Genomic DNA, 72,089 nt, shown 5'->3' with positions numbered 1-72,089 from the left:
ACAATTCTAAGTGTTAGTGTCTTAACATTGAGAAGTAATCATACATTGGTGCATGAGATTAATTAGATAATAATTAGTCTGAGTCTCTGTGGGAACGAACTAGAAAGTATTCTATATTACTTGCGAACGCGTATACTTACGTGAATATTAGCGCGTGTTTTCGCCCTAACAAGTTTTTGGCGCCGCTGCCGGGGACTCGGCGTATTTGTTTAGTTTATGTACTTACCATCAATTGTCATTAGGACTCAGTGATTAGGACGTAGTAGTTACTTATTGTTTCCGGTTGTGTTTCAGGTACTTTAGCGAGCGTTTATGCAAACTCGTTCTCGTACTCGCAAGAGGACTTTAGATACAGCTGAGGAGACAGACGAAGTTCTTGATATTCCGGAGAAGATAGATTTTGAAGATTCGGATTCAGGAACTGAGCAGAAAGAACCAGTAAACATGGGTGATCATATTGTTCAGGCTGATCCAGCTCTTATGGACTTTTCTCGGCCAAAAATTGATGACATTCAGTCAAGCATTCGTCATCCGGCTATTCAAGCTAACACCTTTGAAATCAAGCCGGGCACTATTCAGATGGTGCAGAATTCTGTTTCTTTTGGAGGGGCTGCGACTGAAGACCCCAACATGCACATATGGAATTTTGTCGAGATCTGCAGCACTTTTAAGTATAATGGCATAACTGATGAGGCTATCAAGCTAAGGCTTTTCCCATTCTCACTGAGGGACAAAGCTAAGGACTGGCTACATTCTGAACCAGCTGGGTCCATCACTACTTGGCAAGATCTTGCGCAAAAGTTTCTAGTGAAGTTTTATCCGATGGCAAAGACTACTGCTATGAGGAGTGCTCTTACTCAGTTTGCGCAGCAACTTACAGAATCTATGTGTGAATCTTGGGAACGCTACAAGGAAATGTTGAGAAAGTGTCCACATCATGGACACTGGTTTCTATAATGGTTTGGGGGCCCAATCTAGGCCTATGCTCGATGCAGCAGCTGGAAGCGCCTTATGGGCTAAAAGCTATACTGAGGCTTATAATCTTATCGAGACTATGGCTGCAAATGAGCATCAAAACCCAAGTCAGAGGATGATGCCTGGGAAGGTAGCAGGTATTCTGGAAGTCGATGCAGCCACCGCTATTGCAGCGCAGCTCCAAGCGCTGTCAATGAAGGTTGATTCTCTGGCTACATATGGAGTTGATCAAATAGCTATGGTTTGTGAGCTTTGTGCAGGTTCTCATGCTACGGATCAGTTTTCTCTTGTCAATGAATCTGTTCAGTATATGAATAATTATCAGTGACAACAGCAGCCTGTGCCAGCTACTTATCATCCTAATAACAGAAATCATCCAAATTTCAGCTGGGGTAATAATCAGAATGCTATTCAGCCACCATATCAGCAAGGTGTGAGTAAACAGTTTAATCCACCTGGATTCCAGCAACCATAACAGTATGCTCAAAGGCAATCATATCCTCAACAGGGAAGTGCAGCTGCACCTACTAGTGCTGATTTTGAGGAACTTAAGCTGTTATGCAAAAGTCAGGCGGTTTCTATCAAGACCTTGGAAAACCAAATAGGTGAATTAGCCAATGCAGTGCTCAATCATCAACCTGGCACTCTTCCTAGTGACACGGAAGTACCAGGCAGGAAGGAAGCTAAAGAGCAAGTCAAGGCTATTACCTTAAGGTCTGGGAAAGTTGCTGATTCTGAAAAGGCAAAAGAAGGAGAAGATGAAGTTAGAGATGAAGATGCTAAGCAAAAGGAGAAAGCGGCGGAACCAAGGAAGACTACTGTTGAACACACTCTGCCTGAGGGTAATACAGGGGAGAAACAGCTCTATCCTCCACCACCATTTCCTAAGAGATTGCAGCAACAAAAGTTGGATAGACAGTTCGGTAAGTTTCTGAAGGTGTTCAAGAAACTTCACATCAATATACCTTTCGCTGAGGCTCTGGAGCAAATGCCTAGTTATGCTAAGTTTATGAAGAGTATTCTTTCAAGGAAGGTGAAACTGGATGACCTTGAGACCGTTGCTCTCACAGAAGAATGCAGCGCTGTTCTGCAGCAAAAGTTACCTCCAAAGATGAAAGATCCAGGTAGCTTCACCATTCCTTGCACCATTGGCAAGTTGACTTTTGACAAGTGCCTTTGTGATTTGGGAGCAAGCTTCAATCTGATGCCGTTGTCGATCTCTAAAAAGTTGGATTTGCCTGATCCAAAACCCACATACATGTCTCTACAATTGGCTGATCGTTCTATTACTTACCCAAGGGGCATAGTGGAGGATGTGCTAGTCAAGGTGGATAAGCTCTTTTTTCCTGCAGATTTTGTTATTCTGGATTTTGAGGAAGATAAGAAGATTCCCATAATCTTGGGAAGACCTTTCTTGGCTACTGGTCGTACCTTGATAGATGTGCAGAAAGGTGAACTTACTATGCGGGTACAAGATCAGGATGTGACCTTCAACGTATTCAAGGCAATGAAATTCCCTAAAGAAGATGAGGAGTGCTTAAAAGTGGATGTGATTGATTCTGTGGTTACTTCAGAACTCGATCGCATGCTTATGTCTGATGCATTGGAAAAGGCCTTAGTGGGGGATTTTGACAGTGATGATGAAGATGGCAATGAGCAATTACAATATCTGAATGCTTCTCCCTGGAAGCGAAAGCTGGACATGCCGTTTGAATCTCTTGGTACTTCTGACCTCAAGAATGCTGAAGGAAAGCTCAAACCATCAATAGAGGAAGCACCTACCTTGGAGCTCAAGCCATTACCTGAACACTTGAGGTATGCTTTTTTAGGAAATGCATCTACTTTACCTGTTATTATTGCATCTGACCTTTCAGGTAGTGAGGAAGACAAGCTCTTAAGGATTTTGAGAGAATTCAAATCGACTATTGGATGGACCATAGCAGATATCAAGGGGATCAGCCCTTCATATTATATGCATAAAATTCTGCTAGAAGAAGGTAGTAAGCCGACTGTTGAACAACAACGCAGACTTAACTCTATCATGAAGGAGGTGGTGAAGAAAGAAATTCTGAAATGGCTAGATGCAGGCATCATTTATCCTATTTCTGATAGTTCTTGGGTGAGCCCCGTACAATGTGTACCTAAGAAAGGAGGTATCACTGTGGTAGAAAATGAGAAGAATGAGCTCATCCCCACTCGAACAGTTACAGGATGGAGAGTATGCATGGATTATCGAAAGTTGAACAAAGCCACGAGGAAGGATAACTTCCCTCTTCCATTCATTGATCAGATGCTTGACGGCTGGTCATGAGTATTATTGTCTTCTGGATGGCTATTCAGGGTATAATCAGATTTGTATTACACCAGAGGATCAGGAAAAGACTACCTTCACTTGTCCATTTGGAACATTTGCTTTTCGCAGAGTTTCATTTGGGTTATGTGGCGCCCCGACCACTTTTCAGAGATGTATGATTGCTATATTCTCTGACATGATTGGAAATAATGTCGAGGTGTTCATGGACGACTTCTCCGTCTTTGGACATTCGTATGATGAATGTTTGAATAATTTTCGTGCCGTACTCAAAAGGTGCGTGGAAACTAATTTGGTGCTCAATTGGGAGAAATGTCATTTTATGGTGCGTGAAGACGTTATTCTTGGGCATAAGGTCTCTAGCAAGGGTCTGGAGGTGGACAAGGCCAAGGTGGGAGTCATTGAAAATCTTCCACCACCTATTTCTGTGAAGGGAATCCGTAGTTTTCTTGGTCATGCGGGTTTTTATCGGCGATTCATCAAGGACTTTTCAAAGATATCTAAGCCGTTGTGCAATTTGCTTGAGAAAGATGTGCCTTTCAAATTTGATGATGAATGTTTGGCGGCATTCGAGACTCTCAAGAAGAGTTTGATCACTGCACCAGTTATTACAGCACCAGATTGGACAGAGCCGTTTGAGATGATGTGTGATGCGAGTGATTATGCGGTAGGTGCAGTTCTGGGGCAGCGCAAGAATAATCTCTTTCATGTGGTCTACTATGCGAGTAAGACCTTAAATGGGGCCCAAATGAACTACACCACTACGGAGAAGGAGCTCTTGGCTATAGTCTTTGGTTTCGAGAAATTTTGATCTTATCAGCTTGGGACTAAAGTAACAGTATTCACTGATCATGCGACCATTCGCTATTTGGTTTCCAAGAAGGATTCGAAGCCGAGACTCATTCGTTGGGTGCTCTTACTTCAGGAATTTGAGTTAGAGATCAAGGATCAAAAAGGTACTGAGAATCAAGTAGCTGACCATCTCTCTAGGTTGGAGAATCCCGAGTCTGCTTCACAAGATAGGACATTAATCAATGAATCTTTTCCGGATGAGCAGTTGTTCGCAGTTCAGGAGGAAGAGCCATGGTTTGCAGATATTGTAAACTATCTTGTCAGCAATATAATGCCTCCTAATTTGACCTCAGCTCAAAAGAAGAAGTTTTTGCATGAGGTGAAGTGGTATATGTGGGATGAACCATATTTGTTTAGACAGGGAGCTGACCAGATCATCAGGAGATGTATCCCGTTCTGTGAGACAGATGGGATATTGCGAGAATGCCACTCCACAGTTTATGGTGGACACTATGGTGGTGAGAAGACGGCAGCTCGTATTCTGCAAGCAGGTTTTTTCTGGCCTACTTTGTTTAAGGATGCTCATTAGTTTGTTTTAAGGTGTGATCGTTGCCAAAGAGTGGGAAATTTGACGAGAAAGGATGAGATGCCGTTAAATATGATGCTTGAAGTCGAGGTCTTTGATGTTTGGGGAATCGATTTCATGGGGCCTTTTGTCTCGTCCTGCAATAATCAGTACATCTTACTGGCAGTCGATTATGTCTCAAAATGGGTAGAAGTCAAAGCTTTACCGACAAATGATGCAAAGGCAGTGCTGAATTTTCTTTATAAGCAGATTTTCACAAGGTTTGGAACACCTCGGGTAATCATAAGTGATGAAGGGTCGCATTTCTGCAACCGTAAGTTCACTTCTATGATGCAGCGTTATAATGTGAATCATCGAGTTGCTACTACCTATCATCCGCAAATAAATGGTCAAGCGGAAGTGTCTAACAGAGAGATCAAGCGCATTCTAGAGAAGGTTGTTTGTCCGTCAAGGAAGGATTGGTCTTTAAAGCTCGATGAAGTTGTTTGGGCTTACAGAACAGCATACAAAACTCCACTTGGTATGTCCCCGTTTCAGTTGGTGTACGGTAAGGGATGTCATTAACCTGCGGAGCTTGAGCATAAGGCCTACTGGGCGTTGAAAAAGTTGAACCTGGACTTAGATGCAGCAGGTAAGAAAAGAATGCTTCAGCTTAATGAACTTGATAAATTCCGACTTCAAGCGTACAAGAATAACAAAATGTACAAGGAAAAGGTGAAGAGGTGGCACGATAGGAAGCTACATCCTAAGTTATTCGTGTCGGGGCAACAAGTTCTCTTATTCAACTCTCGTCTCCGACTTTTTCCTGGGAAGTTGAAATCGAGGTGGTCTGGACCTTTTATTGTCAAAACTGTGTTTCCACATGGAGCGGTGGAAATTTTTGAGAATGATCCGGACCAAGCATTCAAGGTTAATGGTCAGCGTTTGAAGCACTACTATGGGGACATGGCAAACCGAGAAGTGGTTAGTGCCATTTTATTGACTACTTGAGAAAGGTACGCAACGTCAAGATAATGACGAAAAAGAAGCGATGTGTGGGAGGCAACCCATGATTTGTTATTACAGGAACCCTTAGAAGTTAATAACCTATCCAAAAACACAAAAAATCAGAAAATCGGGACTGAAAAAAAAATTCCAGTGACCCCCTAAGCGCCCGCTCAGCTCTGCTGAGCGACCGCTCAGCAAGCTGAGAGCCCGCTCAGGGGTCGGCTGCCAGAATTTTTTTTTTTACAGTTCATAAAAATACAAAAAAAAAATTCAGAAAATTAAAAAACCCAACACAGCCCATAAACCCACGAACTCTTTTCCTATTACTCCATGATTTTTATCCCTCAACCCCACTCCTAATCTAATTTAACCTAATCCACACCCTATATATACATACACCTATCCTACATATATCCCACAAACTTTCTACACTTAAACTCTCTCCCAAACACAAAAACTCAGTTCTTAAACACTTTTATTCAAGATTCAATGGCACCCAAGAGAGCACGAACTATTGATAGCAGCAGCACAGTCCCTACTGCTGATTCATCGAGGGATACTGCTACAAGGCCTCGGTTGAATGACATAGCTGCAGAGGAGGAGTACACTAGGCTTTTGGGGAAGCCGATTCTGAAGGAGAGAGGGTTTTTACCATCGGGGAGGGATGGTGAGTTGCTACCCATGATTGCAGAGAAGGGGTGGATAGCTTTTTGTGAGTCGCCTGAAGCAGTGCCGATGAGCGTGGTTCGCGAGTTCTATGCGAACACGAAGACCGAAAAGAATGGGTTTTCTGTGGTCCGAGGGCTGACGGTTGATTATCACCCAGCGACGATTCGCCGTGTGATTGGGCAGCGAGAGAGGAAGCCCGAGGAGGAGAACTGGAATGAGAAGACTGCTGAGGATTTTGACTTGGATTTGATTTGTGCTACTCTCTGTAGGCCGGGCACAGTTTGGACCTTCAAGACCGGCACTAATGAGTATCGTCACTTCCCGGCGATCGCTATGAACAGGTATGCCCGTACATGGAATGTATTTATTTGTGCTAATATTTTGCCTTCTTCGCATGCACACGAGGTCACAGTTGAGAGAGCATAGTTTTGTGGGGAATTCTCAATGAGGAGTACTATATGGACCTTGGTGAGTTTATCTACCAAGGAATTCTGAAGTTTTTGAGGGGAGCTAAGCATATGAACATCCCTTATGCATCCACGGTTACGAAGCTTTACCGAGCAGTAGGAGTGAACTGGCCGGCTCATGAGCAGTTGCAGTTGCCGGTCGCTCCGATTGATTCTGGGACTCTGAATGGGATGCAGGAGTGGACCGGTGGTGAGCCCGAGGAGAATGGGCTGGGTTATCGTCTTCCAGGAGGGCGTCCAGCACGAGATGCTACTATGGCTAGGCCTAGGCGTGATGAGGTTGGTTCTTCGAGAGCTCAGGAGGGTGCTGGGATGGCTAATACCCAGTATAGGAGGCTTTCACGGCGGATGGATGCCATGTACGAGACGCAGAGCAGGTTTGCTCAGGAGCTCACCCTTGCGTTAGGGACTGCTTTTCGGGGCCTTGGAGCTGATATCCAATGGCCAGTTTTTGGTGAGGACTCTGCATACCCCCCGCCTGATACTCCACCCACTGAGGGTGATGATGATGATGACTCCGAGTAGGTATACCCTGTGTTCCTTTCTACTACCTTCACTGGGGACAGTGAAGATTTTAAGTTTGGGGGTGGTAGTTAAGGAATATTTTATGTGTGTCATATAGCTGCATATTCATGATAGTTTAGTTCATATAGTTGCATAATTTTTTGCCATATAATTTTTTTTATAGCTTTATTTGTTTATCATGTCATGTAGCTCATGCATATATCATGATCCCTTTTGCGATGATTTATCGACTGAATTGTGAAATTGATGCGAGTGTAGTGATAGCATTAAAGTGATATTGAGTCGTGTAGGTTGATATGCATGCTAGAAGCACTTGTAGTTTCACTAAGTCTTAGAGAATGCTTAAGGGCTAGATTGTTGTTATGATCTGATTGTTTTCGAGGTTAATCTATTTATTATGCTTAGAATTCGATAATAGGTTCTTAGTGATAAAGGCATGAAAAAGAAAAAAAAATGGAGTAAAAATGGAATTTGTTGCTAGTTGTGGCTAGGCGTCAAATGGCTAGTAGCCGGCTCGCATGTTATGCGAGTAGTCTAGGGTTGAGCAAGATGGAGCGAAACGCACTTGCTCAGAAATTTTTTAAAAAAAAGAAAAAGAAAAAAAAATTCTGGTGTTTATGCATAATTGATCACGAGTGGGCTCTTTGGTATTCGAGTTATTAAGTTCATAGGGGACTTTGTGACTAGTGACCTAAGGCTTTTAGAGTCTGGGATCCGCAAACCTAACGCTCGTTACATGGATACCATTGTATAAGTCTTTTGTGGACCTCACTCATTGCACGGTCAAATAAGCATTGTTGTCGTAAATAAAAAGCATGATTCCGTAACAAGCTCCAAAATTCTTGTAGTGTTATATGTCGCTTTGTGCCTAGAATTTTTATTCTTTGTATAATCATGTGATTGCCTTGATCATAATTGAGTCATAATAATTGGTCTAGTTCCGAAGCATATCTGTTAAGCATCTGCACACACCACGTTTCTGGCTGTATGTTCGTTTGCATGAGTTTATTGATCTTTAGTCGCCTAACTACATTTGTTGAGATGTTGCAATTTGGTTGGTTTGTTCGTAGTAAGGGGGATCACTTCATTTTCATATAGATTACATTCATGCATGTTTTATTTGTTTTTGAGTCTGTGACGCTTGAGGACAAGCATCGATATAAGTTTGGGGGTGTGATAAGTGGCATTTTATACCACTTAGAACATCTTAAAATGGCTTAAATTGGTGCCTTGAAATTAAGTATTTTGTGTATTTGATGCGTTTTTCTAGTGTTTATGCATTTCAGGGTATTAGTTGCATTTCGGAGGAGTAATCATCAGGAATAAGCCTTGGCATGTGTTCACCATTGAGAGAGGAAAGGAAGGGGCAGATTACGGCGAAGAAACGGAGCAAACTCAGGATTTTTCCAATAGGGTCCTGAGCGCCCGCTCAGCATTGCTGAGCGGCCGCGCAGGAAGCTGAGCGCCCACTCAGCTATGCTGAGCGGCCGCGCAGGGTCGGGAAATTATATAGTTATTTTTAGACTTCTACTTCTGTTTGGCTTCCACTTCTATGTAATCTGAGTTTTATGGGACTATTATATAAGTAGATTTGGAGACGTTTTCACGAGAGAGGATCGTGGTATTAAGCAAGGAGCGAAGGAGATAAGTGAGAAGACTGTTTTTAGCACACAATAACGAAGAGGAAGCATATTTTCTTGTGATTCTTGTTCTGTTGTAACGTTGGATGCTAGTTTTCTTACTTCGAACCTATTTACTCTTGTGACGTACTCTGGTTTAATATAATTAGTTTAGTTATTATTTTTTTGTGTTTGCTTATCATGATTTCATATGAACCCATGATGACGATAAGTGCTATTATGGGCTAATCGTGATCATGGGGTTGCAACGGATTTACTATGGAATTCTTTAGTTAATTGTTTAATACTTTAGTGTGTGATGATTGTATGATATCTAGTATTGGTTGTGCATATTCATCTTATGTACGTCGCGAACATATAAGATAGGGTGTTAATCTCTTGTGAAGCGACGGTGGATCTTGAGATTTAGAACTTGCGATTCTAGCCTAGGTTCATGTATGATGTGCATGATTAGTGGGTAACTCTAACAGTTTTATTTGCCCTGTGTAATCAAAAGGAATAACTTGTGCTTAAATCGTTGTATTGTCAATTTCTGTAGACATATAGGAACTCAACATAATTGATGCCTATTCAACTTCTATCTTAATTGTGGATGTTTGGTAGAATGGTATTAGTACAATGAAAGTTGGCTTTTATCAGTTTCGTGTTATTCGATTAATATCATCACTGTCACATGCTAAAGGTAATAACAATAACTATTGAAGGAAGTAGTAATGAAGTTGTGATCTCATGAGTGTTTTAATATTGATAATTGAAGTGTTAATTAGGTGATAAATTAAGTAATTAATTGTAGTTAATATTTAGTCAACAATTCTAAGTGTTAGTGTCTTAACATTGAGAAGTAATCATACATTGGTGCGTGAGTTTAATTAGACAATAATTAGTCTGAGTCTCTGTGGGAACGAACTAGTAAGTATTCTATATTACTTGCGAACGCGTATACTTGCATGAATATTAGTGCGTGTTTTCTCCCTAACAGTTGTGGAATTCAATCTTGAGTCTGATAAAGCTTATTTGATCAGACTGGATCAGGATATAAGAAAAGCAAAGATTAATGATCTCAGGGCTGCAATCTTTCAAATTGGTGAAGATACTGCAGAGCTTAAAGATGCCAAAAGGAGAATGATTGATGAACTTAGATATGCTGAGAGATGTTTGTTGAAGAACTATCTCAGAGCAACTCCTGACATCAGAGAGATCAGAAGATGAAGCCAAGTCAAAGATCTACAACTGCTTAAATTCTGATATTTGTACAGACTGAAGTTGTTATCAGAAGTTAAATATTGGTAAAGCTTTAAGGACTGTAAGTTGTAGTTATCTAGTCTAATTCTCATGCATTTGTACTTAATGTTTTTGACATCATCAAATATCTGTTAAACTTGTATATTATGCTAATTTACAAGTTGGGGGAGATTGTTAGATATATTTGATAATGTCATGGCTAATATGATTTATGTTTAGTTTTCAGATCTTACTTAACAGGACAAATCAGTACTTAACTGGGAATCAGTACTTATACTGGAAGTCAGGACTTAAGGATATCAGTACTTATATTACCAGGAGATAATCATCAGAAGTTGGATATCAGAACTTAAGTGCTGAAGGACGATTAGATAAGGAAAGTAGCTGATTAAAGGAAAGAAGATCGAGATAAACATAAGAAGAGATATGCATGAAGAAGGAGTTCCGTGAAGAATGGAATACTTGGAAGAAAAGATATCTGATTGATATATTTTAGGAAGCAGAATTATATTCCATATCAATTAGCGATTATCTTGTAACTGTGTAGTATATAAACACAGACATAGGGTTTACACAAAAAGTATTATCATATTCGAGAAGATTATTCATTGTAACCCTAGCAGCTCTCGTGATATTTGTTCATCACTGAGAGGTAACAGTTCCATACTGTAACAGAGTTTATTGTTTCAATAAAGTTTGTTTTCTGTTACTTAAGATATTAAAGTTTGATTTGATTGTATTATACACTGTATTCACCCCCTCTACAGTGTGTGTGACCTAACAAAAAATAGTTAGGGGATGCAAAGTGCAGTTATATCAAGTATATGTAAAAAACCCATTTGGGCTAAACCAGGGGGATGCATTTTACAAATAACTCTTTTTAAAATAAATAGTAAATATCTTTTTAAATCTAGATATATTATCTAAAATACTAGAATCCACAACTTTTCATTTGGTTATAGTGTCGATGAAGAAAAATGTGTAGAACATAACATACGATAATATTTACTTTTTCATCGCATTTTTAGTGTTAACTATTTGATATTTATATGACATTAGTGATCAAAATGATACCCCGTTAAGATCGGTGAATAAAGTGATATACGGTCTTCACTTCAGTGACTAGTTTGATATACTATATATCATAAAATTCAAATCGAACCAAATCAGAGGATTAAAAATATAAAAAAATTGATTTAAATTGTCGGAAGTGATTTCAAACAATTATGCTCAGCGAAGGAGGTAGGATCTTGAAGCTTTAGCAAACATGCCCGATTTCTATTCTTCGAGTAGATAATTCTTATTGCTCGTATTCGTACCTAATTATTGAGTAAATATTCGATTTACAATCTCAAATAATAAACTAGGTTCTTAGAATTTTATCTTCGATGAGGGTGGGTGTCATGCCCCCAAATCTGGGATCAGAGAATATGGTCGTCACACTGAAACCTCAATAAAATAGAACATGTTTAGTCAATAAATAAATTCCAGCATTTAAAATATAGCATTTATGGCCCCAAACAAATCCAAGATCTTTTTAAGTTACTGTTCTAGAAAGAAGAATTTCCAAATTCCATAAATAAAATTTTCCTTTCTTTTAAAACATCTTTTCAACAATCTCTCAAACTCAAAACTTAACCCACTAGTATGACTTCAAAAAGAAGTATACTAGACCTAACTATACACTACACAACTAATATATATATACAACCAGCTTTACATAAAAGAACTTACTCTAGTTCCGCAAATTCTGTACCAACCATCTTTATAAAAACTTTTTTCTATGCATTTCTCGAACTACGCGACTAAACAACGCAAGTTATTCCTTATTGGAAGGTTAAATTAAAAAAAGGCAAGTATGAGCAAAAGAAATGCTTAGCAAGTTCAGTATAAAAGAATTATTGGCCTTTTAATATAAAATCGACATTTGTAATGAAGCAGAACATTTATAAGAATACTTGTTGAACCATAAAATTAAGTTTAAGAATCCAATAATTGGTTCCTCAACCGTATTCAAATTTTTTTAAATATATTTGAGCAAAAATGCTTCAGCAATAATATTGAATTTCATTAAGGATCAGAACTTATTAAATAGCGCTTACAGGAATATTGTAAACAATATGAAACGGTGATTCGTAGACTGAATCATAAACTTTATTCAAAAATGCACTCTTGATATTAATACTAATGTTTATTGTTAATGTCAGATATCAATACTAATCTTAGATGCTCACAACATCCCATACTGAAGTCAATATCAATCATAGATATTAATACCACTTTTTGATATTAACAGAAAATTAAATATCAATATCAATTTTTGATGTACACCATGCAATGATAATTTACGATAAATCATATATTTCATGATTATGAATAACAGAATTTGCACGAGAATAAAAGCTATCATAAGTTTAACGAGTAAACGATAAGTTTTAGATTGGAATCCTTAATTGATTGACGTACTATCACAGTTGTTCAGTTCGTGTGATAGCACTGGATCATGATTCGTAGAAACATGTCGAAAACCAGGAAGACTCAAATTAAAAGGCAATATAACTGCATGTTGCATATGTTGTATTATAAATATTTCATATAATACATGGCGCTTCATTGGACCGCCGTCACGGCCTCTTACTCATTATCCAATCAAAAATATTTTTCTTAAAGTAGTCGCATCAATCGATATCCTTATTTATATAACTCATTTCACAAGGTACGGAGTAATCGCATCAACTAATGGGAAAATAACTTGAATGATTAGTTATTTTCTAAATATATAAGCAAAATCCATTGTATAGAGTAAATCTGGATATAATAGTTTCACTATCTGTCTGAAAATGAATTATATTCTAGCAGACAATTGCTAGAATAGCACTATTTCAAAAAATCTAATGATTATATGCATAAAATATCTCACAAATTTTTTAAAATATAATCTAAATTTTTAAGTATGTAAATATTTATTTATTCTCAATTTAGAGAAAAAAAGGATACATGCATAATCAGAACTAAATATTTTGATATGTAAAACATTTAACTATTCTGGAAGTAGAATAGGTCAGAAGTACTTGCATAAGCAGAATTAAACATTTTGATATTTAAAAATATTTAACTATTCTGGAATTAAAATATATTATGAATACTTGCCTTTGATTATTAGCAATTATGCACACTTGGACTAATACAATTATCTCATTTTGTCGTCTCATGACATCACCATCTTCTATTCTAATAATCATTTAATATGCCGCTTTTGCAGTTGCTGCAACCCAATAATTAGTTGATATGCCACCCTTGCATGTGCTACAAGCCTGATATGCATTACTGTTTAACTTTACTCTCGATCCCACGGCCTTTTCTTGATCGTCTTTCATAACTCGTATCTATAATTGAAAGATACACTTTAATCATCTAAATAATGATTTTCCGACGAACCGCTCGTATAACACTCTATCGTCTACCTATACGATAGTTTACATATAATTACATTAATTAAACACAAGACTTTTAACCCACATAGGCACATAGTTTAAATAGCACGTAAATACATTATTCACGAATCACATAACTCGACTCGTCAAAAGATAGAACTCGGTATTTTTTAAATCAAAATCGGGTCAAAATATGACTTTTTAGTCAATACGCGACTTAGAAACTTTTATAAAATGAGCGACATTTCAATACAAACCTATTCTTGCGATATAACGCTAAATATTAGCCATAGAATGGATTTGGGCTTTGGATTAAAAATCCTGGAAAAAATATATCATAGGAGCTAGCCTTCAAAAAATATCTATTCTAGTTCTATCATCGGCTATGGAAGTATGTTTAGTAGTCTTATGACTAGCATTAAAAGCTCTCCACATATGATGCCAATAAAGAAGGAAGTCCAAAGCCCCTTAGTGGGAAGAACGGGTTTGATAGATGATAGGTTGAACAAACTGGGTATAACATATCACTTTTTTCCTCTCCATCGAGATTCATTCATTCTACCACTTCCAATTGAAAAACAAATTCTAGTCATTTATGCAGCTGTCAATGGATTCTGTGATCGAATGCCACTAGAAAAAATTGAACAATTTGAAAAAGTAATTACAAGTCTTATAATACCAGAATTACTACAAAAACTTTTAGAAAAAGGTGGTTTAACTAACGAAAGAAAGATGAAATCAGATGCATTCTTAAAAGAAAGCGCTTTTAAAATAATTACCAATGATGCATAGACTTAATCACAAACGTAGATTTACCTCCTCGTGATCGAAGCTGACCCCAAAAGTGGGGTATTCCTTCATAAGAGGACACTAAACATCCCCCTTGAACAGACTCTTAAAGGTTACTACCTACTTATACGGAAGAGGTGTACTTTGTGCCGCCCGGAGGTCATATAGATCGGAACCCGGAGCGATAAGAACGAAAGCCCTACCCAAAGTACAATTACTGGCCCTTCAAAAAGGCTTTCAAGTAGGCCGAATGCACATCAGAAATCGCCAACATTTTTAGATCTTTAGCTTCGTAAGATCATGATAGAGTCCCTATACTTGAGATTCTATTATTCAAGCAGTAGCGCCCTACAACATTTGGCGATCTCAGGTGTGTCGATATCAGTGACGACTCATTATTTCGATGAATCATTTCTTCGGACAGAAGAAGTCTACAAAGGAAAGGGAGAGCTCCTTATAATTAAGAATCAAGGGTGCTAAGATTCATTCCCGAGAGAATCAATTCAATTCTTATGGTCGCCATATCCAACACGGATTGAAATAGGAGCCGGTTCGACAGAAAGCTTTTGAAAATGCAGTGCACCCAGGTAAATAAGGAACGAGATGGAAGCCGGAATCGCTACTAATCGTTGGTCAGCCATACGGCGGTGAATTCGTTCTCGGGCCTTGTACACACCGCCTGTCACACTATGGGAGCTGACCATGCCCAAAGTCGTTACCTTAACCGCAAGGAGGGGGATGTCGAAGACAGGGCTAGTGACTGGAGTGAAGTCGTAACAAGGTAGCCGTACTGGAAGGTGCGGCTGGATAAAAAATTTATGTCTCAAAAGTATTTTATTAGAAGTGGACTATTTTTATGAGTCTAGACGCGTTCGTTTCGTATTAAACGGACATACGGTCTATGTATTATGAATAAAATAAGAATACTTCAGTTAATAATAGTATTAATTGATTATTCAATACCTTTACATATTTTTAGAAGCTCAAAATATTTTTAAAAATATTATTTGGCTTAATTATAGATATTTAAATTTTATTTAACTATTTATAGATAAATATAATTGAATAAACAAATTAATTAATTAATTAAATCATAAATAATTAATCAAAATAAACTATAAAAAATAAATAAAATTATTATTAATAAAAATAATAAAATAAAATAATATTTTAGAATTCAAATAATTTGGTTAATTATTTAAAATAATTATCTAAATTAAATTTTGAATTATAAATGAATTTTGGAATTAAAATTGAACTTTTAAAATAAATTTTAAAACAAAAACAAAAATTGAATTGGGGCTAGGGTTTTGGAAGATCTGAGGGTGGCTTGGTGGGGAAGATGACCGGAAATCGGTCGGAGATCGACCGGAATCTGGGTTCATCCCCAAAAATCGGCGACATCGCCGTTTTTTAGCGATCGCCCGGCCAGCACCTAAAACCCCTTATTTTAACCTCATTTTGATGCAAAAACGATCCTCACCAACTCCACAACACAAAAACAATCATAATAATGTTAGTCCCTAACAATGCAGCAAGAATTACAGAAGGGGGGTTGAATGTAATTCTTTTTTTTGCCAATAGGTTGAATGTAATTCTAGTAAACTTTTTCTTGAACTAAAAAATGTTCTAACTCAAACTATATATATAAGTGTTTTGATTTTCAAGGTGCGGAATCACAAGTTAAATAAATCAAAAACACAAAGTTATAAAAACACAAGTCTTTAAAACTTTCTGGTGGATTTGAAAGTATCCACCAGATATATATATATATATATATATATATATATATCGAATTAAGAACTCTGTGAAGAATAAATTGTCTCACAGCTGCTTTTACAAGTGAACAAACTAACTACAGAGAAATTCTTAACAGTTACAGCTTTTTCTATTTCTCTTCTAAAAATGTTTGCTTAGTTGTTTGTTCTACTATCTACACTTGGTTTATATACCACCAAGTTTACATGGTAATAAGACAGGATAATAAAACAAAACTATCAAGTCAAACTCCATGCTGCTTCACTACTCTATTCCAGCAACTTTGAAACTCTTCTTAACTTGCATAGAAATGGTAATGCTCCTTTGTTCTTCATTTCCTGTTAAACAGGCTACCACATTCCTTTTGCATACACCCAGCATATGTGACTGTGTTGTCACTGTCAACAAACATTTGAATTGATGATCCGTCGAGTACATGCTTGTCATCCGTCGGGTAGCTTTGTTGATCATCCGTCGGGTAGCTATTTGACACTTGACTTCAATTCACTTATGCAAAATTACAAGACATCTTATATTTACAATTAATCAACCTATTCTGCATATCCAATGAGAGTCAACATGACTCATATGCTACTACAGAATCTATACAAAGTTGTTTGCAGAAATGAGTTACAATACTTATTATTACATAAGCTACTCACTCGATGGATGTCAAATCATCATCCGTCGGGACTATATTTGAGTCATCTGTTGGGACTATATTTGATCATCCATCGAGTGCTACATTTTTCACTAAGTTAAATCTACTAAGATGTTTTGTTAATGTAATCATCAAGTTCACAACATATTCCCAACAATCTCCCCCAATTTATGCCTACTAGAATTGTAGTCATAAATTAGGAGAAACTTGATGATAACAAAACACCCTAAAAATACAAATTTAAAAGGTAGTAGATAAAAATAAAAAGTGTTGCAAAATTTGATAAAGAATTTACAAGACAAAGTGTACAAAGATTTGCTCACAGTCATTTTCAAGGTGCTCCTCTAGTCTGAGCAGATTGATCTATTTCCTTGATGGTCTGGATTTCTTTCGAAGCTTCCTGTTGTTTTCTTTTATCTAATTTTAGAGCTGTCTGTGGAATTCAAGTTCATCAGCTTCTGACAGATCTAGCATTTCTTGCATTTCCAGTAGAGTCTCATTGCTAGAGATGCTCAGCTGATCCTCTAGTCTGAAGAATCTTCTAACTCCCTTATCATCCAAGAATTCCATCAGCTAGTAGGGCCTTAGATGCACTCTACTTCCTGTGTAAGGAATAGTTAAAGTCTTTGGGAGTGCATCTTTGGCTCTAATACTCCTCAGTTCTTCAATCTTCTTTAGAACTAGTCTTCTAGCTGTCACATTGAATCCAAAGTTCTTCTTGAAAGATGAATAGACTTTTATCAGTATAGATTGGCTCTCTTGAAGAATCCTGTGAAGTGGCCATGTCATCTCTTTTCCTGCCTTGTACTTGAATACTAGCCTTTCAGGTAGATTCCTCCTATAAGCATCAATCCCTCTAACTTCTTCAAGTTCATCTAGATAGAGGTTTAGATAAGAGAATTCCTTGATATCACAGATGTACATGATATCTCTCTTGTTGACTTTGGTTTGATCTTTGGTTAGGGACTTGGATTTGAGAGTTGAGGGCTTCACTTTCTTGACTGCTCTGGTCTTTGTTTTCTTTGGCTTCATGAAATGAGGTAGATTGAGTTCAGGAATTAGTAGACTATCCCATTCTATTGGCTCATCCTTTGGAATGATACGTTCACCATGGAAATTCTTGGATGGATCTATCTTGAATTCTTCATGTGCCACAGAGGGCATGGATGTTTGAGTTGTTGTAGAAGTAGACTCTTTGGGAAAGTAGTCTTCCATCTCCTCATCACTGAAATCCAATTTTCTCTTGATTCTTTGCTTGTACCTTGGTTTCTTTATCTGTGAAGGTACATCTTGCACTACTTGATCTTGAGATTCAGCAATTACAGATGGTTGTGCAAAAATTTGTTGTGTGGATTTAACAGCTTGCAACTTGTCCAAGATAGCAGCTTGCTCCTTCTTTTGTTTGAGCTTTTTAGCATCTAGAGCAACCTGCTTCTTTTCTTGCTTCAATCTTGCCTTTTCTTCCCTTTTTGCTTCAATAAATTGAGGGTGTCCAGCCACCACACAAATTTCCTTACCATTTCTGAAAATCTTGGCAATTATCCTTTATAGAGCTGAATCTGCAGGATCTTTGTAGAATGCTATAGACCTGGCCAACAGCTTATTCTTATCAGGCTTTGGTGTCTCATACACTGTGTCCAAAGGGTTCTTGAGTGAAGACTTTGGGTAGTTTACCTTTGGCTTCATGATTAGATCTTCCTTTGGGGATTTAATGCAAGATGCCTGGCCTCTCTCAAGATAGTTCATGCTCATATCATTCACATAAATTTGCCTGACTTGAGAGTGATAAATGACTGACTTTTCTGGCTTCTTTTCTAGACCAAATTTCTTTTAAATATCCCCATCAATTTTCTCCCAGTTGATTGTACTAAACTGCTTCTTCTCAGCTGCTCTCAAAGTGGCTGCTGCTTCATTTATCAGATCAATGCTATCTTTAGCTGGTGGCTTTGTGAAAGCAATTGTTGGCACAATTGCTTTACTCACTTGAATGCTAAGCACTTTTTGCTACCCCTCACTCCTAGAACCCCATTTTTGTTATCAGCAAGTTGAGTAGAGGAGGAGGTATGTGCAGCCACCAGTTTTTGAAGCAAGTCTATTTGTTGAGCTTGGTGTAGATGGATTGCTGTAACAGAAGCTTCCATAGCAACCATTCTTTTGTCCAAAGAATCCACCTTGGTTGCAAGATCAGAGTTTTTCCTAAGCTGTCTTTTGATATATGTCATTGTTGTCTCTGGAAGTTTAGAATCCAACCTTTCAGACATGTCCCTTTTCATTTGATCAATTTCACCTTTGATAGTAGTGACATCCTGAATATGTTGAAGAATTTGGATTTGTTATACTTGTAGAGAAGCAAGGTATGCTTGCAAAAGCTTCTTGGTGCTAGCATTTGTGGTTGATTGAAGTACAGACTGTGTTTGGCTGATAAGTTGGATGAGTGTGGTCTTGAAATGGTGATCATCACATTTCTTGGAGAAGGCCCATGATGGTATGCTTGATTTGGAACTAGGGCCTACTTCTCCCCTATGTCCAATGGCTCTTCTTCACTATCTCCACCCTCACCTCCAAAGAATTCTTCTGAACCACCAGTCTCATAATCAACATCACCAGTTGTTGAGAGCAAAGCTGTGATGGCATCCTTAGCTCTTTGCATGGACTGTGTGGTATGCACCAAATTGAGCATTCTTTCTGCATTGTCATTGCCCTGTCCAGCTAGAAGTTGATATGCTGGAACAGGGTGAGTAATGTCTCAGCATCCAAGGAGGTAGAATCTATAACAACTTGAGTTTGCTGAGATAGTCCCTCCCTATCTGCATCCTGAACATTCATTAACTTACTTACAATGACATCCACCCTTACATCTCCTGTACCTGCATTTCTCTCATTTTCTCTCTTTTCTTGCATCAAGGTCTCACCTTGGCTCCCCACCCTCATACCCTCACCTTCATCATCTAAGGAGGGACTCCTCACACTCACTTTTACCAGTTCTGAAGAAATGGACTGCATTGGGTCACTCTTTTTCTCTCCTTTTCCTGGGAGCAACCCAGACTCTCACTCAAGTCACTGCCTGCCAGACTGTTGAATCCCCTTATTCACTAGAGCTGTGAAATTGTTCTTTGCATAGATAAAGCTAGTTTGAGACATGATTTTGATGACTGGTGCCATTGTTAGAGAGTAAAAATTGCAGAGAGAGAGGGTAATTTCTTTTGAGAAAGAAAGAAGTTAGAGCAAATGAATTGAGAATAATAAAAGAAAAGTTATGAAAATGAATTTTGCTTTTATACTCTTTCAAAAATATAATGAAAAGTAATAAAGAACCAATCAAATTTGCCCAAAATAGCCGTTTAAATAAAATAAAATGTCAAAATTCTATCAACCATCCGTAGAAATATACTTACAGACTATAAGTAAACTCGATGGATGATGTTCAGAGAATTAATGGCCATGATCTGGACAACTCGACGGATGAGGATAAAACATTTGATCCGTCGGGTTATTAAAATAATCCATAAAAGTAATTAAATTTTAGATATTCTATTCCGACAGATGAACAAACTCGATGGATAATGATCATTCGTCGAGATGTAAATTTTGACTTAGCCAAAATTTCATCCAAGGCAGAGAAATCAATTAAATTTCTGGCTGCATTATAACTTGCAAAAAAATATCTGAAATAATTCAAGAATAATTAAGCGTACCTAACTCACTTACCAACCTTGAAAAGGTGGATTCATCCAGTGGCTTGGTAAATATATCTGCAAGCTGTTTTTCACTTGGAACAAAATGTAGTTCCACAGTACCATTCATCACATGTTCTCTTATGAAGTGGTACTTGATGTCTATGTGCTTTGTTCTTGAATGTTATATTGGATTTTCAGTGATGGAAATTGCACTTGTGTTATCACAGAAAATAGGAATCCTATCCACTTGTAGACCATAGTCCAACAATTGGTTTTTCATCCATAGAATCTGTGCACAGCAACTACCAGCAGAAATATATTCAGCTTCAGCTGTAGAGTTAGAAACTGAATTTTCCTTTTAACTGAACCAGGACACAAGCTTATTTCCTAGAAACTGACAGGTTCCTGTTGTACTTTTTCTTTCTATTTTACAACCTGTATAATCTGCATCTGAATAACCAGTTAGATCAAAACCAGAATCTCTAGGGTACCACATGCCAAGTTTTGGTGTTCCCTTGAGATATCTGAAAATTCTCTTAATAGCTACTAAATGAGATTCTCTAGGATCAGCCTGAAATCTAGCACAAAGACAAGTAGCAAACATTATATCTGGCCTACTAGCTGTTAAGTACATAAGTGAACTAACCATGCCCCTATAACTTGAAATATCCACAGACTTTTCAGTAGTGTTTAATTCAAGCTTAGTTGCAGTGGCTATGGGTGTTTTTGCATATGTGCAATCCATTAGATCAAACTTCTTTAAAAGATCATGAATGTATTTAGTTTGACTAATGAATATTCCATCACTAACTTGTTTAACTTGTAAACCAAGAAAGTAAGTTAGTTCTCCCATCATGCTCATTTCATACTTACTTTGCATCAATTTGGCAAACTTTTTGCAAAGTTTTTCATCTCTAGAGCCAAATATAATATCATCTACATAGATTTGAACAAGTATACTAGAGCCATTAATATTTTTAAAGAATAAATTTTTATCCACAGTACCTCTTGTGAAGTGATTTTATAAAAGGAACTTTGATAAATTGTCATACCAGGCTCTAGGTGTTTGCTTCAGTCCATAGAGTGCTTTCAAAAGATAGTAGACATGATTTGGGAAATTTTGGTCTTGAAAACCAGGAGGCTGACTCACATAGACTTCCTCCTCCAAATCTCCATTTAGAAAAGCACTCTTGACATCCATTTGATAGACCTTGAAATTGGCATGGGCTGCATAGGCTAAGAAGATTCTGATGGCTTCAAGTCTTGCAATAGGTGCAAAGGTTTCATCAAAATCTATTCCTTCTTGTTTACAAAAGCCCTTAGCAACCAATCTAGCTTTGTTCCTAACTACTATGTCATTTTCATCCATCTTATTTCTGAATACCCATTTGGTGTCTATTGGATTCTTTCCTTTAGGCTTGGGTACCAGCTTCCATACTTTATTCCTTTCAAAATGGTTTAGCTCCTCCTGCATAGCTAAAATCCAATCAGGATCCAACAAAGCTTCTTCTACCTTCTTTGGTTCTTCCTTAGATAGGAAGCTGCTATACAGACATTCATCTTGAGTTGTTTTCCTTGTCTGAACTCTAGAAGATGCATCACCAATAATTACCTCATAGGGGCGATCTCTTGTCCATTTTCTCTGTTGAGGTAGATTTGCTCTAGATGAAGAGGCCTCATTGTTGTCTTGATGTATGACTGAGTTTTGATTATGAGAAACTCCCCCTGAGTTAGTGAGTCTTTGATTTGAGAAAGGGGAACTTTCTGTGAGTGATCTACTTTGACTTTCAGTTTCTCTCAATGACCCGACGTATGAAACACTTTGAGTTACGACGGATGAAGCTGATTGTCTCCCGATGGATGATGTAGATTGTCTCCCAACGGATGAAGCATTTTGTAACTCGATGGATGATGAGTTATTAGCTCCATTAGTTGTAGATTTTTCTGCACTATCCATAGTTGTAGTTTTTTGATCACTTTCATCATCACTGTCATCACTAACCATCTCCACATTGTCAAATTTGAGGCTCTCATGGAAATCTCTATCTTGCAGTCCTTCAATATTTTTATCATCAAGAACAACATGTATTGATTCCACAACAATGTTGGTCCTTAAATTGTAGACTCTATATGCTTTTCCCATAGCATATCCAACAAAAATTCCTTCATCTGCTTTAGCATCAAACTTCCCATGTTGATTAGTTTGATTCCTCAAGATATAACATTTGCAGCCAAAGACATGAAGAAAATTTAGAGTTGGTTCCCTGTTCTTGAACAATTGGTAGGGAGTCATGCATTTTTCTTGATTCACCAAAGAGATATTTTGAGTGTAGCAGGCAGTGTTCACAGCTTCAGCCCAAAAGTATGTTGGTAACTTTGATTCTTCAAGCATTGTCCTTGCAGCTTCAATAAGGCATCTGTTCTTTCTTTCTACCACTCCATTTTGTTGTGGAGTCCTTGCTGCTAAAAATTCATGCATAATCCCAGTTTCTTCACAAAATGATCTCATCACAGAATTCTTGAACTCAGTTCCATTGTCACTCCTGATTCTTCTTAATTTAAAATCAGGATGATTATTGACTTGCCTTATGTGATTGATGATGATTTCACTAGCTTCATCTTTAGACTTTAGGAAATATTTCCAAGAGAACTTTGACAAATAATCCACAATTACTAGGCAAAATCTTTTCCTTGAGATAGACAACACATTGACTGGTCCAAACAAATCTATGTGTAGTAATTGCAAAGGTTCTTCAATTGTTGAATCAAGTTTCTTTCTGAATGATGCTTTGATTTGCTTTCCCTTTTGGCAAGCATCACACAATCCATCTTTTGTAAACTCCTGATAGGGATAAATAAGTCCTGATTTTATAATTAATGGGCTGATAGGCCCAATAACAAGATGTATAATATTCAGACCAGAAAGGTTAAGCCTGATGGACCAGATCAGGCCTGGTGGAATAAAAAAGGCTCAAAAGCCCTGATTATTAATTAATTTCGTAATTAATTAATAAGGGAAAAATCAGCTGTTGAGAAGAGTCCTGATAAGGATATAAATCCTTATAGATAAGCCTCAAGGGGACCTAAAAGGATAAGGAATCAGTTTCCTACTATCTAGGACTCCAAAGTCCATTCTAATTATGAGACTTGCCCACCAAGTCTCCTATACTAAGTCCAATTCAAGGACCACCAACATCTATATAAGGGGTCTCACCCCACAAATCAGAACTACGTTTTTTGACTTGATCCTTGGCAATCAGCAAGGTACGTAGGCATCTTGTTAAGGCAGATTGAGTCACGAAACACAAGAGCAGTCAAATCGAGCCTCAAAGCTCACGTTCCTTAGTATTAAATACAGCAATTATATATAGTAGTTTTAATCCATAACATTTGGCGCCGTCTGTGGGAATTGCGGAACAACAACCATGGCGAGAACACGGAGAACAACCAGCACTCTGGAGGAGGGAACACCATCAGGGACAACCCAGGTGATTTCATCAACCGTGGAGGTTCCTCCCCATTCAACTTATGCATCTACTCAGGGGGAAGCCCAGACAGGGGCAACTCATCCTCAGCCACAAGGGACAACTCCCCCGACTATTCAAGGTACGAATCCTCAAGTTCAACAAATACATATACCTGTGAATTCTCGACCCGTCGGGTATGAATATTCAACTATTGTTACTACTAACCCCCCTTATGGGATGCCCCTTCGCCCTGAGGTTGGAGGAAGCGGATATGCTAGGCGAGGCGAAGCACGAGGGCAGTCACCCCCCTATATACGAGGTTTGGGTCCTATTCCTGAGGATCGGGAATTTTCTGGTCCTTATACTGAGAGAGACTCCGAATCTTCGGATGATGAAGTGGCCCCGAGAAGGAGGCGTCCTAGAAAAGAGCCAATGATCGATGGAAGGCAACGCCCCCAAAGCACCCCAGGGGCGAATCCCCAAGAAGTGCAGGAAAGGATCAGGGCTCATGAGGCTGAAATCCAAAGGCTGAGGCGTGATTTGGAGGCTCACCAGGCCACCAGACCCGAGATATCTCCTAGGGGGAGAAATCCTCCTCCTGTCATAGACCTGGATGGTCCGGTAAGAAGAAGGGCTGTTGTCCCAAGAACTGATCCAAGCAATCTCCTTCCCCTTGGAGATCCTGATGATCCAACTCCGCCCTTCACAGAAGAGATAATGAATGCCCATATCTCAAGGAAATTCAAGATGCCCACTATCAAAGCCTATGATGGCACGGGAGACCCCGCTAATCATGTTAGGACATTCTCTAATGCACTGTTGCTGCAACCCGTGAATGATGCTATAAAGTGTCGGGCCTTCCCTCAAACCCTGTCAGGTATGGCTCAAAGATGGTACAGTCGCTTGCCCCCAAACTCTATTGGATCGTTCAGAGAGTTAAGTCAGGCTTTTATTAAGCAGTTCATCAGTGGAAAAGTCCATGAGAAAAGTTCAGCATCTCTTATGAGTATTGTGCAAGAAGCTAAGGAATCCTTGAGAGATTACCTGAATCGTTTTACAAAGGAGGCTTTAAAAGTCCCAGACCTTGATGATAAGGTAGCTATGATAGCACTGCAACAAGGAACTAGGGATGAGTTTTTCAAGATGTCCTTGGCCAAACGTCCCCCTGAAAATATGTTGCAGCTCCAAGAGAGGGCAGGGAAGTATATCAAGGTTGAAGAAAGCATGAGGAAGACCGTAGTAAGTAATGAGCCCACTGGAGGCAAGAAACGAAAAACTGATTTGGAGTATATCGCTAAGGATAAATATCCTAGAACTGAACAAAACCCTGATTCAACCCCCAAGAAGGGAGGACCTGGGCAAAAGTTCACTGAATACGCTAAGCTGAATGCTCCCAGAAGTCAGATTTTGATGGAGATTGAGAAAGACAGAGATATTCGCTGGCCTAAGCCCTTGAAGGCTGATCCCGCCAAGCTAGATAAGGGCAAGTATTGCAGGTTTCACAAAGATGTTGGCCATGACACCGATGAGTGTAGGCAGTTGAAAGATGAAATTGAGTTTTTGATTCGAAAAGGAAGATTGAACAAGTATACTGGAGATGGAGGAGACAGAAATAATAATGGAAGAAAGAACTTTGAAGATCGTAGGAGGGACCAAGATGATCAGGGGCGGAATCCCCAACCTAGAGGACCAGTTATAAACACCATTTATGGAGGGCCGAGACCTCGAGGGCCTATGATAAACACGATCTTTGGAGGTCCAACTGCTGCTGGATTGTCCAAAAATTCCAGAAAGGCATATACTAGAGAGGTTATGCATATTGTTGGAGAAGCCCCGAAGAGGGCCAGGACAGAAGTAACATTGGCTTTTGATGATTCCGACCTAGAGGGTGTGAAGTTTCCCCATGACGACCCGCTGGTCATAACGCCGATAATAGGAAATAGCCCGGTTAAGAGGGTCCTTGTGGATAATGGTGCTTCTGTGGATATCTTGCTCCACGACACCTTTCTAAGGATGGGGTATAACGACTCCCAGTTGACACCAACCGACATGCCGATATATGGATTTGCTGGAGTAGAATGTCCTGTGGAAGGGATAATTAAATTGCCAACCACCATAGGTACGGAGCCAAGGCAAGCAACGCAGATGCTGGATTTTGTGGTGGTAAAGGCTAGTTCAACTTATAATGCTATCATGGGGAGAACAGGGATACATGCCTTCAAGGCAGTCCCCTCTTCCTACCATTCAGTCATGAAGTTTCCCACCCGAAATGGGATTGGAGAAGAGAGAGGAGATCAAAAAATGGCTAGAAGCTGTTATGTGGCCTCTTTGAGGGCAGATGGAGTCGGGGGGCAGGTTCTTCCTATTGAAGATATGGATGTTCGAGAAAATGATGAGAATAGAGGAAGGCCAGCAGAAGAATTGGATTCGGTTCCTTTAGATCCCAAGAATCCTGAGAGGATGACTTTCATTGGAGCTACATTAGAGGAGCCCCTTAGAGGGAAGTTAGTGAAATTTTTGCAAGAAAATAGTGATGTGTTTGCATGGTCAGCAGCTGATATGCCAGGCATAGACCCGGGGTTAATTACCCACAAGTTAAACGTGGATCCAAGCCGGAAGACAGTGAAACAAAAGAAAAGAAATTTTGCCCCGGAAAGACAAGAGGCTATAAAGCAGGAAGTGGAAAAGCTCTTAGAGGCTGGTTTCATTGAGGAGATTCAATTTCCGGAGTGGTTAGCAAACCCTGTAATGGTGAAGAAGGCTAATGGAAAGTGGAGGATGTGTATAGACTTCACCGATCTGAATGATGCATGTCCCAAAGACTGTTTTCCGCTGCCTAGAATTGATACTTTGATTGATGCCACCGCTGGACATGAGATGCTGAGTTTCATGGATGGATTTAGCGGATACAACCAAATCAAAATGCATAAGGATGACATTCCAAAGGTATCATTTATCACTGACTTTGGTGTTTATTGTTATCTTGTTATGGCGTTTGGTCTCAAGAATGCAGGAGCCACCTATCAAAGGTTGGTGAATAAAATTTTTAAGGATCTTATTGGGAAGACTATGGAAGTCTATGTTGATGACATGCTAGTCAAGAGTCTAGTAAAGACTGATCATATAACCCATTTGAGGGAAGCTTTTGAGGTCCTGAGGTACCACAAGATGATGTTGAATCCCACGAAGTGTGCTTTCGGAGTAGGATCTGGAAAATTCTTGGGATTGATGGTCTCAAAGAGGGGAATTGAGGCTAACCCCGATAAAATAAAGGCAATCCTGGACATGGAACCCCCAAAAACTGTCAAGGATGTTCAGAAACTCACAGGAAGGGTTGCTGCGCTAGGACGATTCATCTCCAAGTCAGGAGACAAGTGCTTGTCATTCTTCAAGTCATTAAAGAACATTAAAGACTTTATATGGAGTGAGGAAAATCAGAAGGCATTTGAAGAGTTAAAGAAGTATATGGGCCAGGCCCCGTTGTTGGCCAAGCCAGTTCTGGGTGAAGTTTTATTCTTGTACTTGGCTGTTTCAGAAAGCGCCTTGAGCGCGGTGTTGGTTAAGGAGGAACTGAAAGTCCAGAAACCCGTATACTATGTCAGCAAAATTTTGCGTGGTGCTGAGTTGAATTATTCAGCCATTGAGAAATTCGCTTTAGCCTTGGTGATGGCTTCAAGAAAGCTGCGTCCTTATTTTCAAGCTCACCAAATTGAAGTGCTAACAAATCAGCCACTGAGAAATATCATTCACAGTCCCAAGGCAAGTGGGAGACTAATTAAGTGGGCAATAGAGTTGGGAGAGTTCGATCTCAAGTATAAGCCACGTATGGCCATAAAAGCCCAGGCACTAGCTGACTTCGTGGTGGAATGTACCATACCCAACCAAGAAGTCGGGGGGCAGGAAGATACCACACCTCAAGACAAGGGAGTCGACAATGGGGACAAGGAGAAAGAATATTGGGTTCTCTATTTTGATGGAGCATCAAAAACAAATTCCAGTGGAGCAGGGTTGGTTTTGCAAAGCCCTGATGGATTCTTAATTGAGTATGCCATGAAGCTAGACTTCCCAACCACAAACAATGAGGCAGAGTATGAAGCCCTGATTGCTGGCCTTGGTCTAGCTGGGACACTTAGAGTCAAAAACTTAAAGGTCCGTGGAGACTCGAAGTTGATCATATCCCAGGTAAAGGGAGAATTTGAAGCAAGGGATGATACGATGGCAAAGTATGTTCGCCTAGTAAGGGCTGTGATGACCCAATTTAATGAATGCCATGTTGAACACATTCCAAGGGAAGAAAATGCTAAAGCAGATGCGCTATCAAAGTTTGCTTCATCTGAGATTGAAGAAAGTTCAGGAAGTGTGTACTTCCGTGTTTTGAAGACACGAAGCATAGATGTTAAACTTATGGCTCCCGTAGGCTTGGGGACGTCATGGATTGATCCCATCAAGGCTCACATTCAGACCGGTTGGTTGCCAAGCGATACAATTGAGGCACGGAAGTTAACTGTTCGAGCACTAAGGTACTCTTTGATAGATGGGATTCTATATAAAAGATCTTTCGTGGTTCCTTACTTGAGGTGTCTCAGGCCCAATGAGGCACGCTTGGCTCTTGAGGAAGTGCATGAAGGCATTTGTGGGCAACACTTGGGGGGCAGGGCCTTGGCTCATAAGATAACTCGTTTAGGCTTCTATTGGCCAGAAATGATGGCTGATGCCAAAGAATATGTAAAGAAGTGTGATCGTTGTCAGAAGCATGCACCAGTCGCCAGACAACCCCCCGAGATGCTGACCTCTATCAACTCACCTATTCCCTTTGCTATGTGGGGGATGGATATTCTAGGGCCTTTTCCTATGGCCACAGCACAAAGGAAGTTTCTGATTGTAGCCATTGATTATTTCACCAAGTGGATCGAAGCCAAGCCTTTGGCCAAAATCACAACTAAGCAGGTTGCACAATTCCTGTGGGAAAACATCATGTGCCGATATGGAATTCCCCGTATCCTCGTCACTGACAATGGAACGCAATTCAACAATGAGGAATTCAAGAAGTATTGTGAAGAAAATGAAATTGAGTTACGATTCACCTCTGTGGCTCACCCGCAAGCCAATGGGCAAGCGGAAGTAGCAAATCGGATAATCCTGGATGGACTAAAGAAGAGGATCGAAAAGTCGAGAAATAATTGGGTAGATGAGATACTTCCCATATTATGGGCTTATAGGACTACCTGTAGAGTCACGACAGATGCAACTCCTTTCATGTTGGCATATGGGGCGGAAGCAGTAGTTCCCGTGGAGATATCACATTCTTCTCCAAGGATTCAGGCTTTTGATGAAAAAGAAAATGAGGAAGGGCAGAAGTTAGCCCTGGATTTAATCGATGAAGTACGAGATAAAGCACACGCAAAGATAGTAGAATATCAGAAAAAGGCTTCATTCTACTACAACCTAAGGGTTAAAGAGAGGTTTTTCAAACAAGGCGACCTAGTCTTGAGAAAAATAGAGGCTTCTGGTGTCGGACAGAAAGGAAAGCTTGCCCCAAATTGGGAAGGGCCGTATAGAGTCAAGAGCGTTCAGGGTAGAGGAACCTACAAGCTGGAGACTATGGATGGTTTTGAAGTCCCGAGAACCTGGCACGCACAAAACCTGAAGGTTTACTACGTGTAAGATGGTCGAAGTACGATTCTCACTCGTCAGGATGGCGAGTAGGTTGAAAAGCACCTTGAAGCTTTGCTTAGGATTTATATGTCTTATTATGAAGTTTATTAAGACTTGTGTAAGGGATGAATCCCAAACAATTTTTGAAGCTCAGAGAATTTTTCGAAATATGTTTGAATCTCTATGGCATGGCAATTAAATTAGATGCATGATATGAAAGCCCTATAAAAAGGCCCGATTCAAAAAAAAAAAAAAAACCCAGTATAGGGATCAATAAATCAAGCCCAGGGTCAATACTAAGTGCCCAATTAAAGATCAAAGCCCAGAAAGGCCCAAGTTGAAACCCAATACAAGGTTTCATAAATCTAGCCCAGGTTTAGGGCAAAGATCAACCCAATAAGAGGTAAGCCCAGAAAAGGGCCCAATTAGCAGAAAATTAAATGGCCCCAAATTAAAGACCAATTTAGGGTGGACCAAAGAAGCCCAGTTAAAAGTAAGGGGCCTAATACAAAAAGCCAGTCAAAAAAGGGGAAGGCCCAAGGTAAAGGCCTGGTTTGGAAAAGGCCCAGGGTCAAAAATAAAGTACCCATAAAAGAATTCAGGCCCAAATCTTAGGCTCAAATTTGAGATTGGAAAAAATCCAGCCCAGACTTAGGGCCCAAATCAAATATATGGAGTCACAGAAAGTAATATATCCCAAATCCCAGACCCAATTCGATCAGGTTTCATGTTGTATTCATCGTCGAATTAGTTGAGATCGAAAAGGCTTCGACCAAGGCTAGAAAAGGAGGTTAATTCGGTCAAAAATATTTATCAAGACCAAAATGTTCCTGAGGAAATAATCATGCCCAGTTGACAACCCAAGTGTTTGAAAAGCCTTGTATGAATCCCACTTGATTTTTAGGAAAAAAGGGGGAAAAGAAGCCTAGCTAAATTTATGGCCCAAATTGAAAGCCCAGAGTTGGGAGCCCAATTAAAAGGCCTGTGGAAAAGATGGTCAATAAGAAGCGAGCCCAGAAAAGGGCCTATATAATTAAAAGTGGGAGGCCCAGGATAAGGCCCACTATATTTTAAAAAAACAAAACCCAAGTTTTAGCCCAGCATTAGGGGCCTAAATCCAAGTATGTACAAAAATTTATGCAAATGATCTTGACCTATTCGACCAGAAAACACAAAGAAGTCCAGGTCGAATGGCTTGAGCTCGAAATCAAGTCGATCAGGGTTGAAAAAGAGGCTGAATTCGACTAGAAATGAGACCCATTCGACCAAGAAACATGAAAGATTCCTGGTCGAAATCATTGAGGTCAAAATTCTAATTCGGTCAAAAATGAAGATCCTGACCGAAAGGGACGAAAAACCTGGTCGAAAACTTCCTGGTCGAAAATTGTATAAAAAAAAAAAAAGGAAGGGGTGAAAATCCTGGCCGAAATTCGACCAGGATTCCTGATCGAATGAGCCCTGCCCGAATTTGCATCGACCTGGGCAACAAATGAAGGTTAATTCGGTCAAAAAGCAGGACTCCTGACCGAAAGGAACAAAATTTCTGGTCGAAAATTTTCTGGTCGAAAATTGTAAAAAAAAAAAAAAAAAAAAAAAAAAAAAAAAAAATTTAAGAGAAAAATCCTGGCCGAAATTCGACCAGGATTCCTGATCGAAAGCATCCTGCCCGAAAAGCTGTCGACCAGGGCAATATGGGGGTTAATTCGACCAGGATCCTGGTCGAATGGATTCCTGGTCGAAAACTGTATATAAAAAAAAAAAAAAAAAAAAGAGGGAATAAATATTAATATTTATTTATTTATTTATTCTGAAAAAAAAGGGAAAATTAGGATAAATCCAAAAAAATTAGGATAAATCCAGGAAAATTAGGATAAATCCCAGAAATTAAGGGAAAAATCCAGGAAAAATAAGGAAATTCCTTAAATAATTTCTGAAAAATATTAATATTTTCAGAAATAAGGAATAAATCCAGGAAAATTAGGATAAATCCCAGAAATTAAGGGAAAATCCAGAAAAAATAAGGAAATTCCTTAAATAATTTCTGAAAAATATTAATATTTTCAGAAATAAGGAATAAATCCAGGAAAATTAGGATAAATCCCAGAAATTAAGGGAAAAATCCAGAAAATTAGGAAAAATCCCAGAAAATTAGGGAAAATTCCAGAAAATTAGGGAAAAATTCCTGGAAATTAAGATAATTTCTGAATAAAAGGAAGATTCGTTGTAAATGTGTAGGTCGCTCCACACTTTACGCAAAAACGAAACCCTGTAAGGGAACGAATAACTTCTGCGAAACCTAATCAATGTTTCCCAAAAGTTGGGGGGCAAATGATAGGGATAAATAAGTCCTGATTTTATAATTAATGGGCTGATAGGCCCAATAACAAGATGTATAATATTCAGACCAGAAAGGTTAAGCCTGATGGACCAGATCAGGCCTGGTGGAATAAAAAAGGCTCAAAAGCCCTGATTATTAATTAATTTCGTAATTAATTAATAAGGGAAAAATCAGCTGTTGAGAAGAGTCCTGATAAGGATATAAATCCTTATAGATAAGCCTCAAGGGGACCTAAAAGGATAAGGAATCAGTTTCCTACTATCTAGGACTCCAAAGTCCATTCTAATTATGAGACTTGCCCACCAAGTCTCCTATACTAAGTCCAATTCAAGGACCACCAACATCTATATAAGGGGTCTCACCCCACAAATCAGAACTACGTTTTTTGACTTGATCCTTGGCAATCAGCAAGGTACGTAGGCATCTTGTTAAGGCAGATTGAGTCACGAAACACAAGAGCAGTCAAATCGAGCCTCAAAGCTCACGTTCCTTAGTATTAAATACAGCAATTATATATAGTAGTTTTAATCCATAACAACTCCACTTGAGGAATACCTCTAACCAGTTCTTTCTTGACAAGCTCATTCATGGTCTTGAAGTTTAGATGGGACAGCTTCTTGTCACATAGCCAACTTTCATCTTGACTTGCTTTACTGAGAAGACAAGTAACAGATTCTGCATTTGATGAGTTGAAGTCAGCTAGGTACACATTTCCTTTTCTCACTCCAGTGAGAACCACTTTGTTGCTCCTCTTGTTTGTCACAACACATGTTTCTGAATTGAAGGTTACTGAATTGCCCTTATCACAAAGCTGGCTGATACTCAGCAAATTATGCTTGAGACCATCCACTAGGGCAACCTCCTCAATGATGATATTGTCTTTAGAAATCAAGCCATATCCCACAGTATAACCCTTGCTATCATCTCCAAAAGTAATACTTGGGCCAGCTCTCTCCTTGAACTCTATGAGCAGGGTAGAATCTCCAGTCATGTGTCTTGAACAACCACTATCCAAGTACCACAGATTCTTTCTGTTTCCCTGCACACATTAAAACCAAATCAAGTTGATTTTGGTACCCAAGTTTCCTTGGGTCCCGTCTTGTTAGCTTTCTTCTTTTGTTTCTTAAGTTTTATCTCATTTGACTTGGGGATATTAGATTCATCCTTAGTCATCTGAGTTGGACCTTTGAAACCATTCATTAAAATAGAATTATCATGCATATTTTGATTAACAGGAAATGGCATGCTATTTGCAAACATGTTATTCCAGTAGGGCATGCTAAATGGCATTTGAGGCATACTAAATGCAGTATAATAAGGATTAGGTGCAAATGGCATATTAATAAATTGTACAATCATATTATGTTCAGACATAACATTCATATGCATAGAAGGCATAGCACCCATGTTGGGAAAAGAAGGAGGGACAGTCATGGAAGTAGGCATGGCAATTTTGCAATTAACAGACAGATGATTAACACTACCACACTTAACACAGATTTTTCTAGGAGTATATTTATCAGGTGTGTAGTTGTTATGTTTGTTAATTCCTAATTTCCCATTTCTATTGTTTTTCTTTTTAACCTCTGTTTTAACCTCTATATTTTCTAATCTGTCATTCAATTGTTTGATGGACAGATGACCAACATTCACTTTCTTCTCCTTCTTCACTTGACTTGATTCTCCTGAAATAAAGTTTTTGGAAACTGATCCATATTTTTCATTTAACTTGGCAAGTTTGGCTTTACTCACAGGTTTGCTCACAGCCGACGGATGAGGATTTATGTCACTCGACGTATAATCTTTTTGATTATCCGATGGATGACTCTCATCATCTGTCGAGTCTACATCTGTTAGCAATCTTTAAACCAAATTGGGTTCCAGCTTCTCTTTACTTTTCTTCCATGATGTATCACAAAAGGACTCAGTTCCTTGAATTTTGGTGATTTGAGCATGGACATCTTTAGATGATTTCCATGCCTTGATCACTTCTTGTTCACGATCAAGATGGTTCTTCAAAATTTCTTCTTTCTTCAAGGACACAATTAATTCCTCCTTAGCAATCTTACACTCAATTCTTAATTTCTCAAATTCAATGAACTGAGACACTAGCACATTATTCCTCTCACCTAAAAACAAATTGTTTTCTTTGATTTTAGCATTTTCCTTAGTGAGGGACTTAAGTGTCACACGCAAATGATATAATTCTGTAGACATGTCATTTATTGCATCATTACACTCAGCTTTAGATAAATGTACAAGGTTAGTGGTGATTACATGATTACTTGAAGAACTTGTCTCTGTTTCATCAGACTTGGCCATTTGGGGTAGATTGACATAGCTGACATCTTCATCCTCATCTAGACCATCTGTTGCCCAGTCATTTTCTTGTGTAATAAAAGCCATTTCCATTTGTTTGAGCAACTCAAAATACTTCTTTTTATAATCCACAGGCTCAAACTTCTTCTTGCTGCAATCTGACTTTCTACACTCACTGGCAAAGTGCCCTGCCAAGCCATATTTGAAACACTTGAATTTTGATTTATCCATCATGTTTCTATTTGGCTTAGCTGCTCCAAAGTTCTTCTTGAACTTGAGCTTGGCAAATCTTCTGAAAAGAAATGCAAGATGTTAATCAATATCATCCATATCATCTTGGCTCAAAGAATCTTCATTTTCTGCTACCAGCCCCTTGCCCTTGTTTTTACAGACCTTTGAAGTAGACTCAACAGCTTCTATCTTCATCTCCTTCTCTTTCTCTAACTCAGCAACCAGTGCAATGGACCCTCCTTTCTTCCTCCCCTTTTCCATTCTTTCATCCTGCTCTATTTCAAGCTCATAAGTCTTTAGAATGCCATACAGTCTCTCTAGTGTAAACTCCTTGTATTCTTATAAATTTCTCAAGGAGACTGTCATTGGGTTCCATTCTTTTGGAAGGGATCTCAGGAATTTGAGATTAGAATCTTTGGTTTGGTAGACTCTTCCATGCAGCTTCAGAGCATTTAGTAGCTATTGAAATCTACTAAAGATATCAGTGAGAGTTTCACCTTCTTCATAATGGAAATGCTCATATTGCTGAATTAGTAACTGCATCTTGTTTTCTCTAACTTGTTCAGTGTCATCACAGATTATTTGAATGGTATCCCAAACTTCCTTGACTGTCTTGCATTTAATGATGTTATCAAACATGTCACCATCAACTCCATTGAACAGAATATTCATGGCCTTCTTGTCTTTCCTGACTTGTTCAATATCAGGATATGGCCATTCATGCCTTGGCTTGGGAACTGAAGGCTCATTTCCAGTTGCAGCTCTCATTGGTACATGAGGACCTCTCTCTATGCAATCCACATAGGCCTCATCTTGAGAAAGTAAATGAAGATGCATCTTTACCTTCCAGTGATGGTAATTATCTTTGTCCAGAAAAAGAATCTTGACTCCAACATCCTTCTTGTTCATCTTGCTGTTTGTTATGATCTTTAAACTCTTTGTGCTTTAAGAGCTTGCTCTGATACCAATTATTAGTCCCTAACAATGCAGCAAGAATTACAGAAGCGGGGTTGAATGTAATTCTAGTAAACTTTTTCTTGAACTATAAAATGTTCTAACTCAAACGATATGTAATAACTCAAATTTTTGAGACATTGTAAAACGTTTAATGAATAGTAACCCTGACGGACGGGGAAATACTTTTTAGCCCACACTATGTAGTACATGAGAAAATGAGTCTCGGAGTTGATATTATGATTATACGTACCAAATAAGTGTATGTAAATGCTATTAGTTTTCGAAGAAAATGAACTTTGAAAAATGACCAAATTTACGAATCATTGAGGATTACGGGAATCACAATATAATCACGAATTTAAAACCCTACGGATTTATATCCAAGTATGATAATTCAAAACATAAGGAATAAATACGAAAGGAATTATTTCGCGAACCATTTACGAGGAAGTATTACGAAAATGTTTAAGCGACCGAGCGAACGCGTAAACGATTAAATAAACGTAACGCACTAACTAACCATGGTAAAAAAGTAACCATGGTTACTTTATCAAATAGTGAGCTAGAGATATAGGATGATCAACCAAGGATAAGAGAATAGTAAGCTAAATGGCTAAATTAACTAGCTTAGCTTGTAAACTAGGAAGCTAGTTGGATTTGTCCCCAAGATTTGCAACAAGAATCAAATACTAGGATATAAGTTAGAGAATAAAAATCAATATAAGATATCACAAGCTATCACTTGCATTATTCCAAGAATCAACCAAAAAGCAACAAAAATTTTCTCTCTTTCTCTCCCAAGAACACCCATTCGGCCCTTTTCTTTAAACAAAGAAATCAAAATCAAACCTTCAAACTCTAGCCATGGATAAATCATCCAATTAATTCTCAAGCTTCCTACCAACCAAACTAAGGTAATATAAATCTTTTAGCTCTTTTTATCAAGGTTTGATGGGTGAAATAAAATCAAGAAAGTTGATAATGAATAGTATAAATAGTAACTCTTCTTTGGTTTCTTAATTTTAATGGTTGTTTTAGGTTCCAAAAACCATACTAAGAACTCCCAAGACTTCACCATCATCAAGAAGATATCTCAAGCTCTCAAGAAAGGTAAAAATCTTTGACCCAACTTTATTTAAGATTTAAGTTCAAGATCCTTTTAGTATGTAGTTGTAAGCATAGTTTTGGTGGAAGTATTGTGGTAATCTTGATGTTTAGTTAAGTAGATTTAAGGTTGATTGTTGTTGCCTCAAGAACATGATATTATTGATATTATTTAGTGTGTTGATGATGATATGTTGATTGTTGGTGGTAGTATAAAGATTTAAGGCATAAACGAAACTCCGATCGTAACCGTAATCTCGCTAAAACGAACAAATCATAACTTTAAGTTTCTGCAGAAATTCCCGAGGCTTTAAACTCTAGTATCCTGATAAATAACCCTTGATTATGATATACAATGTTATGAGGATCGTTTAGGCGCTTGAATCGCTTTATTCCGATTTACGGATTAAAAGTTATGGTCGTTTTACTAAAAGTGAGTTACGTAACAAAAACTGCTGCGAATTACGAACTTTGAAAATATAAAGTATCAACTTAAGAAGGTTCATAAATCATGAAAGTTTTACAGAGAGTAGTATATTGAGTTTCCTAACTTCCATAAAAATTTCAAGTGAAAATAATGATTTTTCAATTTTATAAAAATATCGGATCCGAGATCGCGCGATTAGAAACCGTAGAATCCACAAACGGAGCCGACGACGAAAATGAAAATGGACTTAAGATACTTTGAAAAAGGAAGCGACCATAATGAGAATAAGGACTTAAAGAAATAATAAGGGTAAAATAAGTTGAGAGGGTGCGTAATAAGTAGCGCATGAATGCGAGTCACCGTAAATTAGAACGGGACCTAACGAAACGACTTGTGTTTATGATTATAGATTTCTAAGCGGAAACTAGAGCATCCTCCACCTCGAGATACCCAGGAAAGTTTACGAACCCAACTCCATTTACTGTTGTGTTGTAAACGGATTGTTTCATTATCATTGCATAAATACCATGCTTGCCATAATACGTAGTTATTGAATTTTCGCATAATGTAGCGATGTTGTACGATAAGTATATGTCGTGAAATATTTTATTCCGCTATAAGCATGACGTATTATAATAAGACCGAGAGTCGGTCGGGATTACAAGTCCATAGTAGTACGTTTTAAAGGGACTCAACATCCACTTACAAAATACTAAACACCTCAAACTTTTATTAAAACGATTTCCAAAGATCGTATTCCCTCAACTATACTTTATCGTTCGGACAAGAAATATTTATCTACCATTCATTTATGATGGAGAAGTATTCTCCAGTAAATATTTACTTCAATCTCGATTAAATATTAAAGTTCATTAAATTATTTAAACATAGCTTAGTTGAGGAATATTATTTTAAATATTCTTTTAAGAAAAAAAGTAAACTCCGTCGAGCTTTAATTATTTATCGATTATCAGTTAATTTATTATTATTTATTAAAAGGTTGATTTATGATTTAAAAAGCATAAAACCTGATTTAAAATACTTTCTGATTTCCTGAAAATCATTCGAATAATTTCGAATCTCCGAAAAATATCATCTCGACTTATTTTTTTAAATATTTTGAATATAGTTTCAAGGAGAAACCCCCCTTATTTTATTATCGGTTGACAACGGTCAACTCACATCCTTAGTACTTCCTCCGAAAATTTCGGAAGTACGTGTATATATATATATATGTATACCCTAGTAAGATAAGCTGTTTCTATCAACAAGCAAAACGCTTGGGGAACTGCGATGTGGTTCGAGTTCTCGATATATGATAGAATTCTTTTAAAGGACAAGGGAGGGGTATACTCTGGTAATATGTCTGCTAGATGGACTACCAAAGGTACCGCAGGAGAAGATACTCTGTGTACTCGGGAATTTGTAAAGTATGTGTATAACCAAAAATGGGACACGTAGCCCGAATGCGGCAAGGGTGATAACCGGGATACAAAGGTGTCGTCCTTCTACTAGTAGAAAAGATTACTATTATCGTATTACGACTGATCATCGTATGCGATGGCTCCAACGAGTGTCCTATTCTTCCAATTGGAATTGTGATGCAATACCATAACCCAAGCCTAGGTGCTAGGTTTACTATTAAGGTATTCGCAAGTTAATAAAATTCACTAAAGGATTGTTTTCATAAAAAGGTGTGTATCACCAAGGAAAACTATTTTCGAATATAACGTAATTATCATATATGATGTTTTACGTGAGTTTATCATACAGTCATTTTCATACTGTATATTATTATGCTGGGCATTATAGCTCACACTTGTTTTCTTAAATTGACACAACACAACAGTGAATCAAAATGCCTACCATGAGAACCACAGCCAGGAAACGGGTAGGAAATGGCCAGATGTTCCATAGGTTGTTTGGTGATGTACCATAGGTAGTCCGAATAAGCTGGATTGGTTTTCAGTTGTTTTTAGCTCGGCTTATTTATAAGTATGACTTATGTAAGGTAATAAATAAGAAACATATATTTGGCCGATGGACTAGCCTTACTTAAAGGTTATCCCCGGTAAGACTTAATTACTTTTGGGTTGTAATAATTATCACTTTGTGGTTTGATTTACTCTAGTAATGAATGGTTCATTTCCAAGACAATAACTTGTAAGTGTGTGTGTGATAAGTCTGGTGTCGTAAAGTGTGAGTATTTATATATATTGTGATGTGAGGTATGTGGTTTATAGTGGTTTAGATGGCGTGGCCTCCGAGATTCCTGACCCCGGATTTTGGGGCGCCACAGCATGTCTGCGCACACTAATGATGCACCTAATCAAAGAGTAACAGCCAATTTTATCATATTATTTATTTTGCACAATAAAGTGAGGTGTCACATATGTTTCAGTGCACTCTAGCACGTGTGTGTGATATTGTCGTCCCCTTACAATTTCTCAAAATTCCTCTTTTTCTAGTCTGGACCACCTACATCTAATAGTGTGCTCATCAAGTTTAGGGATAATGTGGTAATTTCATATAGTAGTTTGTTAGATATATGCAGTATCATTGTACTGATATAACATGGCTGAAACACACTTTCATTCTTAGCATTTTGTAACTTTATTTTCCAAATCAGTAACATTTTTTGAGCTGATATTTGCTCTTTTCTTCATGCTTGTTTAAGTATTAAAAGATAACATGGTATCAGAGCTGCGTGATGTTGTTTTCCTTGCTTAAACAAGAGTAGTTGTTTCTGGAATTACAACTTGCTCATTTGTTGCTTGTGTTTTATTTGCAGGCTTTAATATTGTTATTTATCCCAGTTTCTATGGCTACTAGAGCTCGGTTTACTTTTGCGGATATGCAGAATCTGTTGTTTTCACATCCCTTCGATGGCCCTCTTTCCGTGAGTGTGCCAAAGTTGGAAGGTGCACCAAACTACAGATCTTGGAAAAGATCGTTTGAAATACAACTCTCCTCGAAGAGAAAATTGGGCTTTGTAGATAGATCTGTTCCCAGGAGCACCAAAAATGATGTCAATGCTCTTCAAGGGGATCAATGCAACAACCCGATAATCTCTTGGTCGCACAATAATGTATCTGAAAACATTAAAAATTCCATCTTGTTTATGAATACTGCTAGTAAAATTGGGTCTCAGTTAGAGAAATGTTTCTCTTTAACTAACGGGTCTCGTAAATATAAGCTAAGTAGAGATCTGTATGCTATGGAATAAAGTAAACCATCTGTAGCGAAGTATTATACTAAGTTGAGTAGTCTTTGGGAAGAGCTAGATTCTATGAATTCTTTACATGTTATACCTACTCCTATTGCTGAAATAACTGCGCTGTTGAAGACCATTGATACCTTTAAAGATGAGGGTAAATTCTTTCAATTTTTCAATGGCATGGATGAGAAATATGATGCTCCGAGAAGCCAACTGTTAATGTTGTGTCCACTACCTATTATTGAAATGGCTTGCTCCATGATTCAACAGGAAGAATCACAGTGTGATGTCTTGAACACACCTGATGTTCCTGATTTTGAGGCCTCTGCTATGGTTGTCAAAACCAATACTTCTAAAAATCTCTCATGTACTGCTTATGGGGGTAAATATCATACCAGTGATAGGTGTTGGAGTGTTATTAGGTTCCCTCGATGGCATCCAAAGTATAAACCCAATGCTCAGAAAGTGAATAAGCCTGCAAAATGGAATAAACAAGGAGATGTAAGACATGTCAATATAGCTCAGAGTATCACTGATTGAACTGAATTAAACTCAGTCACTTTCACTTCTCAGCAGCTAGAGCATCTTTTAAAAGTGATACCAAACAATCAAGTTGTTGGTAGCATGTTGCAATCTGCAAGAGGGGGAGACACAGATGATGAGCTTGAGATTTGTTTTTCTGGAATGGTTACTTGTTGCTTGATCAATGCCAAGAAAAATAGATTGAATCCTGGACTCTGGAGCCACGTATCATATGACAAATTCATTGAAAAATCTGCAGAATATGAAAGTGGCACCTCCAAACTATACCATTCATCTGCCAACTGGAGCTGTTGCAACAATCTCTCGCATGAAAGATGTTGTCTTGAAGGGACTTACCTTGACAGGTGTTTTGTTTGTGCCAAAGTTGCATCATAACTTGTTGTCAATCCAAATGGTAGCAAAGGATAATCAATGCTCGATTCAATTTATCCTACTACCTACATCATCTCAGACTCAAAGTCATTTGAGACAAAGGTTGTCGGCTATACCCAAGGGGGCTGTACTATCTGGATTATAACACCAACTCAGATTCTCAATATCATGTTACAGGATCTTCATATGCTTTCCCCACCTCCTCAGATCTATACACCTTATAGCATCACAGAATGGGCCACGCTCCAGGCTCAAAGCTTAAATACATCCCTGAATTAAAGAAGTGTATTGATGAATCAAAAAGCATATGTGTCACCTGTCCTTTTTCTAAACTCACCAAGAAACCATTCCATGTAAGTACTTCACATGCCTCTTATGTATTTTAACTCATACATTTTGATACTTGGGGACCTTACAAGGTTTATACCAAGTACAAATATAAGTACTTTCTGACAATAATCGATCATTATTCATGTATGACTTGGATATATCTACTGTACCATAAGAGTAATGCCTGAGACAGTTTGAAATTTTTTTGTAACTATGTCAACAACAAGTTTCACAAGTCTATAGAGATCATTCGATCAGATAATGCATTAAAGCTAAGTGATACAGAGCGTAAGTCTTTTTTTACTGCTATCGGTATAACTCACCAAACCTCATGCCCCTATACACCCCAGCAAAATACTAGGGTGGAGAGAAAACACAGGAGTGTCCTTGAAATTGCTCATAGTCTGCATTTTCACTCTGGTCTTGATCTTAAACATTGGGGTGATTGTGTGCTCATAGCAGCACATCTTCTCAACAGAACAACCATCTCAGCTACTGGAAATGAAACACCATACAAAACGTTGTTTACTGATCCTCTTACATATGAAAATCTCGGAGTCTTCGGGTGCTTAGCCTTTGCCTCAAATAATGAGCATACGAAAGACAAGTTCAATCCAAGAGGTGTTTATTGTGCTTCCTTGGGTTACCCTCCTTCCGAAAAAGGTTCCAAACTTTTAAATCTTACCACCAATGAAAGCTTTGTGTCTCAACATGTTGGATCTCGAACACATTATGCCTTGGAATCCAAATACCGTAAAACCGTATATGCAACCACATCTTGTTTCAATGCCATTTTCCTATACTAATCCTTACTGTGATGATGAGTTTGAAACCTCCTTTACACCCGAATCTAAAAATATTTACACAACCATTCCCACAAACACCACCTCATCTATTATACCCCTTAGGAGATCTACACGGAAAATTAAAAACCATAGTATCTTCAGGATTATGTGTCTTATGTAAATCAAGTCACAACCCAATTCTTCACACCAAAATTTAACTGCTTCATGTCCCAGCTTGTCACGAACCCTGATCCTTTGTCCTTCAAGAAAGCCGTACCTCATCAATATTGGGTTAATGCAATGAATTATTAATCGGATGCCTTATAACAAAATCAAACTTGGGAAGTGGTGCCTCTACCACCAGGAAAGCGGGCTATTGGTCTAAATGGTTGTTTAAAATGAAGTACTTACCTGATGGAACAGTATACAAATATAAATCGAGATTGGTGATCCTAGGCTACAGACAAATTTGTGGCATCGATTACAGAGAAATTTTTGTCCTAGTGGCAAAAATGACAACCATTAGCTCCTTGTTGTTGTTGCTATCAGAAACTGGACAACAGTGCAAATGGACATTAGAAATGCATTTTTTAATGGAGATTTGGACGAAACAGTTTATATGCACATCCCCCATGGCTATACAGGGATTAATTTCCAAATTACTGTTGGTTCCAGCTCTGTCAAATCATCAGAAAGCACACTGGTCTGTAAATTAAAAAAAATCCTTGTATGGCTTGAAACAAGCCCCCATGAATTGATTTAGTAAGTTATCTATCACTCTAATCTCCATGAATTTCATCCAGTCTAGAGTTAATTACAGTTTGTTTATTCTCACTAAAGATTATTATGTTACTCTTGTACTGGTTTATGTCGATGATTTACTAATCTCTGGAAACTGTAATAAATCTATAACCTCTCTTAAAGCCATGCTTTTTCAAGTGTTCCATATGAAAGATTTGGGGGATGCGACTTATTTTCTGGGGTTGGAAATCAACAGATCAGCATCTAGTTTTTTTTTCTCGCAAAGAAAGTATACTACATACTTGCTCAATGACTAAAACCTGCTCAACACTAAGCCCCTTAAACTTCCTCTTGACTTGCACCTAAATTTGACACCTGAAAAAGGCACACCCCTTGTGAATCCTCAGCCTTATCAGTGTTTATTAGGAAGACTCATCTACCTAACCACTACAAGGCCTGCTATCACTTTTTCTGTACATGTACTTGCTAAATATATGCAGTCTCCTACCCCGTTACATATGCAGGCTGTCAGCGTGTTCTGCGGTATCTTGTAGGCAATCCCAATCAAGGCATTCTATTGGCATAATCTTCTGTAGTTCAAGTCACTGCCTACCGTGACAGTGATTGGGAAAGTTGTGCTGCTTCTAGGAAATCGACTTCTAGCTTCTATATTCTCTTAGGAGAGTCACCAATTTCATGAAAATCTAAAAAGCAGTCAATAGTAGCTTGTTCCACAGCAAAATCGGAATACCGTGTTATGGCTATCACAGCCTGTGAAATAACTTGGCTCTCTACTCTCCTTAATGATCTTGGTCTATATCATCGCTCTCCTACTATTTTGAAATGTGATAACCATGTTGCACTCTCCATTGCTGTAAATCCAGTGTTTCAAGAATGTACTAAGCACATTGAAGTGGATTATCACTTCATTCGGGACAAAATCAAATAAGGCTCCATAGTAACTCAACATGTCCCGTCCTATGCTCAGCTGACAAACATTTTGACCAAGCCTTTGACAGTCAAACAACACAACTATATTGTAGGCAAGCTTTGCACCTCTGTTCCACCTGACGTGCCGCTTGAGGGGGGTAATGATGCACCAAATCAAAGAGCAGATATCAATTATATCCTGTTATTTATTTTGCACAATAAAGTGAGTTGTCACATCTGTTTTTTTGGGTTAAACCCAATAGGTAGTATGGGCTTGATGATAGAAAACATAATTGGATTGGATAATAATTGTATGGGTAGATAATTATTATCATAATTGAGTTGGGTAATAATTGTATGGGTAGGCAATTATTATTATAATGAGGTTTAGTTATTAGTCTCGGTGGTCAAGCTTATGATGGCTATATATACATAGTCATGTTATTGTTTTGATGTATGCTTGAGTATTGTTTGACTTAAGTATCGCTTGAGTGAATATCATTTGGTGAGATTGATTGTATTATTGATAATTATTTGGATTAATAATACAAATTGGAACATGAGTTTTTCCGCGTCATATATTATATATGTATGTGTGTATTGCATTGTTTGTTTGTTTGTTCTATATTTGTATGTATTCCACCGAGACCTAGCAATACTGGTATACGACACGTGAACACGGAACGAAACAACACGAATAATTAGTGTTTGGGTTCGAAAATTTGGTACACGAACACGAAAGTACAAGAACACGAAAAAACACGGATATAATTAGTTTCGGATCTGGGTTTCCGATATAGGTACACGACACAGAACAAAAGTACACGGAATAAATAAATAGTTAATTTTTATAATATATAATATATATATATATATATTTATATCCCGATTCTAAACTCTTCTCTTTCCAATTTAGATCCATATATATTACTTAATTTTGATTAAGTAGTTGACTTTATAATTTTAATTTCTTTTGAATGTCGAACAATTTGTAATTTGTTGTACGCAAAAACATTTTCACTTGTTTTGTGCTTTTGTATTCAGAACTTTGTTGTTCACAATTTAAGACCATTTAATTATATATTACATTTTTTAATATTTAATTTTTTTCATATAAAATCCGTGTACTTTAGTGTACCAAATCGGGTAAACACGGATATATTAGTGTCGGGTTAGTGTCACCAAATTAGTACACGAATCCAAATTCGGGTCGGGTTCGGGTTTAAGGTTTGGTACACGAAAACACGAAAGTACACGACACAGAACGTTGTCAGGTCTAATTCCACCTAACAAGTGGTATCATGAGCCAAGGTTCATGATGAAGAAGGTAGGGGATTTGAGATTGAACTGTTTAATGGAAGAAACATTTTTACCTTGTGGCAAAGCACAGTGAAAGATCTGTTAATTCAACGAGGGTTATATGCGACTCTCAGAGGGAAGAAGCTTACTGAAGTTGATGATACAAAGTAGGGTGACATGAAGTTACGTGCAACATTAACGATCCGGTTGGCCCTTGCACCGAAAGTCAAGTATGATGTTCTTGAAGAGGACAATCCCAAGAATTTGTGGGAGAAGTTAACGAAGACTTATCACTCAAAGTCTTTGGCCAACAAGCTGTTTCTCAAGAAACATTTGTTCGGGCTCAAGATGGTAGAAAAAAAAGATTTAATAGATCATCTGAATTATTTTAATGGCTTAATCAATCAGCTGAATAATTTGGATGAAAAATTGAAGGATGAAGACAAAGCTGTTCTACTACTAGTGTCTCTATCAAAGAAGTATAATATTATGATGACTTCTTTATTGGTTGGGAAAATGAAGTTAGATTTGGATGAGACTCTTGGTGTTCTTCTCGAGGCCGAAAGATTGATGAAACAAGAATCGAGTGAGACATTTGATGGAAGTGCATTCATGGTATGTGCGTGTGACACGGAAATGAAGTATGTTAAGAAATATAACCCTAATATCATGTGTTTTTATTGTGAGGAATTGGGTCATATACAATTTATGTGTCTAAAGGCAAGAGAATACTTGAGAAAATTGAAGAAAAAACGAGGAGGGGTAGTGTTTCGCTTGTAGAAGCTGATGAAGATGTTCTTTTGGTTCAAGAAGAGAAGGGATCAAAAGAATAATGGGTGCTTGACTCAGGATGTTCTCATCATATATGTCCTAAGAGGGAGTGGTTCTCGTCCTACAAAAATTATGAAAGAGAGATGGTAACTTTACCGAACGGTAAAAGGGTAAAGGTTGCTGACATTGGTGAGGTAACAATGAAATATCACAATGGTCGTGTTCAGAAGTTAACTCAAGTATGATACATACCGGAGTAAAATCAAAATCTAATTTCATTACATAAATTATTTAATTTGGGATATACTATTATGATGAAGAACAGTATGTTGGAACTCACTAAAGGGGATTTAAAGATACGAAAAATCTTTTTATGTTAGAAGGAGGGGTTATTGTTCGAAGGGAGGTATTAGCGGATCAACATCGATGACTTGATGGTGACCGTTAATTCGGTTGTGCATGAAACCATATTGGGTTGAATGGGGGATTGTTGGGGTTAAACCTAATAGGTAGTATGAGCTTGGTGATAGAAAATATAATTGAATTAGGTAATAATTGTATGTGTAGACAAATATTATCATAATTGAGTTTGGTAATAAATGTATGGGCAGGCAATTATTATTATAATGGGATTAGGTTATTAGTCTTGGTGGTCAAGTTTATGATGGCTATATATACATAGTCATGTCATTGTTTTGATGTATGCTTGAGTATTGTTTGACTTAGGTATCGCTTGAGTGAATATGTTGAGTGGCATTTATGACACTTTATTACGCTCCGTAAAGCTTTGAATTAGTGTTTTGTACTCAAGTTGTTAGTGTTTTTAACGTGTTTTGTAGTGTTTTTGCATTTCAGGCATTTTCCAGTTAATCAGGTGGATTACCATGGTTTTAGTGCTAATTTGGTGTTAGGATGGTGTCTAGAATAAAGGCTCGTTTAAAGTCCAGCTCAAATCAACAAGAAGAAAAGAAATCATAATTTTATACAGAAGGATGGCGCGCCGCGCTGAAGTAGTGCGCGGTCGCGCCCAAAAACGGAAACTCAGCACGCCCGCGCTAAAACAGTGCGCGGTCGCGCCAAGTCGGGGTGACAGAATTCTGTTTCTATTGGGATTTTGAGAGTTTGAAGCCCTGGTTTATACAGCATATATATATACATAAATAAAGCTCATTTTTCATAAGGAGACGTACCAGAGCTAAGGAGAAGGCGTAAGAAGACCGTAGAGCACAATTCAACTAAGGCGAAGAAGATCTAGTTTATTCTTGTGATTCTTTATTTCAAGTTGTAAATTTGGATGCTAGTTTTCTTATTCTTGAACCTTTACTTTTGTTTCGTACTTGGTTTATTTAAGTATAAAGACTACGTTTATTATACTATGCTTTCATTGGAACCCATTTGATGATGAGTCTGATCATGGGCTAATCGTTATCGTGGGTTTCTACGGATTTATTTATGGATTTCTATTATTAATTTGTTTTGATGCCTTAGTGTGTGGTGATTTTATGATAACCTAGTTTTGGTTGCGCTTATTCATCTTGTGAGCGTCGCGAACTTATAAGATAGTGCGTTAATCTTTAATGAAGCGAAAGTGAATTTTAGGATTTAGAACATGCCATGCTAGCATAGGTTCGTGTATTCATTATGCATGATTCGTAGGTAATTTTAACCATCTTACTTGCCCTATGTAATCACGAGGGATAACTTGTGCATTAAACCGTTATGTTGTCAAATTCTATAGACATATAGGATCTCAATATAATTGGTGTTTATTCAGCTTCTATCTCTTTTGTGGATGTCTAGTAGTATGGTATTCGCACAATGAAAGTTGGCGTTTATCAGTTTCGTGTTATCTAATTAATGTCATCACCATTAGATGTTAAGGTTAAGAACACAAAGGCAATTGAATGAAGTATTTAATGAAGTAGAATCCCATGTTTGTGTCGTATACTATTCAATTCTCTTTAATCTCTTAGTTTATGTTCTTTAGTATAATCTCTTAGTTAATCTTAGTTATAAAGAATCTCAATTTGTTACTCGTCTTAGCATTGGATAATAACCATACTAGTGTTGCATAAATACATTGATTGAAATTAACCTAAACCTATCCTTGTGGTAACGAACAAGAATTTATTCTATATTACTTGCGAACGCGTATACTTGTGGGGCTGAGACACACTTTCATTCTTAGCAATTTGTAACTTTTTTTCCAGATCTATAACATTTCTTGAGCTGTTCTTTACTCTTTTCTTCATGCTTGCTTAAGTATTAAAAGATAACACACATAAATTATAAAATCTCCGATCTTCTTTTTAAGAACAACATCCTTGCACAAGTTGAGAAAGTTGAACACATCTCAGCTGTATCATAGAAATTTTAACGTACAGAATGTAGTACTACCATCACACCTAGTTTCATATCACTCGTTCACGAACTAAGTTATACAAGTGAGTTTAACCATTAACGTCATATTAAATGATTCAGTATTTGGGAACAAATTAAAAAAAACATGAATATCTCTTAAACTAAAAATGAAAATAGAAGCACGATTGGATAATTCAAGTATTTAAGAATTTATTCTCCATTATCTCAAATTCCCGATTCGACTCTAACTCATTCTCATAATTATTTAGAACAAATACTCATTTATAAACTTATTAGCTATATTTTTTTATAAGAAGAACAAACAACAAACAATTTTATAGTTAGAACTAATCTTTTCTAATAATGATATGCTGATTCATTTTCGTGTTTGTTGCTATACTTCATAATTCTTGTACAGATATCAAGTATAAATAGCTTTATTCGGGTTACTGTAAAAATAAGATTCGAATGTCATAAAATTCTCGGCTTAATACCAACCGGGCATCATTTTCTTTTTAGAGGTTTAGGCACTTGATTCGTAAAAACCATTTACATTCACTAAGGACCACAAGTAATATTTTAAATATATTAGTTGTCTTCTAATACTTTCAAGAACCAACATAATTAATGTATAGTAATATTTAACTAGTATAAAAATTCGTGCCAGACACAGGTCTATTAATATACTAAAATAAGTTATCAAATAAATCTATACGTAATCAGTTTTCTATAAATCCCCGATTCAACCGATTAATATCCTCTGCAAACTATTAGACCGATTCGATTTTTGAAATCCGATTAATCCTTATAAATTTTTTTATTGGAGTATATTTATTTATTTATTAAAATTAAAATACTATATTAATTTAAATATGAATATTTATAAAAATTATAATATAATAAATATAGATTTTTTAATAAATAACTAATATAATGATAATAATATATTAAATATAAGTTAATATTATAATGCATCCGATTTTTACTCTGATTAATCCCCGATTTAAAATTTATTCCATATCGGTAGCTCGACCGATTTTCCCCGATTCCAGATTTTTACAACACTATTACATATATTAAAATAATTTTGTAACTAAAAACACGGTAAAATACAATATTTTAAATTTATATTTTTTTATAGTAAAATTTTAGAAATTTGTTATTTTGATAACAATATGGATGTAGGTAAACTTGTGTGATTTTAACGAAATAACTATATATTTATTAGATATAAATTGGGGGATATATATTATATTTTGTAAAGAACATGAACTATATGGTGAACATATGATACAATCTATCATGGGTATGATGTAAAGATCAATCTTGGGTTTTATGACTTTTTTTTTGTAAACATAAAATTGCGTATGTGAGTCAATTATACAATATGTATAAAATTACAAATAAGATCTAGATCAACACCCCGCATGAACAAACATAACTTAAAACTGAATATTATTTTTAAATACGTTTTATCATATGATAATTATATATTTATAATTACGTTAAAAATTATTAAAAGTATACTGTTATTTTGATTTAGGTTAGTATCCGAATAATTATTCCAACCAGTCTCCAATTATTTGATTAATCCATGCACGGTGTTCGCACCGATTAACTCTAATTTCCAGGTTTTACAATATCACATATTAAATAAGCGCAAAATCACAAGCGCGACTATTAAAACATGAAACTTATCAAATTCTAACATTAAATACGACCATTTTAAGGTCAGATTCAATTATTCAAGGTTCTTTAATGGACCAATTGCCTTTACAGGTGTTAGGAGAGGATACTGATCCAAAAGCCATATGTCAGTGGGCAGTGTCTACCTCCCCGGGCTTAAATCCCCTGGATGCATCTGCGGATACTGGATCTGACATAGGCGCAGATCGGCAACTTATTGACAATGATTCAGATATTACCTGATGAGTCACAAGGAAATGTCTTCAAGGACATTAGAAGGGAACTTTGATCTTTATGCTAAATTCTTTGGATCATTGTTTACCTTCCTAGAATTCAAATCTGGAACCCTAAAAGGGAAAATAGAAACTTGTTGATTATGACTCATATTCATCTGACGAGTCTAACGAGGATGGGGATTTGCAAACTCCCATTGCACCACATGTGACCTCCTTAAGGATGGCTAAGGTGATTCTCCTTGCAGGTACAGCTGAATGTTGGAGCTATGAGAGGAGTGATACACTTGTGAGAATGAGTGTAATCATGAGTGGAGAGAAGAGTGAAACACATATGAGGTACACTAAACAGAATCACACACTCACGGTGAGGAAGAAAGAGAAACTACTTGTAATTTTTTTTCCAACCAAGTGAAATATGAGAACTCCTTCAGACAATGACATACATTCCTTCTCTAAGAGGGAGATAAAAGCTTAAGTAATAGTTTGGAAGATTCCTCAACTAAGGGGGAGAAATAGCAGGGAGGAAGAAAAAGATCCTACATATGTACACTACACCACACCATTGTTGTTTGTAACTACGGATCCTATTGTACGGGAGAGGTGGTAAACACAAGGTGATTTTCTAGTAAGGGGAGAAGTTGTTTTCCAAAAGGGGAGTACCATTGGTTTTTGTCTGCGGATCCTATTGTACGGGAGATGTGGTAAATGAAGGTGATCTCCTTTAAGCAGTTAATTCTCATTGGGGGAGAAGCAAGAGAGATATGCGCTTCTCAATAGGAAATGTGGTTGTACAAATAAAGATGAAACTACTTGAAGATATGTTCAGTCTAGAGGAACATCTATTTAGAATCTGGAAAAGGTTAAATATAATCCAGAACTTTTCTGCTATTTACTTTGCATTTCTGTTTACATCTTTTTCTTATTTGTTAGTTGAGTTATCCTCTAGGTATTCGTTGTTATTGTCTAACAAACAAATAGGGGGAGATTGAAAGGCATATGTCATAGCCTATTTGTTTATTCGAGGATTTAACTCAACTCAAATAAGAATGTAATAAGTAAATAGTGGATCTACCGTCAAAGAGATCTCTCAAAGTAACATTTGTCAAAGGATTCAGAAACGAGGTTCATCTACAGACTTGAGGAATTACTTCACTGGAAGAAGTTCAAGAAATTGATCAAGCCTCAGTGATATAAATCAAGATTGTGGATTTAATCAAGTGACAGAGATCTTGTCAGGGTATCAGAGAATTACAGGGATTTAATCTGAAGAAAATCAAGTTATCAAAGTCAAGACATGAAGAAACGTCACGGAAGTTAGTCACTCATGAACCAGACAGTACATCGAGTGTCAACATTGAAGTGGTGGAATTGATTCATAATTGACAGTGATTTTCAGAAGATTTTCAGAAGAATGGTTGATGTTGAAGAGTAGTATTAATTCTCTATTAATTAATTAAGTCATATAATTTAATTAAGAAAATAAATTAAATCTGCAAAGATTAATTTATTAATTAATTGAATTAATTGATTAATTAATTCTGAATTAATATTAAGAATTTTCAGAATTATAATTGAATTAAAATCAGTTTTAATTCAGCAAGACAATTATTTGAACTGGTATGACAATCAATTGTCATGCCGAAAGTCATACCAATTCATTCAATAGTCTTGCCGAAAGCCATACTAGTTCATTCTATTGTCATGCCGAAAGTTCTACCAGGAGGAGGATTGTCTTGCCAGTTCAGTTTGATTGTCATGCTAGTTCAGGAGATAGTCATACCGATTGTCTTCCTAGTACAAGTGATTCTCTACCGATTGTCATGCCTGTTCATTTCAGTTCTGTTGATTAATACTTAAAGACAGAAGCAGCAGACTCAAAACTATCATCCAAAAACACACTCAAGAACAGAAACAGCAGTCGGGCACAATATTTCATTTTCATCTGCTAAATTCAAGATCACAATTTCTAGTTTTAAAGTTAAATCCAAACCACTAGAAATATGTTAGATATATTTGATAATGTCATGGCTAATGTGATTTATGTTTAGTTTTCAGATCTTACTTAAACAGGATAAATCAGTACTTACTGGAAATCAGGACTTAAGGATATCAGTACTTATATTATCAGGAGATAATCATCAGAAGATGGATATCAGAACTTAAGTACTGAAGGACGTTCAGATAAGGAAGGTAGCTAGTTAAAGGAAAGAAGATCGAGACAAATATAAGAAGAGATATGCATGAAGAAGGAATTCTATGAAGAATGGAATACTTGGAAGAAAAGATATCTGATTGATATATTTTAGGAAGCAGAATTATATTCCATATCAATTAGCGATTATCTTGTAACTGTGTAGTATATAAACACAGACATAGGGTTTACACTATAAGTGTTATCACAATCGAGAAGATTATTTATTGTAACCCTAGCAGCTCTCGTGATATTTTGTTCATCACTGAGAGAGAACAGTTCCATACTGTAACAGAGTTTATTGTTTCAATAAAGTTTGTTTTCTGTTACTTGAGTTATTAAAGTTCGATTTGATTGTACTATACACTGTATTCACCCCCTCTACAGTGTGTGTCTGACCTAACAAGTGGTATCAGACCCTATCTGTTAACGCACAAACAATTTAAGATCCAAACACAATCATGTCTGAAACAGAAACTCCAACTAATCCCACCAAAACTGAAGAACCTCCAAAGACACAAATTCAAAGCCGATTTGAGACTATCAGAGTTCCTATATTGAGACCATCTGAATATGCCATATGGAAGGTGAGGATGACCATGTTTCTGGAAGCTACAGATCCAGAATATCTTGATAGAATCAAGGAAGGGCCTCACAAACCAACCAAGCTCGCTGTTGCAGTTACAGGTGAAGCAGCAAAGACTGTACCAAAGGAAAAGAGTGATTACACTGCTGAAGATATCGCATCAATTGCTAAGGATGCTAAGGTACGACACTTACTGCATAGTGACATTGATAATGTAATGTCAAACAGGGTAATAAACTGCAAGACTGCAAAGGAGATATGGGATGCCCTGGAAACAAGATGTCAGGGAACTGATATGATTTAGAAGAACAGGAAGACAATACTCACTCAAGAGTATGAACACTTTGACTCAAAGGCTAATGAGTCATTGACTGATTTATATGATAGATTTGTCAAACTCGTGAATGATTTGTCACTGGTTAATAAGGAGTATGATCTTGAAGATTCAAACCTTAAATTCCTGTTAGCTCTTCCTGAATGCTGGGATTTGAAGGCAACAACAATAAGAGACTACTATAATCTTAATGAAACAACTCTTGATGAAATTTATGGAATGCTCAAGACTCATGAACTTGAGATGGAACAAAGAAGCAAGAGGAAAGGAGGAAAGTCAAGGACAGTTGCTCTAAAGGTTGAAGAAGAATCCCCCAAAGCAGCTACCTCAAGGAAAGACAAGGGTAAAGCTTTTTTCACAAAGTCTGATACTGAGTTATCAAGTTCTGAAAGTGATGATGATTCAGAATCTGAAAGCTTGCCTGAGACAGATGCTGATGAAGAGATGATGAAACTGTGTGCTCTTATGGTGAAAGGAATCACAAAGATTCCATACAGGAAGTTCAGGAAGGGAAAGAAGTTTTCCAGGATAGGCGCAAGTTCTGATAAGAAGAATTTCAGAAAATCTGAGTGAAGAGGAGGAAAGTCTGACAGAAGAGATTATACAAATGTTAAATGCTACAACTGTGGTGAGAAAGGCCACATATCTCCTGATTGCAAGAAAGTGAAGAGTGACAAAGGCAAGGCTCTGGTCACAAAGAAGAAAAGCTGGACAGACACCTCAGATTCTGAAAGTGAGGAGAATTATGCCTTGATGGCAAATGCTGATAAGGCAAGTGCTGAAAGCAGTTCTGAAGCTGCTGAATCAAAGGTACCTCAAACTACTTATATTTTTCATACTGATGATATTAATGAGTTGAGAAAATATCTTAAAACCATGTTTATTAGTTATAGAGATCAAACTTTAACATGTGAAAGATTAACTTCTGAAAACCTGGCTTTTAAGAAAAGAAATGATTTCTTAGAAAAGGAGTTAGTTATGTTCCATCAAACTCAGAAAGATTGAGATGATGCTTTTTATGTTAGGGATGAAGTGCTAAAAATGAATGAATCTCTAAAAACTGAGTTAGAAAAGGAAAGAGAGATTATCAGGACTTGGACTAACTCTGGCAGAACAACTCAGAATTTGTTAAGTAGTGAAAACTGGAAAGAGTGCTTAGGTTATGTAGAGGATAAGAATGATAAAGGAACTGTAGATATTAAGCCTGTAGTTGTTAAACAAAAGCCAAAGTTAAAACCTGTTAAGTTTGTAGCTGTAAAGTCTGATAATGAGAAATCAGAAGTTAAAAAGGAATTAACTTCTGACAAACTAAAACAGGAAAAGACAACTGAAGTAAACGTAGGCTTAATGACTAAGAAGCAGCTTAAGCATAAGCTGAAAGATGTTAAGAATGCAAACAAGGTAAAATCACCTAGGAAAAATAGGAATGGAAAGGAAGGTGTGAATAAAAGCAATGATTATAAGCGTGTTCCTGAAGCTCCTAGGAAAATGTGTCATAACTGTGGAAGTTCTAACCATCTGGCTTCTTTTTGCAGGAAGAATAAGAACATAAACTCCTTACCTTCAAAGTCAGGAGTTAAGAGTCAGTCTGTTAGATATAAGCCACAATATCCTTGTTTTCATTGTGGTAGTTTATGGCATTCCATTTATACTTGTAAGGAATATCATACTTTGTACTATAATTATTATCAAATAAAACCTTCTTTAAAGAAAGTTACCATTGTTCCTTTGAGTGTAAGTTCTGATTCAAAGTCTGATAGTGTAAATTCTGATAAGAAAAATGTTAACATAAACTCTGATGCTAAATCCGCTGCAAATGTTAACAAACTTAATAAGGCCAAAGGATCCAAGCAAGTCTGGGTCCTTAAAACTAATCATTAGTGGTCTTTGTGATTGCAGGGCAACAGGAAAAACATCCTAGTTCTGGACGGTGGATGTTCAGGACATATGACTGGAAATAAAGCCCTGCTATCAGACTTTGTGGAGAAGGCTGGCCCAAGTGTTTCCTATGGAGATAACAACATTGGAAAAACATTGGGATATGGCAATATCAATCTTGGGAATGTCATCATTAAGGAAGTAGCTCTGGTCTCAGGACTTAAACACAATCTGCTGAGTGTTAGTCAAATCTGTGACAGAGGTTATCATGTGGATTTCTTTGAAGAACACTGTGAAGTTGTAAGTAAATCTACAGGCAAAGTTGTTCTGAAAGGATACAGGCGTGGTAACATCTATGAAGCCAAGCTTTCAACAAGTACTGATGGTTCTGCAATCTGTCTGATGAGTAGAGCATCAATTGAAGAAAGCTGGAATTGGCACAAGAAACTCTCTCATTTAAATTTCAACAATATAAATGAGTTAGTCAAGAAAGATCTTGTGAGAGGACTGCCAAAGTCAGTATTTGCTCCTGATGGCCTTTGTGATTCTTGTCAGAAGGCCAAATAAAGGAAATCTTCATTCAAGAGCAAGACTGAATCATCAATTCTTGAGCCTTATCACCTACTACATGTTGATCTATTTGGTCCAGTAAATGTCATGTCTATTACAAAGAAGAAATATGCTATGGTCATAGTGGATGAGTTCACCAGATACACATGGGTGTATTTCTTGCACACTAAAAGTGAAACTGCATCTATCTTGATTGATCATGTCAGGCAACTGGATAAATTGGTCAAAGATTCTGTGAAAATAATAAGGAGTGATAATGGTACTGAGTTCAAGAATTTGATAATGGAAGAGTTCTGCAAAAACCATGGAATCAAGCTGGATTTTTCTACTCCTGGAACTCCACAGAAAAATGGAGTTGTTGACAGGAAGAATAGAACTCTCATTGAAGCTGCACATACAATGCTTGATGAAGCAAAGCTTCCAACCTATTTCTGGGTTGAAGCTGTGCAGACTGCTTATTTTACTCAAAATGCAACACTCATTAACAAGCAAGGAAAGACACCATATGAGATGGTGAAGAAAAAGAAGCCAAATCTGAAGTATTTTCATGTATTTGGATGCAAGTGTTTTGTTCTTAAGACTCATCCTGAACAGCTATCCAAATTTGATCTAAAAGCTGATGAAGGAATCTTTGTTGGATATCCACTTTCCACAAAAGCCTTCAGAGTCTATAACTTGAGAACAAAAGTGGTCATGGAATCTATCAATATCTCTTTTGATGATAAGAAGATTAATGGACTTGAAGATTTTATTGATCATGATCAGCTGAGATTTGAAAATGAAGACTCAAATTCTGATACTGAAAATCCTGATAATCTAAATCCTGATACTGTAAACTCTGATGGATCAAACTCTGATGTTATTGAAACTGTGGTGACTACGCCAAAGGAAGATGCACCTATGCAGGGGGAGCATACTCAAGATATAACCACATCTCAAGAAGCATCAGAACATACATCTGGCTCTTCAAGTTCTGATTCGTCAAGTTCTGATAAGCCAAGTACTGATAGTTCTGAAAATCTAAATTCTGAAGAATCCAACTCAGAGAGCATAGTTTTACGGGGAGCATCAGAAAATGTTAATGAAGACAGCATGGATCATGGGGGAGTATCCAGTTCTAGAGAAAACCTTCCATCTGCAAGGAAGTGGACTAAATCACATACACCTGATTTGATAATTGGAAATCCTGATGCAGGTGTCAGAACTAGAACAGCTACTTCAAGGGAATGTCTTTACAATTCTTTTCTTTCTCAGACTGAGCCAAAGAAAGTGGAAGAAGCTCTTCAATATGCTGATTGCGTGCAAGCAATGCAGGAAGAGTTAAATGAATTTGAAAGAAACAAAGTCTGGACCCTAGTGCCAAGACCAAAGAATAGATCTGTTGTTGGTACAAAATGGGTATTCAGAAACAAAACTGATAGTGATGGCATAATTACAAGGAATAAGGCAAGGCTGGTTGCAAAAGGATATTCTCAACAGGAGGGAATTGATTATGATGAAACATTTGCACCAGTTGCTAGATTGGAAGCCATAAGGATATTTTTGGCTTATGCTGCTCACAAAAAGTTTACTGTCTTTCAAATGGATGTGAAAAGTGCTTTTCTCAATGGAGAATTGGAGGAAGAAGTATATGTTGAACAACCTCCAGGCTTTGTAGATTCCAAATATCCAGATTATGTCTACAGGCTTGATAAAGCACTTTATGGACTTAAGCAAGCTCCAAGAGCATGGTATGAGACTTTAGCTCAGTTTCTTCTGGAAAGTAGATTTAACAGAGGAACAATAGACAAAACACTGTTCTACCTCAACCATGGAAAGGACTTACTTTTGGTCCAGATATATGTTGATGATATCATCTTTGGTTCTACAAATGACAGACTTTGCAAGAAGTTTACCAAACTGATGCAGTTAAGATATCAAATGAGTATGATGGGGGAACTTAGCTATTTTCTGGGCCTTCAAGTCAAGCAGAATGACGAAGGCACTTTTATTTGTCAAACTAAGTACACCAGAAATTTGCTGAAGAAATTTGGAATGCAAGATTGTTCAAGTGCATCCACTCCCATGGCCACTGCAACGAAACTGGACAAGAATACTGGTAAATCAGTAGATATTACTGATTACAGAGGTATGATTGGCTCACTACTCTATCTAACTGCTAGTAGACCTGATAACATGTATGCTACATGTCTTTGTGCAAGATTTCAAGCAGATCCAAGAGAACCTCACTTAACAGCTGTGAAAAGAATTTTTTAAGTATCTTAAGGGAACAGCTGATCTGGGATTGTGGTATCCCAGAGAATTAGATTTTAAACTAATAGGTTACTCAGATGCAAATTTTGCAGGTTGCAAAATTGACAGGAAAAGCACAAGTGGAAGCTGCCAATTTCTTGGAGGCAGATTGGTTTCTTGGTTTAGCAAGAAACAAAAGTCAATTTCCACATCAACTGCAGAAGCAGAGTACATTGCTGCAGGAAGCTGTTGTGCACAGATTCTTTGGATGAAGAATCAATTACTGGATTATGGGTTAACATATTTCAAAATCCCCATTTACTGTGATAATCAAAGTGCTACTGCTATGACAGGTAATTCAGTTCAACACTCAATGACAAAGCACATCAGCATCAGGTACCACTTCATAAGGGAACATGTGGATGAAGGTACAGTGGAATTGCACTTTGTTCCAACAGATAAAAAACTAGCAGATATCTTCATAAAACCACTGTGTGAAGCTACTTTTACAAGATTAGTAAATGAACTTGGAATGGTTTCAGGTTCTTTCTCTAAATCTGCTTAGTTTTGTTCTGATGCATCAGACTTAATGATCAGTATTTACAAAAATTACTCTCTTTGTGTATTCTGTGCTTAATTGAAAATTGCTTAAGTACTGACTGGTGTCTGATGTGACTTTCTAAACTCTGATAGTGATATGTCTGTTTAAGTAACTATTCTATCCTATAAAGATACCTGTGCTAGATGCTGACCTAGTAGTCTTCAATAAACTAGAGATCCCATGTTAGAAGTAATTATTTCTGTAGAAATCTATTGACACAAGCAAATTCTGATATGGAGCTTAGTTGAGTTTACTTTGTCTATCTTATTACTAAGTCACAAACTAGAATAATGCTTCTCATCTGTTAAGTTCGGATGCTAGTAAATCTGTTGAATGTACTAAGTGCTGATAAACCTCACTTATCAAAAGAAAAAGAAAAAGAATCAAGGAATTAAAATCAGGTACTCCTTTGAGATCTAGAGTAAAAATGTGGAAGGGACGACCCAATTGCATTGCTGGTATTAAGTAATATGCATCAGAAAAGCAAAATATTTTCTTGGTGACTTTTCACACTCTATGATTACTGGAGAAATATTCTGATAATAGCATAAATTCTGATAAGCAGTCGTGACTCACTTGCACTGAGAAGCCACTGTAAAATGGAATTTAAAAAGATGCACAAAATTAGCACAAAACAGTTGAGGTGGAATCAAGCATGAACTCATTCAATAGTAGGCTTCAGAATAATGACATATTTTTAGTAAAGCTTTAGTTATGCCTTATTTCTAAGATGTACTGAAGTGAATCAGACTTTACTCTTTGTCTGATATTTAGCTTAATGCACACACTAAACACTCCATATGAATGATGAAAATTACTGTGGTGATCTATGTTATTTTAGATGAACAGTTTATGTGTCACATTGCATAAATTCTGAGGACAAGTTCTATTGAACGTTCTGATGATTAAGTTCTGAAGAATCTATATCAGAATTTGTGTAAAAAATTACAAAGATAGGCATTCATTTTTCGAGTTAAGAAATCATGTTCTGATAACTGTTAAGTTCTGATATAAGTCTAAGTTCTGATATTAAATTCTGATCCTTTACTTGACTTATTTGTGGATAAAATCTAAAAACAGTCTCATTTTAAATTAGAATATGTTGGTGCGGAATATTAACAGTCAATATTATTAGGGATAGTGGTAAACGTACATGCACGGTAATTCTTACTTGTTTCTTGTGCGCATTAAACCATGTTTTACCTTTCCAATGACTGTTTTTCTTCTTCAAAGTCTAGGGAGACGTGGTAGAATTAATTCTACCTGTCAGCATTAAATTTCCTTGCGTCTCCTGGCATTCTCTTGCCTATATAAACAAACACTTCACAACAGCCTACACATCAATTCTTTTCTCACAAACTCACCTTCATTTTCTTCATACCAACAAAACCATGGTCAACTACAACATGTTTTTGAACTATGAAACATTCAACATGGAGCTGAGCTGTGAAGCCTGGCAGAAGGAATGGCACGTCACTGCCATTCCTGATAAGATTTGGGACTCGGTTCCCCAGGAGGTTCTCACCCACCTCCTGTTCTTTTACCTAGACTACCATCGCCATCTAGAGGATGTTGCTGAAGCCTCAATTGCTTCTCATACTGTTGTTTTATCAGAAGATGCTGATTTTGTAAGTTCTGATGCTGCAAATGCTGATAATACTGGTGATGTTGCTCTAACTGCAGATGCTGATGAAGCAGGTCCTTCAGGACATGCACCTCAACAAATTGTTTCTAAATCTGAACTAGTTAAGAAGTTTGTTACAAGAGAAGCACCAGTGCCTTGGAGTGAAACTTCTGCAGGACAGGAGTGGACTAAGGAATGGAACTCAGTTACGTGTGTTCCATCTGAAAAGAATCTTGCTGAGCACTTGACAAAAGCTGATGAGATGTTAATTACTGATGATTTCAAAACACAGCTTCGAGTCACTGCATTGAGTACTAAACATATACAAGGTCTCCATTCCACTTCTCATGCAGAGTTACATAAAATTCAGGAAGAATTAATCAAGTAAGAACAAGTTCAGAAACTTGACAAGAAAAAATTCTTCCAACCTACCTTTGACAGAGTTGCTTATATTGAGAAGACTCAAGAGAAACAACAATCTCAGATTGATGAAATTTTAAAAAATCAAGCTTCTCAGCAATCTCAACTTGATGAAATCCAAGTTTCAGTGGAATTGCTTGTCTCTCTTCTCTTACCTGCTGATGCCAAAAAGGGGGAGAAAGTAATTGAGTCCAAATGCAAAACTGATAAGACACTGAAGGGGAAGGATGATGAAAAAGATGACCAAGGAAACTATGGAATGGGTGGAGGTCATAGTCAAGGTAGAGGTTTCTCATCAAGAAAAGCTGAAATCACAAGTCACAGGACAAGTTCTGATGCTGGAAAAAGAATTACTTCTGCTACTGGTAAAAGGATAAGTTCTGATGAACTTTTAGATCTTGATGAAGAAATGTCAAGACAGTTATTTCTTCAGGAAAATCCAGGAATGGACTTGGAGAGTCTAATGGAAGAAGAAGCCAGACTTAAATCAGAAAAAGTCAAATCTAAATCTGAAGCTTCTGGTAAAAAGACACTTCCAAAACTCAAAGGCATTGTGATAAAAGAAAGGACAAATCCTGAAGCAACCATGGCTAAATCACAACTGCAGATAGATCCAAGGTCCAAAGGCAAAGAGAAAGTTGGTGAACCTATCAAGGTTTATGTGCCTCCTGTGAATGAAGAAATTACTGATGAAGATGTTGATCTTGCTCTGACTTCAAGAAAAGTTTTAAGACAACCTCTGACATGGCTCAAGTTGTTCAGAGTCAAGAAATTGTTAGTTCTGATAAATCAAAGACACTCCTACCAGGATTCACTAAAGCTAAACAAACTCAACCTTTGAAGACTGCTGCAAGTGGTTTTGAAGCAAGCGTGGTTACTGGAAAGGAAGCAAGAGATAAAACTGGATTGGGAAGTGCTAATGAAAGAAGAATACAGAACACTACCAATGATCCAACTTCCTTAAGTGAACCAGGTATTGGAGCAACTCCTAAGAGATTGAATCAACTGGAATCTGTACAAATGGTTTACCATACCTACTTGAAAGAACACATCTTGTTGTACTTCATGACAGATGGTAGGGTTTATCATATAAGGGAAAATGCCATTCCACTGAAGTATTTTGAAGAGCTGGAACATGTATTATTCTTACTTCAAGTGAATGACAAAATAACAGAAAGTGCTGCAAACTATTTAAAGAATCAGATTCAGAGACAGAAAAGGCTTTATTCTGTTAAGTCTGACATCACATATCTTCCAAAGTACAGAGATCACAAGGGTGATATAGTTGAGATGAAGCACAACACTGCTAAGATTATAACTACCTTTCTGGGTTACAGGGCTGTGGAATTCAATCTTGAGTCTGACAAGGCATATTTGATCAGACTGGATCAGGATATAAGGAAAGCTAGAATTAATGATCTCATGGTTGCAATCTTTCAAATTGGTGAATATACTGCAGAACTTAAAGATGCTAAAAGGAGGATGATTGATGAACTCAGATATGCTGAGAGATGTTTGTTGAAGAACTATCTCAGAACAACTCCTGACATCAGAGAGATCAGAAGATGAATCCAAGTCAAGATCTACAACTGCTTAAATTCTGATATGAATACAGACTGAAGTTGTTATCAGAAGTTAAAGATTGGTAAAGCTTTAAGGACTGTAAGTTGTAGTTATCTAGTCAAATTCTCATGCATTTGTACTTAATGTTTTTGACATCATCAAATATCTGTTAAACTTGTATATTATGCTAATTTACAAGTTGGGGAGATTGCTAGATATATTTGATAATGTCATGGCTAATGTGATTTATGTTTAGTTTTCAGATCTTACTTAAACAGGATAAATCAGTACTTACTGGAAATCAGGACTTAAGGATATCAGTACTTATATTATCAGGAGATAATCATCAGAAGATGGATATCAGAACTTAAGTACTGAAGGACGTTCAGATAAGGAAGGTAGCTGGTTAAAGGAAAGAAGATCGAGACAAACATAAGAAGAGATATGCATGAAGAAGGAATTTTATGAAGAATAGAATACTTGGAAGAAAAGATATCTGATTGATATATTTTAGGAAGCAGAATTATATTCCATATCAATTAACGATTATCTTGTAACTGTGTAGTATATAAATACAAACATAGGGTTTACACTATAAGTGTTATCACAATCGAGAAGATTATTTATTGTAACCCTAGCAGCTCTCGTGATATTTTGTTCATCACTGAGAGAGAACAGTTCCATACTGTAACAGAGTTTATTGTTTCAATAAAGTTTGTTTTCTGTTACTTGAGTTATTAAAGTTTGATTTGATTGTACTATACACTGTATTCACCCCCTCTACAGTGTGTATGTGACCTAACAAAATCATTCTCTTGTTCTTGTGTAACTATGTAGCGGATCAAAATCCCTAGAACTTAATCTCAAATTGCTATTAGCATTTGATTCTTTTTATTGCAAAAATAGAAAAAGTTCATGCCGAATTTATTCTAGATTTGTGATAATTAATTTGAGATTAATCCCTTGTAATCGATACCGTTGTTGTAACACCTTTCAAGTTTAATATTATTTTTATTTAACTTGAATTTTGTTTCGATTTTTTTATTCCGCACTAAATTCGATTATACGGTATAGTTTGTATTCAACCCCCCCTTCTACAAACACATTGGGACCTAACAATACTTGTCCATGGATTGATTTGATTTGGTATTTGATAGGTATAGGATAATTATGTCAATGAGAGTCCAGACTAGTGATGTACTAGTGTTAGAAGTGCATTGTTGGCCCGGACTTGCAAGTTATGATAAGACTCATAACGTACATAGTCCTAACCATTAGTGAAAGATAAAAATTGTAGGATTTCTGACTAACCCACATTGCTCTTTATAGGTATATGGTCCGGAGTAAGTCGGCTGCCAAAATTTACCTCGCTGGCTATCCCGGACCCTCTAGTGAAAAAAGCAATCTGGACTCCAGGTAAATCAGCTTCTACTTCTGAAGTTATCACAAAACTCCAGGTTAAGGAGCTCCCAAGATAGGGGTAGTCCCTGTACTCCGAAAGGGATGTGGATGGACGTAATGTACCATTACGTGACTAAGACCTGGGCCTGAGTAGTACCTTCTATTATAACAGTCTTAAGCACTTCAAACAGCCAGACGGTCATCCCAGACTCTATGATCAGGCAGTCCTTGACCAAGAATTTGTCGGGTTTGTACTAAGCAAGTTACCTTATTTTTAAAGGATACATTTCTTGAGGCGGACACGATTGAGATGGACAAAGCAGTTCGAGCTACTTTTAATTTGCCCGCCAATGTTGAGTGGAGATTGCCTGAGCCGGGTGAGAGGATTTATTACTTCTCGACTGATGATTTTGTCTCGATTTGGATGGAGCATTTGAGGTCCGGATGGATCATCACTGCCACATCTTTGTCAAACATTTATTTAAGTATGTTTATAAGTTATCTCCCATGTAGATTACCCCTGATGGGATGAAGTCGGTCATATGATTCTTGGCTTGCTGTAATAAGTACAGGTTCCAACCAACCTTCAAGCTTTTCCACCAACTGTAATAAGTATATTTAGAAGTTAAATCCAACATGAAACCTTTATATGAGGTTAGGTTCTGGATTTCTGAATGCGGCTATGGTTCGGGTATCCCAAAATCGATTATGCATCAGCCTTTTTTAAAGCACTGGAATCGTGAAGTCCTGATGTAAAGAGGAATGAACTTGTTTTACCTTCCTTATTTTGTCATTGATGGTATTGTGAGAAGCTTCACGCCCCGGTCATTGGAGGGTGAAGCATTATATTAGGTTAAGAGTTTCTAAGAGTTTCTGTGGATGTATCGGGTTTCAAATGACCCGTGACACCTTCATGGATCATAATTTGAACTTGGATGTGAGATTTATAAGTAGTGTATTATTGTTCGGGTTCTTTTCTTATTTAGTTTTCTTTTGATTTGGTTTCTTATTCTTTTTCAGGTTTGCCTTATTATAATCTGGACTTTGAGGAGATAATGTCTTCTTCAGCTTATGCTTCAATTTTCAACACCCCGGACGGCCCCTTCAAGACTAAGAACACATGATTAGTTGAAGGATCTGGATCAGGGAATCAGGAAGCTAGTGTCGAATCTTCTGCACCACATGTGTTGTCCAGGGTTAGTGGTCTGTTGAGGTTGACCCTATGATGGATGATGTGTCGGATCATGAGTATAAGCCTCCCTGGAAGAGGAAGAAGAGTGTTGGGTGTCCAATTCTCCAAAGGCTAAACAAGTTGTTATTGAAAAGGTTATATGCGATTATGAGGGGAAGAGACCTAATGGAAACCGATTCGTGTGAATAAAAATATCATAATTATCATAAAAATACCATAATTATCTATATTTTATTCAGGACATAATAAAATTAACATACCTTATATTTTATCACATATAAACATCCACATATCAACACCAATCATCATATAATTCACCAAAACTCAAATAATAATCACATAATAATTATTTATTGATAAAAATACTTATATGCTATATCCCGGATATTACAATTGTTGGGGTTAAACCCAATAGGTAGTATGGTCTTGGTGATAGAAAACATAATTGAATTGGATAATAATTGTATGGGTAGACAATTATTATCATAATTGAGTTGGGTAATAATTGTATGTGTTGACAATTATTATTATAATGGGAATGGGTAATAATTGTATGGGTAGACAATTATTATCGTAATCAGATTAGGTATGTCTTGTTGGCTAAGTTTGTGATGGCTATATATACATAGTCATGTTATTGTTTTGATGTATGTTTGAGTATTGTTTGACTTAAGTATCGCTTGAGTGAATACCGTTTGGTGAGATTGATTGTATTATTGATAATTGTTTTGATTAATAATACAAGTTGGGACGTGGGTTTTTCCGCGTCATATATTGAGTGTGTGTTTTGCATTGTTTGTTTGGTTCTATACTTGTGTGTGTCCCCCCTAACAATTGGTATCAAGAGCCAAGGTTCATGATGGAGAAGGTTGGGGGATTTGAAATTGAATTGTTTAATGGAAGAAATAATTTTACCTTGTGGCAAAGTACGGTAAAAGTTCTGTTAATTCAACGAGGGTTATATGCGACTCTCGGAGGGAAGAAGCCTACTGAAGTTGATGATACAAAATGGGGAGACATGAAGTTACGTGCGGCATCAACGATCCGGTTGGCCCTTGCACCGGAAATCAAGTATGATGTTCTTGAAGAGGACAATCCCAAGAATTTGTGGGAGAAGTTAACGAAGACTTATCACTCAAAGTCTTTGGCCAACAAGCTGTTTCTCAAGAAAGATTTGTTTGGGCTCAAGATGGAAGAAGACGGGGATTTAAGAGATCATCTGAATCGTTTTAATGGCTTATTCAACCAGCTAAATAATTTGGATGAAAAATTAAAGGATGAGGACAAAGTTGTTCTACTACTAGTGTCTCTACCGAAGAAGTATAATACTGTGATGACTTCTTTATTGATTGGGAAAACGAAGTTAGATTTGGATGAGACTATTGTTGTTCTTCTGGAGGCCGAAAGATTGATGAAACAAGAATCGAGTGACACATCTGATGGAAGTGCATTTTTGGTACGTTCGCGTGACACGGAAAATAAGTATGCTAAGAAAGATAACCCTAATATCAGGTATTTTTATTGTGAGGAATTGGGTCATATACAATTTATGTGTCCAAAGGCAAGAGAAGACTTGAGAGAGTTGAAGAAAAATCGAGGGGGTCGTGTTTCGCTTGTAGAAGCTGATGAAGATGTTCTTTTGGTTCAAGAAGAGAAGGGATCAAAAGAAGAATGGGTGCTTAACTCGGGATGTTCTCATCACATATGTGGTAGGAGGGAGAGGTTCTCGTCCTATAAAAAGTGTGAGGGAAAGATTGTAACTTTACCGAACGGTAAAACGGTAAAGGTTGCTGGCATTGGTGAGGTAACAATGAAATGTCACAACGGTCGTGTTCAGAAGTTAACTCAAGTAAGATACATACCGGAGTTAAATCGAAATCTGATTTCGTTGGGTAAATTAGTTGATTTGGGATATACTGTTATGATGAAGAACAGTATGTTGAAAGTCACCAAAGGAGATTTAGAGATACTCAAAGGTCGAAAAGATAAGAGAAATCTTTTTGTACTAGAAGGAGGGGTTATTGTTCGAGGGGAGGTATTGGGCGATCGACGTCGATGGCTTGATGGTGACCGTTAATTCGGTTGTGCATGAAATCATATTGGGTTGAAGGGGAGGATTGTTGGGGTAAACCCAATAGGTAGTATGGTCTTGGTGATAGAAAACATAATTGAATTGGGTAATAATTGTATGGGTAGGCAATTATTATCATAATTGAGTTGGGTAATAATTGTATGTGTTGACAATTATTATTATAATGAGAATGGGTAATAATTGTATGGGTAGACAATTATTATTGTAATCAGATTAGGTATGTCTTGTTGGCTAAGTTTGTGATGGCTATATATACATAGTCATGTTATTATTTTGATGTATGCTTGAGTATTGTTTGACTTAAGTATTGCTTGAGTGAATATCGTTTGGTGAGATTGATTGTATTATTGATAATTGTTTTAATTAATAATACAAGTTGGGACGTGGGTTTTTCCGCGTCATATATTGAGTGTGTGTTTTACATTGTTTGTTTTGTTCTATACTTGTGTGTGTTCTCCCTAACAACACTAATGAGAAAACCCATTCGTGTGAGGACCCATGAGCTATGTACAATTTTTCACGTACAGATATGCACAGGAAATCGGAACCGTTTATACAATTTTACATACTGATATGCATGTAGAAGCAAGTATATTATGTAGTTTAAATTATATTCTTTGAATAATAGTTCAAACTGGAGACTTAAAAATCATATATATTTATTATATTGTAAAAAAATTATAAAAATGTACTATTTTCCGAAGTTTGTTAGTTCTCATTCATCCAGAATTTCAAGATCTTCAACTAAAATATGGTTTTCATAAATATTATTTTAAGTAGTTTATTCATTCAATTCGATATTGAAGTTAACAAGGTTTCCATCAACCCAAAAGAAAGGGAAGTGCGTTGCGAAAGTAAAAAAAGCAGTCCAAGACTCTAAATTATGAAAAGAGAATCCCTGATTATACGAACCCCCTGGGGACCCCCTACAGATTCACTTTGCAAGTCTTTTAACATGGTGGAATCATGTCAGTTGCTTTGTTAATTATGTTACTTTTATTTGTTTTATAAATCATTACTATATTTTTAAATCAATTTTAGAGAAGACCTAACATACAGACTGGCTCGCCAATTCTACAGTGGTCCAGCAAATATGTCATATGCCTCGAGTATTATATTTAATTAATAATTTCTTAGCGCATTGAAAGTAATGATTTGGGCAAAGTTGAACCCTCGAAACATCATTCAAATTACAAAACAATACATTAATTGAACAGAAGGGGCTCCTAACTTCCTCAATTTTAGCAGGTACTCCATTAATACTTGGTAGATAGAAAGACTATATCCTTTTATCAGAGTGTTAGAACCATATAAACAGAAGAATCAAATATATATCATGTATAGTTTTGGGTGACTTTTTAGCTTGGAAGCTCTATTTAACCAGGGACAGGCCTGTCAACTTTTGATCGACCATGACATTGTCAAAACATAAGGAGACTCTCACACTTGTCCTAATAATTTTACTCAATTCGTCTAACAATCCCTCTCTGCATGTCAGTAAATGGGTAATAGGAAAGAGGACGAGTTCTTGTGTATGTATCAGTTACATCTCTCTCTCTCATTTTAAGATCTAGTACATAACAAAAGGATCTATTATAGCTCTCTCTGTCTCTCATTTTAAGATCTAGTACATAACAAAAGGATCTATTATAGCTTAATTGATAACTACCGGCCTACATACCAAGTACTGCAGGGAGTACATACTTTGTTGGACTTTCCTTTAATCCAAACATGTTTATTTTTAGATAGTATTATTAATAGCGTGTGTCAAGGGGGAAAATGGATTTGGTTCTATGGGCAACGTAGTTATAGAAATGAATAAAGGGAGTACAGACTTGATAAGAGATTGATTGAGTCTGTTTGGTACTTCCCGATTTTTTAGCTCTTGATTGCTAGCTTTCACAGCTGTGTCGTTCTATATATATATCCCTGTACTATGTTCTCTAAATAATGAATAATATAACTTGTTTTATTCCCAGTTTGAATATACACTAGAGTGTGCGTGTTTATTGTGTTCAAAGGTGTGTGTGTGTTCAAAGGTGTGTGTTGATTAAATCTCTACACTTGGTATCAGAGCACAGGAGACAAGAGACAACCACGACCCCGGTCCAGATGACGACAAATAAGAACAAGGAGAGCTCGTTTGGCCTGAGTTACCCGATACTCACAAAAACTAATTACACTGTATGGGCCCTCAAAATGAAGGTCTTTATGCAGACTCATGGCGTGTGGGAAGCAATTGAGCCCAAGGATTCTCAGACGACCGCCGCTGTGGATGATAAGATTGACAAGCGGGCTTTGGCCATTATTTATCAAGGAGTTCCAGACGATGTATTGTTGTCACTTGCAGAAAAACAGACGTCTAAAGATGCTTGGAAGGCTGTCAAAATCATGTTCCAGGGAGCGGATAAGGTGAAAGCGGCTAGAGCACAGACACTCAAGAGCGAATTCGAAGTATTGCGTATGAAAGAAAATGAGCAGTTGGATGAGTTTTATCTGAAATTGAACAGCCTGGTCACCAACATTCGAGCCCTTGGAGAGAAAATTGAGGAAGCGTACGTGGTAAAGAAACTTCTCAGAGCTGTCCCTTCCAAGTTTCTACAAATTGCATCGGCTATAGAACAATTTGGAAATTTGGAAACATTGTCGGTGGAAGAGGTTGTTGGTTCGTTGAAAGCCCATGAGGAGAGGCTGCGAGGCACAACAGAGACAAATCAAGAACAGTTGCTACTGACAGAGGAAGAGTGGAGAAAGAAAGAGAATAGCGTGGGGCAGTTGTTATTAACTCGAGAGGAATGGTTGAAGAAGACCAGCAGAGAAGGGACACGAGGTGGTGACCGCGGCATTCGGGACAAGAGCAGAGTAAGGTGTTACAATTGTCAGGGACATGGACATTTCGCTGCAGAATGTCGCAGACCACGAAAGGAGAGAGACACATCAAGGGAAGCGAATCTTTCACAGGTTCAAGAAGATGAACCAACCTTACTGATGGTTGAGGCGGGGAAAATAGAAATTCAGTCAATGCTTTTGAGGGAGGATGCAGTGGTTCCAAAATTACGGACAAACACTGAAGAACGAAGGGAATCACAAGTATGGTACTTGGATAATGGTGCAAGCAACCACATGACCGGGCAACGTGGGAAATTTAGGGAGTTGGATGAACGTGTGACAGGGAAGGTTAAATTCGGAGATGGGTCAACAGTAACTATCAAAGGAAAGGGGACGATTGCATTTCAGTGCAAAAATGGTGAAGAAAGGACTCTCAAGGAGGTGTACTATATTCCAGACTTGTGTAATAATATCATAAGCCTAGGTCAATTGTCTGAAGCAGGGAATAAAGTTATTCTTAACGGAGATTATTTGTGGGTTCATGAGGCCAGTGGCAAGCTATTAATGAAGGTGAAAAGAACTGAAAATCGCTTATATAAAATCAGTCTCGAGGAAAGTAAAGCATCATGTTTACTTACAAAGCTGGAGGAGGATACTTGGCTATGGCACGCCCGACTTGGCCATGTAAATTTTCAAGCATTGGAACTAATGTCGAGAGAGAAAATGGCATACGGAATCCCAACCATGGTTCAACCTGTGAAGAAGTGCGAAGGATGCTTGATGACAAAACAATCTAGAAAACCTTTCCCGCAATATGCTAGCTTTCTTGCAAAGAAAGCACTGGAAATAGTACACGCCGATATCTGTGGACCAATCACACCAATGACACCTGGAGGTAATCGGTACTTCTTGTTATTTGTTGATGATTTTAGTAGAAAAATGTGGGTTTATCTGTTAAAAGAAAAAGGAGATGCCTTTGAGATGTTTAAAAAATTTAAAGCATTGGTTGAGAATGGAAAGGAGAGAAACATAAAAATTTTAAGAACAGATAGGGGTGGTGAATTCTGTTCCAAAGAGTTTACACTGTATTGTGAGAGGGCTGGGATTTTAAGGCACTACACAACACCCTACACCCCACAACAAAATGGGGTGGTTGAACGAAGAAATAGGACCGTTGCTGCCATGACGAGAAGCTTCTTGAAGGGCTCAAAACTACCAGCATATCTATGGGCCGAAGCGGTGCGCCACTCGATTTATGTTTTGAATAGATTACCTACTCGGTGTTTGAAGGGCAGAACTCCATATGAGGCATGGAGTGGAGATAAACCGGATTTGACACATCTGAGGGTATTTGGATGCACTGCATTCATGAAAATTCCATCAGTACATGTAAGGAAGCTGGATGATCGAAGTAAATTGGTTGTATACCTCGGTAAGGAACCAGGAACAAAAGGGAATCGGTTATATGATCCAAGAACAGGGGCTGTGCATGTTAGTCGAGATGTTGTAATGCAGGAGAAAGTTTTCTGTCCATGGGAACAGGGAGAGGATAGCAGAGTTGCATTTCCTGGGAATTATATTGAGATAAGAGAATCTATAGATACAGAACAAGAGGTTGCAACACCCCTGCAATCTCCGGTTCAACAGTCGCCATCGCAGCCATCTTCTCCGCAGACTCCAAGTAATACTGCAACCTCTGGTATGTCATCTGCTGGAACTACTAACGCATCATCTGCAACTAGCACTGAGCCCAGGAGATTCAAGCTATTAACGGATATTTATAATGATACTGAGATTATCGACGTGATTGATGAACTGATGTTGGTAAAAATAGAAGGACCAATATCATATCACGAAGCAAAGGAAGAAAAAGAGTGGCAGGAAGCAATGGAGTTAGAGTTTAAAACAATAGAGAAGAACGAGACCTGGACCTTAACAAATTTGCCACCTGGACATAAACCAATAGGCTTGAAATGGGTGTATAAACAGAAGAAGAATTCGGAAGGGAATGTGGTAAAGCATAAGGCACGCCTTGTTGCGAAGGGTTACGTCCAGAGAAAAGGGATAGATTATGATGAAGCTTTCGCACCAGTGGCCCGTCTTGATTCAGTTCGACTATTGATAGCACTCGCAGCGAAAGAAGGATGGGGAGTTCATCATCTTGACGTTAAAGCAGCATTTCTAAATGGGGAACTCCTTGAAGAAGTGTATGTTACTCAACCCGAAGGGTTCGTGAAGAAAGGTCAGGAACAGATGGTGTATAGACTGACAAAGGCTCTGTATGGACTGCGTCA

The 72,089-nt window shown here is 37.4% G+C and overlaps 1 protein-coding gene across 1 annotated transcript; it reads left to right on the top strand.

Moving 5' to 3' along the window:
• The first annotated feature begins 39,832 nt into the window (after positions 1 to 39,832).
• On the top strand, positions 39,833 to 42,279 carry LOC141685563 (uncharacterized). The gene is made up of 5 exons (XM_074490657.1): positions 39,833 to 40,172; positions 40,254 to 40,729; positions 40,802 to 40,915; positions 41,010 to 41,165; positions 41,701 to 42,279. The coding sequence occupies exons 1-5, from the start codon at positions 39,833 to 39,835 to the stop codon at positions 42,277 to 42,279; spliced, it is 1,665 nt and encodes a 554-aa protein (XP_074346758.1).
• Positions 42,280 to 72,089: the final 29,810 nt, after the last annotated feature.

This window comes from Apium graveolens, chromosome 9 (assembly GCF_009905375.1).
Source record: "Apium graveolens cultivar Ventura chromosome 9, ASM990537v1, whole genome shotgun sequence".
NCBI classification, from domain to species: domain Eukaryota; kingdom Viridiplantae; phylum Streptophyta; class Magnoliopsida; order Apiales; family Apiaceae; genus Apium; species Apium graveolens.
This window is presented reverse-complemented; position numbering and strand designations above follow the sequence as displayed.

Excerpts from the sequence above, each read along its gene's own strand:
- LOC141685563 (XM_074490657.1), top strand. The coding sequence starts at position 39,833 with ATGGCTACTAGAGCTCGGTTTACTTTTGCGGATATGCAGAATCTGTTG. Across the intron at positions 40,730-40,801 it reads AATGGAATAAACAAGGAGAT|CAGCTAGAGCATCTTTTAAA; the intron begins GTAAGACATGTC and ends TTCACTTCTCAG. Across the intron at positions 41,166-41,700 it reads ACTTGTTGTCAATCCAAATG|TTTCACAAGTCTATAGAGAT; the intron begins GTAGCAAAGGAT and ends GTCAACAACAAG.